Consider the following 72,089-nt stretch of genomic DNA (forward strand, 5'->3'; position numbering starts at 1 on the left):
CTCCTGCTTGAAAATCTTTTCTCTTATTTTAGTCTGTGCTGACAGCATGATCTAACTATTTGCAGAAGGCAGCAACCCATAGCAGAGGGTGGGTGAGCACCTGGGATGCTGGCAGACTGAAATGGGGAGAGACCAATTTTGTGGTAAAGATTCTTTTGGTCTGAGTCTGAGATTCAGTGTCCTGTGTGCCAAGGGAAGAAATGAAAATCCTTCCAGAGTCAGCAAATTTAGGGAGTTCAACAGAGCCCAGAACCAGTAAATAGCAGGGTGTTCAAAGAGTCACACAAGGGGCGACTGTACTTTCTATGCTGAATTTTTGCAAAAGCCACATACCTGGTGATGCTCAGGGCTCACTCTTGGCTCTCTGCTCAGGTGTCACTCTGGGTGGAACTCAAGAAACCATATGGGGTGCCAAGGATCAAACCTGGGTTGTCTGCATGCAAGGCAAGCACCCTGTGCTCTGTACTACTTACTACACACTGGCCCCTGTTACTTATATTTCTTATCATCATCACTGTTTGATGCGAGAACTTGCCCATTGTTTTAACTATTTCCAGCGTATTAGGCAAGCTTCTTGTGAGACTCATACAGGCAACTAGCATTCCCGTAAACCAATTTGCTGAACACATTGTGAAAACTTACATTGACAAAGGCTCCAGAGTAATAAATTCAGATGTTGATACATAATCACTGCAGTAAATCCAGACACCTACTGGATCTGGAAAGTACCTAGGAAAATAATTAAGAAGGTCAAATTTAAATATTTTAAGGTACTATACATGTACTAAGTAAGAAGTCACTTTCTTGGAACTAGAGGAGTACGCTTTAAATTAGTAATGTGCATTGAATAACATATATGTGAGAAGTATAGAATAGTAAAAGTAATAATAAAAGAAGCAAAGTCACTAACATATAGTAAAAGAAGGTAAAGAAGATACAATATTTTCTGTGTATGATAAATACAATGGTATAAAAATATGTCCTTAAGAAAGCAAAGAAAGAAATACATAAGTGACTTTCTAGGGTTTTATGCTTATAGTATGTTATTTTATGAGAGAGAGAAAGAGAGAGAGAGAAAGAGAGAGAGAAGAGAGGTGTGTTCCACAGAGGCAGGTTGGGGTGAAGGGTGGTTGGGGTGGGTGAGAGGGAAACTGGGGATATTGGGTGTTGGAACATTGTATGACTGAAACAAAAATATTTTTAAGAAAAAAATTTAAATTATGAAAAAATTAAAAGATAAACTCTTTAATAACCTTGAATATTTTGAGAATTAAGAGGAAAAATGATTCAAGTAGTTTAATATGACCATAATAAATTCTTTTGCTCAAGTTCCTAAGAGTGAGAATTATTGGAAAATGAGTTATAATAGGAATCTAGGTGTATATCTATGACTTTAATTTTAAAAGTGGGGTAAAAACTTAAAGACAAGTTGCAATGTGATTATCACATCTACCAAATGCATTTATTTATGACGCATGAGTGGTATATATTATAAATATATATCATGTCTCAACTAATGTTTCTCTTAGAACCTTTGCCCCTCTTCTTTGTTTAAAAAATGTAAATACTACCTTGGCATTGTTTTGTTTTAATGTATTAAGTAGAGGGCTGGAGCGATAGCACAGCGGTTGGGCGTTCGCCTTTCACGCGGCCAACCTGAGTTCGATTCCTCCGCCCCTCTTGGAGAGCCCGGAAAGCTACCGAGAGTATGGAGCCCGCACGGCAGAGCCTGGCAAGCTACCCATGTGTATTGGATATACCAAAAAAAATAACAATAAGTCTCTCAATGAGAGATATTACTGGTGCCCGCTCGAACAAATCGATGAGCAACGGGATGACAGTGACAGTGATATTAAGTAAAATATGGCAGGAAAATGACAAATGATGGTAGTCTCTTGGGGATTAAGCTAAGGAAAGTAGATATTAAAAGTCACACAATCAAACATTAAACCTGATGCCACCACCATAACAGAAGAGAAGAAACAATCCTTTCACCAGTTTCATTAAAATCATCATTCATTGCGAACATACACACACATTCAAACTACTTCTCATATTCTTTTGTGAAGAAGATTGTGGACTAGGGGTCACTCCCCCCTAACACTTTTGAAGGCATAATCCAAGTATAAAAGATTAAACCAAAGACCCGAGAATTTGCCAAAATTCTGCCAAAGAACCATAAGTTCTCTCTAATTCTCTCACTTCACTTTTCTCTTACAGTGGCCAACTTCTTAATAAACTGTGTATGTTTGTGAAATAGTTCATGTTAGACGTTTTCCTTAATTAGAACTGATGATCTGAAACCAAAAGACCCTTGACTAGTCAAGAATTAGAAAATATTATGTACAGGACAGAGCCTATATTTAACAATACTGTCTTGGTACCTTTAAGATTTGCTAGGAAGATGGATCTTTAGTGTTCTCACAAAAGAATGTTATTTCTGAGTGTAGGGCCAGAAGTAACCCTGAGCATTGCTGGGAGTAACCCCAAAGCCTTCCCCCTCAAACAAACAAAAATACTGTCAATATAAAAAAAAGAGTGAGAGGAAAGTTGGGGGTACGGTAGGTATGTTGTTGGGGTATGATGAGAGTCCATGGGCATAAAATTGATGTTCCAGCTCAAGTAATATCTATTAAATAAGTATATTTTTGCAAATATGTCATAGCCCAATAAAATATCTTGAAATACCCCCCAAAATAGGGGTGTTGGAACAGGATTGGGGGGCACATGGGCTAAAGAAAAAGAAAAAAACAGGAATGTAGGATTCATTTCATTTTTTTTTAAACGAGATTTGAATGTGTCCACTATATTGAGAATACACTGTTTAGAGTTTTTCACTCCTGGCTGTTTTTTGACTTAATGAGGTAGTATACTCATAAATATTTAGAGGTAGATGCATTCCATGCACACGAACTTTAAGAATTCTAACTTATAAATAAATATATTCAAACTTGTAAAAGCATACATACTTCATGGAAAACTGTGAAGGATATTTCCAATAATTCAGCTTCTTCAAAGAAGTCATCTAAAAAAAGTTGGGTGAAAATTTTTTACTTAAAAATGGACAACTTTTAGTTGGATTTAAATTCAGGGCTTAAAACTGAAATAAAACAGTATCCAAACATATCATATAATGGTTCTTACAAAAAAATTTAATATACTCTTTCAACATTTTAGTATCAATATTTATTTTCTTCTGTTTGGGGGGGAAGCTGTGTTTTGGGGTAATTGTTTGGATTATGTTTAGTGCTACTAGAATTTGTATGATATACTAGGAAACAATAGAGGCAATGGCAGTGCTAACATGAAATGACTCATTTTAATAATGAACTAGATTGACATTTGTCTATTTTATAATTTTTGAAAACCATTGACAAGTGAAACTATGGAGAAATAATGAATAGTTTCAATGGAAACAGATACCAAAACTATCCATGGCTATTTCTTGGTCTATCTACAAAGCCTAAGAAGTTTGGCTAAAACAAAGAATAACCAATTACTGGACTTTGAAGTGAAACATCAGTAGGGTGGAGGAAAGGGAATGGCTACTATTGAGGGCAGAATTTCTGAAGTCTGACTAATGTCCTAAATTCTGTGGTAAACAAGAATCCACAGTCTGAGATCCAGTTGCTTGTTTTATTGGATGCAAAAGATCAGTGCCTTATTTCCAAACTCCACAGTATTCAAACTTTATTTTTTCCTGCCAGATACAAGGACTTTTATTTTGAGTTTTGCTATAGAGCTCAATAATTTAAGTCAGTTTGTAATATACCTGGTGTATTAAATCTTGAGATAAGCTAGTTAAGCATTTAAAATTCCTGACTTAGACTCATCAGATGGGACCCAAATTCTCCTCACCTTGCTGATAACCTCTTGATGTATGAAGGATGTATGTATGACATTCATAAATAAAACTAGCTCTTTCTCAAAGTTGCCTGAATTTATCTTCCTGGAAAGAGGCAGGAGCAAGAATAAAGGGCCTTTCTTCATTCTACTGCTGTCTCTTGAAGTGTGAGATCCATAGAGTTGTTTGTAATTTGAAGGTTCAGCTCAGTTCATTTGAGTTTCCCACAGGTTACCCCCCTGTATTGTGTGTGCCAGGTACTACTCTGCCAAATACTACTGGTTGTTACAAAGTCATAGAGGAACTCTTGGCAAAGAATCTAGAGCACACAGCAATGAAGTGAGTTGAAATTCTTTTTTGTTGAATGTTGGCAGACATGAGGAATTATTTATTCAGGAGTTTTCTCTTGTGAAACTCTGTGTTCTGTAGTTATAATATCATAATCATATGATCTGACTGCAGAAAAACATGCTCGCAGTTTATAGACGGAAGTTTTAATCTGCCCAGGCAGTATTCTCTCTTCATGCTACAAGATATTTATATATGCTAAAATTCTTTTATTTGCATTTCTATAAGCAGAGTATTTGTAACTATTATCATGGAATTGAAAAAAGCTCCACATGCTGATGGAATAGAGAAGGGATCACTAAGAAAATGATGGCTGGAGGAACCAGTTGGAATGGTAGATGCATGCCCAAAGTAGATAATGGAACAAACATGATGACCTCTCAGTGTCTGTCGTTGCAAGCTATAATGCCCAAAAGTAGAGAGAGAGAGAGAGTATGGGGAATATTGTCTGCCATAGAGGCAGGGGGAGGGTTTGAAAGGGGGGGTATACCCAGGATATTGGTGGTAGGGAATGTGCACTGGTGGAGGGATGGGTGTTTGATCATTGTGAGATTATAACCCAAACACAAACGCTTGTAACTATCTCATGGTGATTCAATAAAATTTAAAAAATTTTAAAAATCACCACATGCTGAATGACCTAAAGACATAACTGGGGTGTTTTAGTTTATTTGACAAAAAACTCTCTCCTGTTTGGCTAGTTGGTGTTCATTTGCTAATTGTAAGACTCAGTTGTACATCCAGCTTTATAGTGTTTCGGGGATAAACTCTACATTTAAGCATTCTACAAAGTATGTTGGGAATAAAGACTTAAAGTAACTAGCCCCACCCTATTCCACTGCTGATACATGTAAAACTTTAAGAACTCTAACACTCAGTGAACGGTAAATACCTAATACATGTTACGTAGGTAACCGAACCCCTCTCACTTTGAGGCACATTACAGTCCTATTTCTCCTATCACAAAACAGACTCCATCAAACATGGATCTCTTGCTTTTTGTTCACTGATGTTACTCAAACATCTAGTGAAGAGAAAATCCTTAACAATGTATTAAGAGTGAATTGCTTGCACTCAGGCTGCTGGTCTTCCCTTCCAGCCTTTAACTTCAACTGGACCCCAGTAGGTTAGCAAATATGTTTATGTGATAAAGGAGGTTCCCGGAAGACGCTGTTAAATCTCTTTGTGCTGAGAAGTCATGGATATTTGTTTGACTGAATATTGTCTTCAAGTGATTTCTTTGGCACTTAATTTTTGTCCAGTAAGAGCATTAAAACTCTATATCTGTAGGAATTTTAGTAACTATTTCCATTTTGGAATCAACTGATGACATATTTGTGAAAAACCCCTACTTAGGCTGTGTGAACGCTTCATGCATGCAGAGATGTTCGTGGGCTCCCCAGCCTCTCTCTCTCGCCGCTGCCCATGTTCGGTGCTCTCGAGCCTCCTCCATTCAGACGGTTGTTGCCTTGGACGGATGAAAGAAGAACAAGGGCCAAGCTGGTTGCTGATTAGTTGCCATTTATTCAAGCTCTGGTCTCTCCCAGCTCTCTCCAACCGTCTCTCTCTCTCTGTTTGTCTCTCTGCAACCGCACAATTCTTTCTTCCCACTGTATCCGTCTCCTCTACCTCTCTCTCTACTGTCTTCTTCTCTCCTTCTTCAATCCTCTCTCCTTCAATCAATCAACCCCCTTCTCCCCGCAGCCACTCTTTTTATCCTCTCACCATGCCTCTCCAACCATTCCTCCCCATGGGAAGTGTGATCAAAAATGTTTTTCCAGACTTCCCTACCACCTGCATCCCACAAGGGCAAAACAACCCTTAAAGTTTGTTTCTCCTCACCTTAGACCTGCAACTTAATCAGCATCTTTAATTCTCCTCCCTGATATTTACCATTCTGTATGGACATGGTAATAGACACTTTAAGACTTATAGGGTGACTCTCCTGGGAACATCTCGCTAGACTCAGACTACAGTACTCAGGCCAGACCAATCATTCCTAACCCAGCAGGGTCCATATCTAGTTATTACTTTTGGATCATGACAGAATTTGTCCATGACCAAGTTCTTAACTTATAGTGAAGCATTAGGGCACTTTGGCCAGGCCTATTAGATGCCAGGGTTAGCTCATAGCTCACTGCTTGCCCTGGGTCCATCCAGTATCTCGTCAGGACCCTGCTTTTGGGGATCTAGGAAGTAAGGGCAACTGAGGCTTAAGTTGAGAGACCAGATGTCCAGGAGGTATATTATCTGGAGTCAATCAACTCCCAAGCCACAAGCTTGTCTTTTTAACTATCTTCCTATATCCATACAAAAAGCAATTGCTCTGAAATAACTAACCATGCAAAGGACATTAAGGAGAAGAGAAAGTATTTATAAGTCAGAGTCTGATCAGGAGACAAAAATAATTGACAGGTTGGGGTGCAATCAACAAACACAAGCTCCCAATGTTATCTTGCACATATTATTAAAGCTCTTTGTTTCTAGAAACTTTACATTGCAGACATTGGTATAGAAAAGATATTATAAACAAGGGGCACATACTGCGATTCATTCATCATCATCATCATCATCATCATCATCATCATCATCATCATCATCATCATCATCCCATTGATCATTGAATTTCTCGAGCAGTCTCACTAACATCTCCATTGTCCTAGCCCTGAGATTTTAGAAGCCTCTCTTTACTTGTTCTTCCCAACAATGCCGCATTGGAGGCTCTTTCAGGGTCAGGGGAATGAGACCCAGCATATTGCGATTAATTAAAAATGGTAATTTTTAACATAAGTAAAGCATAAAGGTAATGAAAAAATATTGACTAACAATATATCACGATCTATTCTGAAGCAAACACTTAGGTTTTATATTTTTACTTATGACCAAAAAAGAGAAATTAAAAGTCACTTCGGGACATAATTGTTAAACAACTTAAGATGTAAATACTCTTTTGGTCTATATAGAGTGAGATTTCCGGCAACCTCCAAGGAATTGACTTGTTGAATAATTAGAGGCTAGCACAATAAATTGGTTTGGCTCATAAAAATACAAATGTCCCATTTCCTTTGTGGTGCTTTTCAGCAGATCATGCTTCAGTTTTTTATATATATTTAATTCCTATTTTTTCAAAGGTTTACAAATTCGAGTCACTCTTGAGATTTATGCTGCCTTTGGTATCTAAGGATTTTTTGATTTGTTTAGCCTTCCAAATAAATCCCGGATTTATTTCTTTTGACTTTTTCTAATCCCTCGTGAGTATTTCTACTGTTACACATTTAGCAATTTCAGTCCTGTTTTAAGGTGGTTTTCATTTGTTACTTAATGGGGGTAACATAGTTAGTTTGATACCATTGCGTTGTGTTTTACACCAAGGCATCTATTTCCTGGTGCTTATTCCTTTATTCTTGTTTAGGAATCATTTTAATGTCTCTGGGACAGAGTCATTAGAATTTTTAGATTTGCTATTTTAACCCTTATTTTATAAGAATTTTAATACTTGTTTCTATAATAGTGAAGTCTTACCACATCTCTTGAGCAACATTATAGCATATGATAAAATGCACATCTCAAGAAATGATGTATCTGGCTTGTTAAGTTTGATTAGAATTAACCATTTTTATTTTATGTTCTTACTCAACTATTCCTATCTCTTTTTTTGTTTTTTGTTTTTTTTAAATTTTATTTTATTGAATCACCATGTGGAAAATTACAATGTTTTCAGGCTTAAGTCTTAGCCATACAATGCTGAAACAACCATCCCTTCACCAGTGCCCATATCCCACCACCGAAGACAAAAAAAAAACAAAACACAGTACACCTCCCATCCCGCCCACCCCCGTACCCCCCCCCCGCCTTGTAACTGATAAATTTCACTTTACTTTCTATTTAACTTGGTTACATTCAATATTTCAACACAAACTTCACCATTATTATTAGGAGCACCCCACTAGAGTCAGACCTGTTGTGAAGAGAAATGAGGTCGCGAGGCTGCAGTAGCGGCCGGGCGGTTTTGTATTTCTGTACTTTAACAACTAAGTCCAGGGAGAGTTCTTCCGGATATTGGATCATTGCAAGCTTGTAAACCCCATCTGTGGTCGTCATAATATGGAGGCCCCCACGCCCTTCATCCCCGGGAAGGGACAGGCGCGAGAGAGAAATACCTTTCCCCTCCCGGGCGGGCATGGGGTCTCGGCTTAGTTCTCTGGCTGGAGACAATCTGCAAGAGCAGTCCATGTTGTAGTTGGTTCAGCTGGGTCTGGATTCACGCGGGTGCAGCTGCGGAGGAGCCGCACACGCGTGCGGCCCCGGGGTCACATCTCGGCAGCGGTGTCTTAAGACTCTTTTTACAGGAGCCTCGGCGCCCGCGTCCGAGCTGCCGTCGGAGCCGCTGTCCGAGCCCGACGCCCGGCTCCCCGAGCGGCGGGGGCGGAACCTATTTTTATCTCTTATTATCCCATTTTGAATTACTCTGTTGTTCCTATGGATTATGCCTCCTTTTAACAATGTTCACATTGTATTGTCTCAATAAATCACTATATCACTGTCATCCTGTTGTTCGTCGATTTACTTGAGTGGGCACAAGTAACATCTCTATTCTTCCCAGCCCTGAGATTTTAGAAGCTCTCCTTACTCGTCTTTCCCAATGATTGGAGGCTCTTTCAAGGTCAGGGGAATGAGACCTATTATTACTGTTTTTGGCATGTCCAATACGCCATGGGTAGCTTGCCAGGCTCTGCCCGTGCAGGTGGGATACCCTTGGTAGCTTGCCAGGCTCTCTGAGAGGTGTATATATAGAATATATATATAATAGAATATATATTAAAACCATAGAGAGTAATATATAATATATATGTATATTACTCTCTATGATTTGTTGCCTACTGTCTGAATTCCATCAAATATGGTGTGGTAATTATGGAAAATAGGTAGGAAGTGTCTTATAATGTGTCCGGAAAGCGGCCTGGAGCATGGTGGCAGTTAGGTAGTGGAGGTTGGCTGCCCGGGACTGGGTCCCTTAGGGCGGGGAGAGTTCTCACCCACCCCCCTCTGGGACGCCCCAAGTGAAAATAGCCTGGCTCAGAGTCCAGTCTCAATAAATAGCTCAAAAATTGAAGTAGCAAATGTATTAAAGATATAAATTTAAAAATATACATTTTCAAATTTGTGTCTCTAGCAATATACTTTTGCTGCATAAGTAAACTAAACTGTAGGTATTTAACAACTTGTTCCATATCATGGGATTAGTTTATTGATGAGATTATCTTAAACCAAGGTCTTTATAGAATTATGTTAAAAGTTCTTCCTTTGGCAAGCTTCAAGGCTGAATGTTCTATCCATTGTTTATGAATATATTGGTAAGATACTTGCAGTCTTTCATTCAATGGAAATGAACTTTGTGTTGTTTCTTCATAAACAGTCTGCAAAGAAACATTATTTTCAAAGGGTCAGTTTTCAAAGGAAAGCAAATTCCTGGATTATGAAGATCTGGACAAGAATATTCAACATGGTGACAAGAGTTACTCTCTTTGTGTAACAATGCAGAACACCTAGAATACCTCTTAAATGCAAAGTTACCTGTAGTCTTTCAGTGCCTTATGAATTAGTCATTAAAAATAGCAATCAAGTGGTTTTAGTTTTCACCAAATATGCAGAGAGCTGCAAAGGATGCTGCTCCTATCGAATCTAAGGAGAAAAAAAAATGAATGCACTCTGAAATCATAACTTCTCTTGAGCACGCTAAAGAGCTGAGGTCACTGCTAATCACTTTCCAAAGACTGATAAGCCATGGAATATGAACTCTCTCAATGACTAGTGTCATTCAAGCTGGGCAGAATAAATCAAACTAAAATTCCAACCCATTGTTCAAAGCCAGCTAGCAAGGAGTCTGAAACAAATGGTTTCCATTCACCAGCAGAGCTACCCCTCCCTCTTGGGGGTCATTCCGGAAAACGTTCCCACAGGTATGCATGCAGAAACATTCTGAGACTTAAAAGAGGGAACTCAAGAGTTGTTCCTTTCTTGGTCTCGTAGCCCCTGGGAGTGAAATGTCTGAAGCCGTGGAGGAGGGGGTGGGCAAAAAAACACTGTCAATCTGAAAGCACAAAGAAACATTGTTGCTTGGAAAAGAAGAGGAAAACGTCTCCAACGCTGTGGGAGGAGAGGAAAGCCGCCTGGATTATGGATCCCTTAGTCAGATCCAGACTGGTTTTACTACCGCAGGAAGGCCAGCAATCTCCTGGCCAAGATAAACCGCAGATGGAGAGCAGAATTTGACTGTGGTGGCGAGGCAGGCGGAGAAGTTGGAAAAGTTCCACGTCAAGTTCCAGTAACTCCAGGCCTGAGACTAGAGCCAAATCAGGAAGAGAGGGGACCTCCCTCCAAGAGCAGTTATCAGGGTACAGGGAGCTCCAGCCGTGGGTAGGTGAGAGGCGGGAGGAGGACGTTTCCTGTGGAATCATCACATGACAGTGGCCTGGGGGTAGAGCAAGAACATTGAGAAAGACTGTCTTCACTCCGTCTTCAAGCCAAGCATAGGACAGTGAGCCCAGCACCAGTGGAATCTGAAACCTGTGTTACACTGCCTTCAGACACAGTTCATTACTTGACTAGATTAACTCAAATGTCCTGACAAACGAGGGGCATAAATATTCATGACCTCAGGCTTACCGTCCTACATTCACTTAAAAAAATGATAAGACATCTCCCCCCCCCCCAATGCAAGAAAATAAAGCCTACTGCCAGGAAATGAGGGAATCAGAAGATCAGGAGAGATGAGCAAGAATTAGAGCTGCTGGCAAAGGCTCTATCCAATAGCGACAGTGTGGAAGGATTTCCTGGAAATGGGCCAGGGGTGTGTCCAAGTGGGAAACTTAAGAAGGAAGGTGAGACTTCAGGGGGCCACCTAGAAACACAACTTATTTAGTTTTTAATTTTTCCCCTACTTTATTTAAACATCATGGTTTACAAAGTAATTCATGATGGTTGTTGCAGGTATTCAATGTTCCAACACCAATCCCGACACCAATGTCACCTTCCCGCCACCACTGCTTCCATTTCCCCAACGTCCCATCAAGCCCTCCCTGGTTGCAGGCCCACAATAATTTATTTTATGTTGCCTGTTACCACTTAATGGCTAACAGAATGATCAAAAAATATTGCCGTAGAAGAAAATTTGCGAAAATTGTTGTATCTCACCTTGGGGACATAAGAAAATAGAATATAGACCAAACACGATGGCCACGTAGTGCCTCTGTTGCAAACCACAACACCCAAAAGGAGAGAGAGAGAACAAGGGGGAATGCCCTGCCACAGAGGTGGTGTGGGGCAGGGGGGGTGGTGGGGGCGGGAGGGTGGGAGGGATACTGGGAACATTGGTGGAGGGGACTGGGCACTGGTGGAGGGATATAAACAAAATGCAAACATGAAAGTTCATAAGTTTATAACTGTAACTCATGGTGATTCACTAATAAAAATAAATATATAAATAAATAAAAATAAATAATAAAAAAAATAACATTTGTGTGAGGAAAAATAGATAATTCCTCATTGTATTTAAATACTTTGATATCTATAATAGTCAAATATGTTTTTATAATTTATGGAATGTTTTAGTAGCTACTAATAATATTAGTGGGTGGTTTGGGATACGCTTAAATTGTTTTAAGTGAGAAGAATATAAAACGTTCAGTATTTAAATATTAAAACTGATTTATGATAAAAAAAAACTGTATTAATGTTTCTGTTAGATGAGATTGGTTGGCTTCTACACGTCATACCATCCCATCTGGTGTGCTCCCACTGGAATTGCAGTTCTGTAGAGTTTGGAGATGTCACTCCAGAAAATTCAGAGTAATTAACTGGCAATCCAACTGGAGGCATAGCAGCAGCTTGGGGTGTGGAGCAGCTGCTGGGGCGTTGGGGAGAAGCTGGTCCTCCCACCTGCCCTGGAACGCCCTGCAGGTCTTAGCTGAGAATGGGGATCTGAGAAATTTTTGCAGGGAGCTGATCTCTTTCAAGATCTGTGAGTCTTCTTGGGGCCTCGAGGGATACGGGGTGGAACCAGCCCCTCTCCCTGCCCTGACGAGGCCCTGAGTTGCCGCTCATGAATGGCTCCTGGCTCCTAAATGGCCATGATCCCAGGGGCACACAAACCAACCCCAGAACCCAGCAGCTTTTGGTAGAAATGCATCTGGACTGAGCACTTAACTATGGTGCCGTGCCAGCTGGGGTGGGGAAAGGTGTTTGTCCCTTCTGCTTTTTCTCCCTGGCAGCGTGGTGGCTGCCACTTTTCAGAGCCTATTGGACATCCAGGTATGAGACTGCAGTGATGTGACACTCGGGGCCTCACGGGATGGGGGGGTGGAACTGGCCCTTCTCCCCTCCCCGACGAGGCTCCGAGTTGCCACCCACAAATAGCTCCTAACTCCTGAACGGCCATAATCCCAGAGGCACACAAAACAATCTCAGAACCCAACTGCTCTTGGCAGAAATCCCTCCAGACTTATTACTAAAATATCAGAAATCAAAAATGCTCTTCATATCAGTAATAGAAAACAAGTTATCTAATGATGCCTTTTCGGCAGGTCTGAATGTTGGGGAAAATTCCAAGTAATCATGGTGGGTCTTTTGTGGAAACATTGAATGTGATCAAAGCGGAGAGAGAGTAAGGTGGAAATCATGGCCACATAGGTGGGGGTATGGGTAGGGTGGAGGGCATACTGGGGTTCTTGGTGGTCAAGGGTGTGCACTGGTGAGGGGATGGGTATTTGATCATTGTATGACCGAGACTTAGACTGGAAAGCTTTGTAACTATTCTCACGGTGAATCAATAAAAAAATATAATAAAAATAAAAATAAAATAAAAAAGATTTGTGAGTCTGTGGAACAAGGCCAGTAGATGGGCTTATGTGGCATCGGGGGTGGGATGCGGGCATGGCTACTGGGGATTCTGGAGGTACTGGAGGTCAGGGCAGGTCACCCATCCCTACCCTGAGAGGGCCTGGAGTTTTAGGAGATAAAAAATTAAACTCATGTACATTAAATCTTGAGTAGATTGAATTATCTGTAGAGCTCACTCCTGAGGTGTTGGAGCCTGGCAGTGGCTTTGGGGGTGGGGGTGGCTGCTGGGGCTTGGGCAGGGCATGAGCTGACCCGAGCCTCACCTCACGGAACACAACTTAAAGTACTAGAATTTTGTCAAAGGGGAATTACTTCAACAAATAGATCAGTAGGCTTGATACAGGTGAGGAATGAATGAGTAAAGTTAAAGTGCCAAGAAAAACTGGAGAAGTGCCCAAATAGATACCAAGAATTATCCAAACTGAAACACAAAGTATAAGCAAGGGTACTTAAAAGAAGCAAAAACACATCCAGACTCTGTGAAGCAATATTAAATGAGCAAGTACACGTGTAACTGTAGTCTAGAAGAGAATGAAGCAAACTTGAAGTAATAAATGTTGGGAACTCTCTAAATGTTGATAACTCTTGAAGATATCAAACCACAAATATAAGAATGTCAGAGAACAGCAAGTAAGGTAGTACCAAAAAATGAAACAAAATACATTTTTACTAAAATATAAGAAATAGAGATTTTAATACATCATAGTAATCAATGCTCGGGGCATAATGATATTACAGGGGATAGGGCATTTGCCTTGCATGCACCTGACCCTGGTTCCATCCCCAGCCTCCCATATGGTCCCCCAAATCCCAACTTAAGTGACCCTGAGTGCAGAGCCAGCTGTAAGCCATGAGCACAGCTATGTGTGCCCCCACCCTCCTAAAAGATAGACATCATTATGAATATAGACAGGGAAAAAAGATATTTTAACAATTTCAAACAAACAACAACACTATGGTAGGTTTCTTACTGGTAACTCTGGAAGCCAGAAGTTAATGGTGTGATATCTTTAAATAGTGAGAGAAAAATACCATCCCACAGAATTCTATGTGCAGTGAAATTTTATCCCCCAAAGGATAAGGTTAAATACTTTTCCATTTTCAACAAAAATGAGAGAATTTATAGCCTGTAGAATGTCTTTATAAGAATTAGTAAAGAGGGGCTGGAGTGATAGTACAGTGGATAGGGTGTCTGTCTTGCAAACAGTCAACCTGGATTCAATCCCTGGCATCTCATATGGTCCCTTAAGTATCACCAGAAGTAATTCCTGAGTGCAGAGCCAGGAATAACACCTGAGAATCACCAGGTGTGGCCCCCACCACACAAAAACACACACAAAATTAAAAGAAGTTCCTCCTACAAACAAAAGAGTACAATAGAAACTGGGAAAATATTTTTCAAAAAACTTACTAATGATTTTAATTATAAGGGAAGTATAAGATACAGTAGCTCATCTTTATCTGCAACTTACTTTCCAAGAATACAATTATCTTGGAATACAATATGACCTCTAATAAAGGAAATAGTGTGTCCACATTTGCTTAACATTTTTTACAATATATTGTTATGGTTATCCTCTTTTAGTATTAGTTGCTGTATCTAATTCATAAAATTTATCATAAATGTATATAATAGAAATATCTCTACATGTAGATTTGTTACTAGACTTAGTTTTGGATATCCAGTGGGAATCTTATATGTATACACTGTGGATAAGGAGTGAATACTGTATGCTGCTTTTATTTTATTTTATTTGCAGTTCCAAAGATAGAAACCAGAGTTTTACACATGCAAGACAAATGCTCTACCACTAAACTATATCCCTGTCACTATTATTTTAATTACCTAAAAAATGTTGAATTTTAGAGCAAAAATAGTGAAGGTATGTTATAAGATTTATAATATAAGATGTATTTGCAATATGTATAGCACAGCGGTTGGGCTTTCATCTTTCACGGCCAACCCAGAGTTTAATTCCTCCGCCCCTCTCGGAGAGCCCGGCAAACTACCGAGAGTATCAAGCCTGCGCGGCAGAGCCTGGCAAGCTACCCATGCGTATTGGATATTGGATATATTGGATATGCCAAAAACAGTAACAATAAGTCTCTCAATGAGGGATGTTACTGGTGCCTGCTCGAAAAAATTGATGAGCAACGGGTTGACAGTGACAGTGACAGTGATGTAAAACAGAATATAGGACAACAAAATAGAAAATATAGAAATGGGGGACTGGAAACAGTCTCGTGTCAATTTTAGGGCTACCTTGATTGAAATGTTAATAAAAGGTGTAACTAATAATCCAACTGTGGAGAAAGTTATTAATAATGCAAATAATGGTAGAAAAGGGGGGAAAAGAAAATATGGGAAAGAAGAAACAACTAGAAAGTGATTTAATTTCACCATTTTAATGGAATGTAAAATTATCTTAATATACTCATTGAAAGACAGATTTTATATGCAAATCTAGATGTTAAAAGTTCAAAGCAGGGAATAGGGGTATGAATGCACACACAAATCAAAATTAAGTGATCCAGAATTTGGAGAACCATTACCTGAGCACTGTAGCACTGTTGTCCTGTTGTTCATTGATTTGCTCGAGCGGGCATCAGTAACATCTCCATTTTGAGACTTGTTGTTACTGTTTTTCACATATCTAATACTCCACAGGTAGCTTGCCAGCTCTGCCATGCGGGCGGGATACTCTTGGTATCTTGCCGGGCTCTCCAGAGGGGCAGAGGAATCGAATCAGGGTGGGCCTTGTGCAAGGCAAACACCCTACCCACTGTGCTATGGCTCCAGTCTAGGAGAACCATTACAGTTGATAAAAGTGTCCATTCATGAAAAAAGGCATATTTAGGGGAGTTTTGGGGACACACTCAGCCGTTCTGAGACTAACCCTGGTTCTGTGCTCAGGGGTCACTCCTGATAGTGCTCAAGGGCCAGATGTGGTGTCAGAGATGAAATGGGGTCAGTCACATCTCCTAGACCAAGAGACAGGTCTTTAAATATGTGTTTGAAGCATAGGAAGATTTCAAAATACATGCACAAAAACTGGTAGAAACACAAGAACCTATGGTGATAGTTGGAATTGTCTACAGTCATTTCTTTTCTTTCTTTCTTTCTTTCCTTTCCCTGGGGCACTGTGGCTCGAAACCAGGTTTCATGAATATAAACCTGGCACTTTGCTGCTAAGCCAGCCGTATTCCTAGCCCACACATTATCAATGAAACAAGTAGAAAAAAGTAACTAGAACATAGACAATATGAACAACATCAACCAGTATGACCTACTGACATTTAGCATTCACCAAACTAGACCATATGCAAAGCCATAAAATAAATCTAAACTTTTTATGGATTAAAATTTTGCAAAGTACATTCTCTGGCCATCAAAGAATAAAACTAGAAATTAATAAAACAGAAAGCTATCTGAAAAATTACAAAGTTTTTGATTAAACAACGCATTTTTAAGAGACAGTCACAAGGGAAATTAGAAAATATCTGGAATAAGATAAATAAGAAAATATAATATATTAAAAAGTGGGTATGTAACTAAGTGCACAAAATAATCAAAGAAAATAAATAAAAGCAGAATTATAGCATTACACTCATATTAAAAATGAGAATCAATATTTTGCACCAATATTCAAAAATTTAATCTTTAGGAAATAGGTAAAAAAAAAAGCAAATTAAACATAAAGCTGCAGAATTTAGTCTGGTCATATCCAAAAATTAAAAAATATGGAAGAGTAAGTAACAGGAAAATTGACCTACATTTCAAAGAAACAACAATAAAAACCCCAACGGCTCTGTGTTTTGGACAGAGGAAAGATGCGTACTTGGAAAGACATCCCTAGGACCAGAGCAATAGTGAGTGAGTAAGCAGCTTACCTTGCATATAGCCAACCTGGATCTGACCCCAGCAGCACATGTGGTTCCTTGAGTACTGCCAGGGTGATCCCTGAGCACATAGCCAGGAGTAAGCCCTGAGCACTATTTCTCTGGCCCTGGAAAAATAATTTCTATTGGAACCAGGCCAGTGTGAAGTTGCCATAAAAATTATCAATGATTAAATAAAATAGAATTGTGACACTATAAATCAGTTCAATTAAAAATTTATTATTGTTGTTTGATAGTATCGCTATTATTGTTTTATATTTTCGATGCTGCTATACCATGCCTATCACCAGAGTGACAACTCTTATCTCCATGGTAATTGAGAAAGCCTTAGAAGTTGTGCTGGGACTTTAAAAATGAACACATAGTATCGATGAGGGATATCTAAGTGTAAACAAAATTGTGTCTTTGGATTTGGAGAATAATTTTTAGACAGGTTTGGCTAGAGCAGCAGGAATTCTTGAACAGATTAAGAAAGAAGGATAAGGGCCACACAGTGGACCTTAAATATCAGATGTTAAAAGTTGGTAGATGCCATGGGACAATGGAATTGAGAATCTAGTGTGAGACAGGTGAGAGTCTCACGGCAGCACCCACTGCAGGTTGGAGAGAGGAAACAAGGATGCAGGTGGTGCACTGCTACCCGGAAATGACAAGGTTGGGAAGTTTCCCTAGAAAGGAAGACCTGAATGTTTCCAATATTGAGAATAGAGCATTGAACACGGAGGTGAGTGAGTGAGATTATCTTCTAGTCACATTTTCTTTTAATTCAGATTTTAGACCAGGAGATATCGCTGGCTCAATGGCAGAATACCTGTCCTATAGACACGAAATTTTGAGTTCAATCTCTGGACACATCCACATGCTTAATGTGACCTCAGAAGCACTGTCATTGGGGTCCTTGACATCAAAATAAAATTGTGCATTCATGGGTGCACCCCAACCAAGTGTGTCGGCACTGCCAGCACAACTGCAGAAGCTTGGGAGCACCACAGGCAAGTGTGTGGTCTTAGGTATGCACTGCAGCCAAAGTGTGCAAGCTCCCAAACTGGGTGTGCAGCCCCAGGTCATCATAAGGACCACAGCCCAACAGCAACAGCAGGGAAGAAAGGAGGGAGGCTCCTTAACTCAGAGTAATGCAAAGAATGATGAGAGATTTTTGGCAGCAAGAAGCACACAAAGGAGAAGGCTTGGAGAAAAGAAATATGTGTAGAGCAGGTCAAATGTAATGAATAAGTAAAGCAATAGAATCAAATACCTAAAGAGTGATTAGGGAAAGTTGGGTTTCCTTCGGATATGGGATTTTTGTAATTATGAATAAATCTAGTGATGTTGATTCTGAAGGGATAAGTGAGGTCTTCATAGGCCGAGCGTGGAAAAAGAATAATAGAAGGCTGGGGACTGAGTCTCCAGGAACACCCACATTTAGGCCTTGGGAGGAAAAGAGGAGGCAGAGAAAGTGTCTGGGACAAGGTGATGGGAAACATGTGACAGGGAAGAGGAGGTGTTGTTGAGTTTGAGTGGGGACACCTTGGTAAGGAATGAAGGCAGGGCACACTGCCCTTCCAGTGTGTGGTCAGGAGGTAATGGATAGCATCAAGAACACAGTTCCTGGGAATCAGGAGGAAGCCAGATGTTCCAAGGTCAGGCAGAGTGTATAAGAATTTATTCTCCAACACTAAAAAAATTATTAGAGCACCATGATTTACAAAGTTCTTCACAGTTGGGTTTTAGACATACAACATTGTAGCACCGATCCCACCACCAGTGTCAATTTCTCTCCACCAGTGCTCCCAGGTTCCCTCCTCCATCTCACCCCCCTCCACTCCCAAACATTTTAACAGAAAAGAAATAAGTTGGGTAATTGGTGGTGGGAACAGAATGTTATGTATTAGGCAATGCATTTAAATTTATCTTCAAAGATTGAAGGGGACTTAGAAATTTGGTTAAGAAAGAGTGATCTCACTGCTAAAGGGACAAATGTGGTCTCCAGACTGACCCATGGCAGAGGTCATCTTTGTTTTAGCAGTCATATTAGTATAAGCTTCAATTTGAAAAATCTAATTAGGTGTCTGTAGGATAACATAGCCTCAGGTAGCTCAGGCTTATTGGGTTGTTCCCATCACAGTGCTCTCTTTCCTCTGTGTTTATTTGTAACTTCTTTCTTTGTGTTCTGTTGACTTGTAAATATTGTTTTTCTCTTCTCCTTGAGTCCTTTGCATAGTTTATTCAGAGCCATGTCCTTTTGTATGGACACAGGAAGACAGTAGTAACCTGGGAGTCACTTGACTCTAAATTATATTTTCCTCCTGGGCATCTGTTTCTCGACCTAAGCCTCAGCTGCCCTTACTTCCTTGCACCCCCAAAGGCAGGGTCCTGACAAGGAACAGGATGGACCCAGGGCAAGTGGTGAGCTATGTGCTACCCTGGCATTGAGATGGGCCTGGCCAAAGTGCCTAATGATTAACTATTAGTTAAGAGCTTGGTTGTGGACAAATGCTGTCATGATCCAAAAAGTAATAACTAGATTCGGACCCTGCTAAGGTTAGGAATGATTAATCTGACCTGAGCGCTGTAGTCTGAGTCTGTGGCAAGATTTTCCCAGGAGAGCTGCCCTACAAGCCTCAGTGTATCTCTTACTGTGTCCATACAAAATAACTAGCATTACGATGTTGATTGAGCTTTTGGACTGAGGAAAAGAGAAAGACACCTAAGAAGTATTTTGTCTGCTGGCAGTCAGGAAGGGCTTTGGAATACCTCTAGGTGGTGTTTCCTTTGAACATGGTGGGCCCTCAGGAAGGGCTTTCTTATGTTGATTTTGCTACCAGACTGTGTGTAGTCTAGAGGGCAAGGTGGAGAGAGACAAGTAGGGGTAAGAGGCTAGTGGAGAGGAGGAGAATCCGGAGAGCTCAGGTCGAGGAATGAGGGCTAGGAAGAAAGAGCGCTGCGGGAGAGAGATGAGATGAGCAGGAGAGACCGGAGGAGACGGGAATGAGGCACAGTGTGAGACAAGAATGGGGAGCTCAGAGGCTGGAACAGGTGCGTGGAGAGAATGGAATAAACGGCAACTGATTGATCAACCGGCTTGGCCCTCATTTCCTCTTCCATCTTCCCCATGGCATGGGCTGCCCCAGCAGGGCGAGTGTCTGGGGTCCACTCCCCGAACCCAGGCACCAATGGGGAGAGCCGCCGGGGCTCTCTCCCAGTCACCCCCGAGAGATTTATACAGGTGTCAATATTTATAGATGAAAATTCCCCCCCCCCAAGTCCCTTATTTCCAAGTTCTCTTAGTGAAAGGCAGAAATTGGGAAGATTGAGTCAAATGCTAGATCTTTCTGCAGACCTCAATCAACTGGCATTGAACAGAGACCCCCCTTTGTTTCCAAAGAGTCTGTGTTCCTTATTTGACCGTGGTTCCCACTCTGCCAGAGTCTCTCCAGCAGACAAATGGCTCCATCCTTGCAGGTTGGAAATCCAGAGTGAAGAGGAAGAGGAAGAGGAAGGTGGAGCCCAAAACATTCCCTGAGAGGCCAGAGTGAATTCAACCTGCCTCTGATTTCCGTAAGCCTCCTGACTTGTTAACTCAGTATGTTTTTCTCTGACTTGGTAGTCTTTTGAGGCAATGTCCAGCCCCTTCCCAGTTTCCTGACTATTGCCAGCTGACCTCTACACAACTGACTGGCTCCAATCTGCTAGATGCTCCTTGCTTTCCTGTGGTCCAGATGGTGACCAAAATTATTCCTCTTTGGATAAGTTCACTCTTTTTAGTACTTTGGCATAATGTGAGGCACATTAATTCCCCCATAAGTTTTCTTTTATGGAGATTTTTGGGGCCGAAGAGGAATGATGTTAAACAATGACTATCATGAGTCGCCTCCCAAAGTAGAAAATTAAGTTCAGCTTGTTGAAATGAAGACCAGATCACTCACTCCAAGGTTCTCCACCCTCACCTAGAGTGAGTCCTTAAAGCAATTTGAATCTTGGGTTTGGATCTATATCCCTTAATACTGAAGAAGAAAATTGTAAGATAATGGTCTTATTTTCTTTTAGATACAAAAACTTACCAATTTAAAAAATATTTCTTTGAAATGTACAAAAACCTATCATGCCATTAAAAGAATTGCGTTGTTTGCTAGAGCATAAAAAAGTCTCCAAACCACCACTCAAAAAGCATTTTCCGAAACCCTGAAATAATGGTGTGATTAATTCTTTTCTTTCTCCCAATTCCTAGCCTTTGTGAGTCTGCCACCCAATGTGAATGGGCCTGGCTTGAAAAATAGAGCAACTGGTGACATTTGGTTATTGGATTTCATTTAGACAATGTTCATTCTTAGATTAAAGACAGAATGGCCCAGTGGAAATTTGGAAATACTGCTATTTTAATGAAGTATGACTTCTGAGATAAATTATGTCAGAGAATTTCAAGAGCCAGTTATTTCCTGAGTTTATCTAATTAGTACGATGTCTTGCCAAGGGCAGTCCAGATTAGCTAATTAAAACTATGGGTCCAGGACTGGAGAGATAGTTTAATGGGGAACATCCTTGCCTTGCATACAACCAAGTCAGTTTCAATCCCCAGCACCTCATATGGTCACCCGAGTCCCACCAGGAGTGATCCCTGAGAGCAGAGCCAGGAGTAATCTCTGAGCACAATTAGGTATTGCGCTAAAACAAACAACAGCAGCATCAACAAAACTATGGTCCAATAGTTGTTCACCGTCTGCCTCTCAAGAACTTCTGTCAATCAAGTTAACATTGCTACCAGATTTGTAACCTGTTGTTCCCCACGTAGCTTTAATCACCTTATTTCCCACCCACAGCAGAAGTTGCCACATCTCAAGAGTTTGACAGTAGTTGATCCACTATAATCTCTCAGTGAGTCAGTTTAGGTTAGGTCAGATGCAGAAGCAAACAAGTTCTGGAATCTCCTTGGCTTTGTAAAGAAGAGTTTGTTATCATATCACAGCCTGTGCAACTGAAGTTTCTTTCTCTTATCTCAGGATGGTGCCATCCTTAACACATGATCTTCATGCATGATATTTTAGAAAAGAGGCATGAGAGTGGTGTATTGCTTTCCTCTGTAAGTTATTTGCCCAAGCCAGTCACTTATACCCAACAATGGGGAACACTTTGTTTTATTTTGGTGTGTGTGTGTGTGTGTGTGTGTGTGTGTGTGTGTAGGGGTCCTCCCAAGCTTTGCTCAGTGGCGTTTTGAGGCCAGGAGGTGTGGCAATGCTCAGACAACCAGACGGATGGTTCAGTGCTAGGGTCCAAAAATGTGGTGCAGCTCCAGCTACTCAGGGCAAGGAATCACCAGAGTCACCCTGGCAGTGTTTGGGGGTCCCCAGGCCCACACTCAGTGATGCTCGGGCCTCCAAGCTGATACCCAGCAACTCTCAGAAGGCTTGTGGTTCCGGAGACTGAAACTGGGGCAGATGATGCAAAACATGCTCTTTGCATGCCCCTAACTCTTGTACCTTTTCCCGGAATCCAACCTGGATTTTTATTCTTCCTCTCTTTTGAGGACATGAAAATAGAAGTGGTGGATGTCTACCCAACCTCACTAAAATATGGATCTGAAACCATCACTCCTGTAAACTCTGAATAGCTCCATTTTTTAAAAGCAAATATCTTCTAATCATCAAAGGGGTCCTACTATACTCCTGTGATTTGACGTAAGATCAAAAGAGAAGCATATTCAGAGGAACCACGGTCTCAGACATCATCAACTTGTACTCAAACATTATCTTGTTTTCCCAAACAGGAAAACAAAAGTATTTAATATTGTATTAATTTTTTTAAGTGAGTGCTTATTTCAGCAAAGGAGAATCAACATGCCTGAGCCTGTTGGAAATATCACAAGTTTTAATTTTTATCTCAACTGTATAACTACTTTTCTAGTAGATTTTTACAGAAAATGACAAATTTATTTGAATACATTATGGGAAAATAAACTATAGCAATAGATAGATTCAAGTAATGGCCTGCTAGACACAACATAAATGTAATATTATTTAATACCCACCTGCGAGTGTTATTTTGTTGGAAAAATTGAGTGAAGTTTTATTAAAAATAAAAAATACACAGTTTGAAGGTTAAGTGTTTAGATCATTGACATGGGAGGGTATTGCAGTATGATGGAATGCTGGTCAATTATGGAGGCAGAGAGATAATTCAGGGGTTAAAGTACTTGTCTTGCACTTAGCTAACCCTAGTTAAGTCCCAGCACCTCATATGGTCCCCCAAAACTACCAGGAGTGATCCATGAATGCAGAGCCAGGAGTAAGTCAGAATGCTTGTTAATAAAACATAAAAATTGCATCTTTTAATAAAAGCTTAAATGCTAACATGACTATGCAAGTGGGGAGTGCAGAATTTGATCAACTTCAATCAGGCAGAATGAAAGGTAATATTAAACCTTAAAAACTTGAGTGTACAGGGGCTGGAACGATAGCATAGCAGGTATGGCAATTGCCTTGCACGCAGCCAACCTGGGTTCGATTCCCAGTATCCCATATGGTCCCCTGAGCACTGTCAGGAGTGATTTCTGAGTCCAAAGCCAGAAGTGATCCTGAGCATCCCTGGGTGTGACCAAAAAAAGCAAACAAACAAACAAACAAACAAACAAAAAAGACTTGAGTTTACAGAGACTTATCAATTCTAAACACAGTCATAGACAATTGTAAATACTACCAGAACTCTATCAGGCCTGACCTATTCATGCTTAAAATGAGAACAAAAATAAGTATTGGTCACATAAGCACTTGAATAATGAAATAAAATAATCTATAGGCAGTGTTTAGTGCAGTATGATAACATGTAATAAGTTTCCTGCTGTGACTGTGGATGAAAATGATGACTATTCATGGTATCAAGTCAGGCAAATGCTTCTCTTTTGTTCAAGAGAACTCCATGAGATGTTGTATGTAGAACAGGCTTCCTTCCCCTGCTTATCTCAAATAACTTTGGAGACTGTCTTCCTCTATCTCTTTTCAGATGTCTTATAACTTCTGCTTTTTTACAACATAAAATAAGTCAGTATCTGATGCTCTTCTTCTAATTGTACCTGCCTCATATCCCTTATGTTCCTGCCTGATCTGTTAATAATTCTGGCTAGTGTTATTTAGTTGCTTCTTTATCATCAATTGGTGCTTTAGTGGCCAAGCTTAGCGATGAGAGAATCTTTTTATCAGTCTAGTTAAAGAGCCTAGAGTTGTCATTTTGTAGTTCTAATATTTCTGTCTCCCCCAGTTTCTCTCTCTGTCTCTCTCTGTCTCTGTCTCTGTCTCTGTCTCTCTCTCTCTTTCACTCAGCCTTCAAAAAAATTTAAAAGAAGAGCTCAGTACTGGCAGAGTTTGCAATATACAAAATATTTAAAATTTTCCTTTGTGCATGATGATATGATGGCAGGTAGAAATGTAGATTTACTCTAACAGATGAAGACTTTTAAAATTCACAATTATTTTTATTTAAAATAAACTTCGTTTCACAATAGCTTTAATAATAAATATTTTACAATGAAGCGTTGCCTAAAAAGATGCTTCTTCAATAATAAATACTATGTTTCTTTCTACTTTGCTCTTCCTCCTCTAAAATAAAATGAAAATTCAGGACCACTTTAGGGAAGAAATGGCTTTCATGTTGAAGTCTGTGTAAAGTTTATTCCCATGTCTTTGAGCAACTAAGCAGTCCTGCCCTATTAAAATATTAGTCTTATTAAAACAACACTATAAAGACCAGTGAGATTGTACAGCAGGTCAAGGATTTGCTTAGCATGGGGCCAACCTGGGTTCTATCCCAGGCATCCCATATGGTCCTCAAGCACCGTCAAGAGTGAGCCCTAAGTGCAGAGTCAGGAGTAACTCCTGAGAAATTCCAGGTGTGGCCTCAATGCCCCCAAAATAAAAAATGAATTTGTACTGTATATAATCATTTAAAATCTGACCATAAAGATACAAATGGATCAGAAGCTTCTAGTATATATATATATATATATATATATATATAATTTTTATTTTTTTTATTAATGAGTCACCGTGGGGGTACAGTTACAGAGTTTTGTGCCTGTGTTACAGTCATACAATACTCATCCCTGCACCAGTGCCCATTCTTCTCCATCGATGACCCCAGGGTCCCTCCCTCCTCCCCATGCTGTCCGGGGGGGGGCCGTCTCCCCCATTCCCCCATGACAGGGAATTCCTTGATGTTCTCTCTCTCCTTTTGGGTGTTATGGTTTGAATGGAGATACTGGGTAGCTATCATGTTCAATCTATAGTCTGCTTTCAATCCGCCTCTCCTATCCTGAGTGGATCCTCCATTGCACGTTGGTTGGTGTTCCCTTCTCTGTCTGAGCTGCCCTCTCCCCCAGCATGTGAGGTCAGCTTCCAAGCCGTGGAGCAGGCCTCCTGGTATTAATTGCTACTATTCTATTTTATATTCCGCAAATGAGTACGATTTTTCTGTGTCTCTCTTTCTTTCTGACTCATTTCACTTAGCATGATACTTTCCATATTGATCCATTTATATGCAAAGTTCATGACTTCATCCTTTCTGACAGCTGCATAGTATTCCATTGTGTAGATGTACCAAAGTTTCTTTAACCAGTCATCTGTTCTCTGGCATTCCCGCTTTTTTCCAGATTCTGGCTATTGTAAACAGTGCTGCGATGAACATACAGGTACAGATGTCACTTTGACTATACTTTTTTGCCTCTCTGGAATATATTCCCAAAAGTGGTATTGCTGGGTCAAATGGGAGCTCGATTTCAAATTTTTTGAGAAGCGACCATATTGTTTTCCAGAAGGGCTGAACCAGTCGGCATTCCCACCAGCAGTGTAGGAGGGTTCCTTTCTCCCTACATCCATGCCAACAGCGGTTGCTTTTGTTTTTTTGGATGCGAACCAGTCTCTGTGGTGTGAGGTGGTATCTCATAGTTGTTTTGATCTGCATCTCCCTGATGATTAGTGATGAGGAGCATTTTTTCATGTGCCTTTTAGCCATTCGCATTTCTTCCTTGAGAAAGTTTCTCAAACTTCTCAAAGTTCATTTCTTCGCCCCATTTTTTGATGAGGTTGGATGTTTTCTTTTTGTAGAGGTAAACCAGTGCCTTGTATACCCTTAATATCAACCCCTTATCGAATGGGTATTGGGTGAATATCCTTTCCGATTCTGTAGATTGCCTTTGTATTCTGGTCACTGTATCTTTTGCAGTGCAGAAGCTTCTTAGTTTAATATAGTCCCATTTGTTTATCTCTGTTTCCACTTGGTTGCTCAGTTGCGTGTCATCTTTGAAGATACCATTAGCTTCAATATCGTGGAGGGTTTTTCCGACCTTGTCTTCTATGTATCTTATGGATTGTGGTCTGATGTTGAGGTCTTTAATCCATTTTGATCTGACTTTTGTGCATGGTGTTAGGTCGAGGTCTAAGCCCATATACAATATATAATTTGATTGAGGATAAAAGAAGATTCTAGTATAGAGACATTGGAGATCTAGTATTAGAGACTAACAGGTACTAGATGCCAATAAGATGCAGACATTATTCTTTGCCTCAAAATGACAATACATCTGACTTAACAAGATAATAAAATTAAGAATCTTTGTCAGAATCATGCTTCTTGACTTGTGGGCGACATATTGTTATTATGTATTTACAGAGGGCCTCACATTTTATGGGAAAATTTACTGAGGATTTATCGATATAGCAGAACTTGGCCTAAGAATCGGAGACAATGAAAACAGGAGACGTGCTTAATTGGGATGCAGGAATTATTATTTTTGTGGGGAATCATATACTTTGCTATGGTGGATCAGAGAAATCTGGGGAAATAGGAAAGAAACTTACCGATATTGAGGGAAAGAGGGAGCAGGGAGCATTGTTCTGAGAGTTCACAAGAGTTCAGTGTGGTATGGCTTCTCACTGGCAGAACTGGATTTTCGTGGCTGATTGGCTGCGGCATGAAGGAACTCTCTCATGGGGCAGTGAAGTAGCCTAATTCTGATGCCCTGTTTGTAAGTTCAAGGTGATGCTTCTTCCTGTCAGGGCTTGTAGTGAAGGCCATGAAGGCCCCATAGGTCTCATTTTGGCCGAGGACCTTTTCCTTCCTTACTTTACTATTGGGGACTCTTTAGAAATCTATTCCCTGACATGCTCACCATGTGTACCATCCCATGAGTGTTTGCGCCACAGAGACTAACAACAGCAATTATTAAGACTTATGAGTAGTGTCTTTGAACAAAGCAAAAATCAAGTTGACTGTGCTCTCCAACTTACACATGTGCTTTGGATCAGTCTCAGTTCTGGATAGGAGAGTGTTTTGCCTTCCCAGATCATTTTTGCCGTTTTGTTTATAAATTTGCTAAGATGGTGCACTGTGTGTTCCATCCAACTAAGGCTGCAGTGTCAGATCTGTGACTGTAAACATTTGAGAATATATCCCAACTTGCATGCTCTTCACATCAATCTTATTGGGCTGCAAACATCTTATTCATATGCCAATTACTGCTGTCTCCACCATTCTGCAATTTCTTCTTTTGCCTGTTTATTATTTTATTTTGTGATTAGACTAGGGGATCACAGAGAGTATTTTATGACTTTAAATGCATTTGTGTTTCCTTTGGTCCACGCATGATAACAAAACAAAGATAACCCCAAAAGTTGCAAATACCTAGACTTTTAGGTTTATTTTCAGTTAATCTTGATTTTTAAATAAGGACTAAAATCATAATTTTGTATGTTATTTGTGAGTCCTTTCCATAGTTTAACTTGACATCCGTGGATATTCATATTGGTAGACATTTAAAATGTAAATGCAATAATGAAATGTTACCTTAGCACTAGTTCTTTTTCTTTTGATGAAATTCATGAACTAGTCCAACTTACGGGTCTGAGATGGCTTTTGCTAGAAAGGCAAAGTAGTGTGCAAGGTTGAGAGATACTCATTTAGTGGATGGCCCTTGCAAACCAAGAAATTAAAAAAAAACACTTGATTTAAGCACAATAATGGTTGTAAAATATGATGTTTTCCTCCCCAAACTCCTTGAAATCATTTGAGTCACACATTATAAGGTCCGGCAGTTAATTAAATATCCACATTAGCTGTTCATTTCCTCCACTCTCTCCTTTCTCCCTCTTTACTCCAGTTTTTAGAGAGAAGAAAGGAACACAGGATGAAGAGAAAGGCAGAAAGAGAAAACAAGACAAAGAGGACCGAGGAGGTGAGAAGGGGGGATGGTAGAGGAGAGCAAACACGCTGGAGAAAACTGGAGAGAACTAAATGCTAGAGACAATGATGGGGGACATGGCTGCGGATGATAATCATTGTCCTCTATGAAGAAGAAACTAGCATACTGTCTGAGCATCTATTTCTCTGTCTTTCTAGATTTTCAAATGTAAAAAACTTAGAACTGTCTTAGTAGGTATAATCTTCCCAGTTGGTGTGATAATTGAGGTTCAGAAGGGGTGGTTTGGGCTCTATGTGGAAACATGAGTACAGAATAAGTATTTCCAAAGGGGAGCTCGCTCTTTCTTTCTTTCTTTCTTTCTTTCTTTCTTTCTTTCTTTCTTTCTTTCTTTCTTTCTTTCTTTCTTTCTTTCTTTCTTTCTTTCTTTCTTTCTTTCTTTCTTTCTTTCTTTCTTTCTTTCTTTCTTTCTTTCTTTCTTTCTTAAGTCTCTGTGCTTTCCAAGACAGTCAGCTTCTTAGAGTATTTGGAGATCAAAATAAGACTAGAATGAATAGCATGTTTCATAGATTCTGAAATCATTTAAAAATGGATGAAGTATGGAGAGGCAAGAATATTGCTTCTTCTTTTACATTAGTAATTTGAGTCTTTTATTTTTATTGGTTAGCTTTACGAGACATTCATGAAGTTTTCCAAAAACTTAGCTTTATGTTCTATTGATTTCTTGATTTTCAGTTTCAATTTCATTGATCTGAGCTGAATGTGATTTCTCTTCCTCTGCTTACTTGGGACTTAGTTTTCTCTTCTTTTTCCAGATGTATTGCTTCTTAAAAACAATATTGATTTCCCTAGTTCATTATATAAATATACCATTAACTAGCAAGAGGATACCGCAGTTATTTTATATTCTCGAGGGAAATTTTGAGCCATTTACCATCTTTTGGGCAGAAGGCATCTCCTTTGCAGGTCCTGTGTTGGACTATGGTGTATGAATGTGCCAATCTATCAGTCCCGGCTTGTGGGTATGACTGGTTGCACATGACCTCCTTGTCCTCATTTTCCTGTCCTCCCCTGGCTAGTTACTTCTAGACACACACTGTTCCATATGTTTTCTTTTTTTTAATTTTTAAATTTTATTTTTATAAGGTTTTTCACATTAATTGATTACATGTAATATTTCAACTGTGGCTAGGCTTTGGAGGTCTTTGGCTGCCAGGAGCTCTGCTCAGGGCAGGGAGGGAAACTGAAGCCCACCCCTTCTGAGGGGCCCCAGGGAAGACAGCCAGGCGTGTGGGCAAGAGACTCTCTGCATTGCTCTCTTCCAGGAGCTTGCTTTTAAGTCTCTGGATGATGGCCGTTGACAGGATTACACTGCTCCGGGGGCAGCCTCTGAGTGTGACTGCCTAGCTACTGGGAAATGGGAAATCTGGGCGGAGGAGGCCCAGTCCCGATCTGAGCAGGCTTGGAGGTCTCAGCCCCGGGGTCCCACACACCTTGGTTCCTCTGTCCGTTCCTTCATGCATGAGGCTTGTCCGCCCAGATTTCCCATTTCCCAGTAGCTAGGCGCTCACATGCAGGGAATGCCCCTGGTGCCATGTAATCCTGTCAACAGCCAGCATCCAGAGACTTAAAAGCCAGCTCCTGGAAGTGCGAGACCACTTTGCGGCCCCACTATATCTTATAGCCTATTTCTCCTTCTGGGAGAATCTGGCAAACTACTGGGTGTTTCCTGCCCACATGGGAGAGCTTCGCAAGGTCTGCACGGTGTATTAATATGCCAAAACCAGTAACAAGCTGGATCTCATTCCTCTGACCCTGAAAGAGCCTCCAGTATGGCATCGTTGGAAGAACGAGTAGAGAGAGGCCTCTAAAATCTCAGGGCTTGGACGAATGGACACGTTACTGAGACCGCTTAAGAAATTCAACGATCAACGGGATGATTATGATGAATATTTCAACACTAATCCCACCACCGTTACACCTTCCCACCACCATTATTTTAAAATTTCCCACTACCATTCAAGCTTGCCTGCTATAGGCAGATACTAGATAATTTATTTTCTACTGCTTATTATGAATATCATGAGAGATCGCATGGCCGCTTTTGTGGCTGCATGCTCCTGGAATTCTAAAATTGTAAATGATTGGGACCCATAGACATCTCTGTAGGGAGCTAGTCCATTTTGTGATTCATTTGTGAGTCTCAGGATCAAGGCCATTAATGCACTAAGATGGTGCCCAGAGGCAGTTCTTGACAGCCAGGACCCCAAGCAGGCAGGGAGATGGGAAGGGATGGCCCATCCCACCACTAGCCGCCATGTAGCCTGGTGTCTTCAGTCCCTGCTTCTGCACACCTAGGTTTTTCTTTGGAAGTTTTTGGCCACCGGGAGTTCATCTGAGTGGGCAGAGAGGGAACACCTGCTCCATCTGAGGTGCCCTGGTGGAATCAGCTGGGCATGGGGTCTGAAGAGATCTCCAGCAACCTGCTGTCTTCTGGGATTCACTGCTGAGTCTCTCCCACGTGTTTTCTCAAATGTACAAATACTTTTCTAAATGCCATTACTTTGGGAATGTTAAGGAACATAGTTTTAATTATCAGTACCTTCTGACCTACCTGGATAGGCTTGATGGATGCAAGCAGGTTGACTTGCCTCGACTGAGCAAATTAAGACAGATACTGCATTTCATTTGAGCACGACTGGAGAAGCATAGCTCCAACTAAGATGGATGCAGAAATTAGAGAAATCTTGTACAGTTCCCTTAGTAAGATCTGTCCTGAGGACTTTTCCCCTTAACATGAGATTTGGAGGGAGAATAGAGATAAAGGTTTATGACTGAATATAGCCTAATAACAACTATGTTCTACCATATTTTCTCAAAGAAACACTTTTTAAAAATTGTATTAATCCATCGTGAGATATAGTTACAAGCTTTCATGTTTGAGTTACAGTCACACAATGATCAAACACCCATCCCTCCACCAGTGCACTTTTCCCACCCTCCCCCTGCCTCCATGACAGACAATATTCCCCATACTCTCTCTCTACATTTGGGCACTATGGTTTGCAATGCAGATACTGAGAGTTATCAGGCCCTATCTACTTTCAGCACACATCTCCCATCCCGACTGATTCCTCCAATTATTATTTTCTTAGTGATCCCTTCTCTATCCCAGCTGTCCTCTACCTGCCAGCTCACAAGGCAGGCTTCCAACTATGGAGCAATCTTCCTGACCCTTCTATCTACTGTCCTTGGGTGTCAGCCTCATGTTATGTTATTTTATACTCCACAAATGAGTGCAGTCCCTCTCTTTCTGACTCATTTCACTTAGCATTATACTCTCCATGTCTATCCACTTATAAGCAAATTTCATGACTTCATCTCTCCTAACAGCTGCATAGTATTCCATTGTGTAGATGTAACAACGTTTCTTTAATCAGTCATCTGTTCTCAGGCACTTGGGTTGTTTCCAGATTTTGGCCATTGTGAACAGTGCTGCAATGAACATATAGATAGAGATGCATTTTTACTGTGCTTTTTTGCATCCTTGGGATATATTCCCAGAAGTGGTATTGCGGAGTCATATGGAAGCTCAATATCTAGTTTTTGAAGGACAGTCCATATTGTTTTCCAGAAAGGCTGGACCAGTTGGCATTCCCACCAACAGTGAAAGAGCACCCCTTTCCCCCCACATACACGCCAACATTGGTGGTTTTTGTTCTTTTGAATGTGTGCCAGTCTCTGTGATGTGAGATGATAAAAGATAACACATTTAAAAGTACAACCCCCTTGCAACTCATGTTGCTTTAAAAATGTATGCAAAAAGCACCATCTGATTATACTCAGGTGATCAATAAAGTTACTTTTTTGCATAGCAGGTTGCTTTAAAGATCTCCTAAAATCATTAGATCTGAAATGGTCAGGTTAAATAATGCAGTTCTGTAGTAAAAATTCAGACCAACTGCACATATTGCCTTCAAAAGCTGTAATTACACTTGCAAGTAAGGCTGTAGAGATACTCAAGTTTCTTTGGTCAGCTCAGATTATTGGCTATTATTGTAACCTTGTAATAGGGTCTATAAATATGCCTCATTTCAGTTGAGCCAGCTGCATTGCATGTAAATCTTCAAGAAGTGATCTCTCTTCAAGATTGCATTGATTGTCTTGTAAGGCTTTATTGATCAGGGTTGTTATCATCTTCTGACCTAATGCATTCAATGAAATCACTGCATAAAGCAACAGGAAGTGAATACTCAGAGACGTTTTATGCTCTGTCCACTCTTATGTGATGACTGGCAGTGTCAGGACTAAAGGAAATCACTTTTGATGAAATAAGTTCTTGGCATTTTTGTGCTCAGGTGAAATTTTCACACACTCAAGAAATTGTTATATTTTTTAGATTCTCAATTATGAATCAAAGCTATAGTACTGCATCAAAAATAACACAAAATCGGTGTATTTTAGTCCCACATTCATTGAGAGAATAAACTTGCAAATATTGGCCCTTTCTTTCAGAAGGCAGAGTCAGAAAAACTAAGAGGTCTTTCTCTTCCTAGAGTTGGGATATTAACCTTTAAATTCTAAAGTGACAGGTTTGCTCTCTGGCTGGACTAGCATATCACAGTTTACAACTCTACAATTGAAAAAAAATAGTTTAGAAGGTTTCTTATCCTTCTTTAAAACTGAACATATTTTACCACTGAATAAACAGTTCTATTGAGGCTGTGAAAAAACAACTGCTTCCTACGTAAGAAAGGGGTCTTTTCAAAAATTGCATTGGAGGGTGGAGTGATAGCACAGTGGGTAGGGTGCTTGCCTTGTATGCGGCCGACCTGGGTTTGATTCCCAGCATCCCATATGGTCTCCTGAGCACCACCAGGGGTGATTCCTGAGTGCAGAGCCAGGAGTAACCCCTGAGCATTGCCAGGTGTGACCCCCCCCAAAAAAAAGAATTGCACTGGAGCACAGGGACCTTACTGAACAAACGTAGACTTTTGCAGGAATATATTCGAACCACACTTCAAAATGGAATTAAGAGCTTATCTTCTCAGCAGACAGTTATTTTTTCATTGGGATTTGTTATTTTGGCCCATGTCAGGGGTGTGCGTCTCTGATGCAGAGTGCTTTGACTGTTTGTTTAAATTAGTCTGTGCCTAAAGGAATTTGATAGAGAATGTGAGAGCATTTCTGGAATTCTTTAGAATGTTCTGGCTCTCTGCAGGAACTTTCCTGCTTCCAACTTGATTGTTAGGGCTGAAGGTGCTGACTTCGCCCCCATGATTTATCAGTCTAAAAAGACATGTGCATTGGCAGCTATCCTTAACCTTAGAAGCATCTGGTTTCATTTGCCTCCCCCATGATAGCAAATGATATTTACTAAGCACCATTTTGCACATCGGTGGTCTAATCCAGGAGATGAATTTCCACAGATGTACTAATAATATAATTTTGCAGATGCGAGAACTGTGGATTTGGGGAAGTGATGTTTTCAGGTGAATAATTCAGTGCTCAGGTCTCTCTGGTATAAAGACTCGGGACTTCAGATTCCTAAGCTCTACTGGCTTTTGGTGTATTAGAGGAAGGACGCCAGGTCTACTTCATCATTCATTTATTCCAATAAGCTAGTGATGCTTCTCTTTTTGGTAGTTGGGGACCTGTTTGTTTCTTTGCTCTGTGTGCAGGACAGAGCATCTGGCTATGTTCTTGAGCATCACCTTGTAGCTCTGCTTCCATGTTTGAACCTGCCCTCTCCCCCGGCCATGTTATCACCTTGACTGCCTCCCATCTTTTCATGTCAACAAGCTCCAAGCTACTACTATTAGTAAGAGAATTGTCCTAGATTCCACGGTAAAACCAGTCTTTCCCTCGTCTGCACTCTGAGGACCCTCCTTGTTCGTAGTTTCTTTAGATCAGTCATCAAGTTAGACTGGAGCAATAGCACAGTGGATAGGGTGTTTTCCTTGCATGTGGCTGACCCGGGTTCGATTCCTCTGTTCCTCTTGAAGAGCCCGGCAAGCTACTGAGAGCATTCTGACCACACAGCAGAGCCTGGCAAGCTACTTGTGGCATATTCGATATGTCAAAAACAGTAACAAGTCTCACAATGGGGACGTTACTGGTGCCTGTTTGAGCAAATCACTGAACAACAGAATGACAGTGCTATAGTGCTACAGTGTAGTCATCAAGTTATTGGACAATTATTACTATCAACTCTTTGTTCTCTTGTGAGGCTCAAATCTAGCGGAGACAGAGTTGTTATTTCTTCATCTTATATTTTCTGCATGTTGCAGACATGCATCTACTCATGGACAAATAGTATAGGAACAAGAAAGAAAATAGGAGTAAGAGGAGTGATCATTTGATAGGATATTAATAATGACTACTTGTTTTCATCCTCTAGAAAGCAGTTGAGTTGCTAGCTGGGATTCTTCTGAGGGAAGAGCTGGTGCGTAATTGATAGAATATTGGTTTGCGTGGACATGAAACATACGATTTGGGGATATGTTTCCTTTAAAAATGAGTATAAAATTATAAATATAGAATTACATAAAAACTAAATATTCATCATAACTAAGAAGCTACATGAAACTATAAATTACTAAATATGAGAAATTTCACATAGATACAATCCAGAAAACTAGCAGAGCATATTCATTGATACATCAGCCTGTAAAATTCCATACTACATTTCCCCTATGTTTTTTTGTTACATACTTACACGTCTGTATTTGAGAGCCATTTTGTTATATTTTCCATGAAGGGAACACACATTTCTATTTTTTCTCTCGCCTAATCGATTTTGAAAATTGTCTAGAAAAACTTTATTTCACCATCATAACTTGTTTTTGGCAATTATATAAATTGTTAGGATTGTTGGCAAGTTGGGAGGATATCTAAGCTGACAATTTGAAATATTTTTCTAAACTAGCTGTACCTTCATTTTATAATGCTATATGAATTGGCAAGGGTGATAGGAGGGCCCGCTTGGGTTGGGAGATGCAGGCTGAAAGTAGACTATTGACCGAACATGATGGCCACTTAATACCTCTATTGCAAAACACAACACCCAAAAGGAGAGAGAGCGAGCAAAAGGGAATGCCCTGCCACAGAAGCAGAGTGGGGTGGAGGGGATGGGGTGGTGGTGGTGGTGGTAGGAGGGATGCCAAGACCATCGGTGGTGGAAAACGGGCACTGGTGGAGGGATGGGTACTCAACCATTGCTTGAGTGAAACACAAGCATGAAAGTTTGTAAGTCTGTAACTGTACCTCACGGTGATTCACTAATAGAAAATCTTAAAAATATGGTTAAATATTTTTTCTCATAAAAGGAAAAATACCTTTGGATAAATGGTTTCTGATATCTGCTGCCAAGGGAGTTCTCATCCCTGTCATTATTCTCTGGGTTATCCCCAAATGTTTGATGTGGTTTGGGGTCTAGGGAACTGAGGATGGTGACAGGGACGGTTTGTATCTTACAAGAGAGGTTTGATAAGGTAAGTGCAGCTTCTTCATTGCAGCTGTGCAGAGTCCAGATTGCAAGGTGAGAAGACAAAACGAGGTGTGGAGGGAAAATAAAAATAGTGGGTCTACCTTTCTGCCTCCGCCGCCGCCATGGCGCCGGTGAAAAAACTTGTGGCCAAGGGGGGCAAAAAAAAGAAGCAAGTTCTTAAGTTCACCCTGGACTGCACCCACCCTGTGGAAGATGGGATCATGGATGCTGCGAATTTCGAGTAGTTTCTCCAGGAGCGCATCAAGGTGAACGGCAGGGCGGGGAACCTGGGGGGCGGTGCCGTGACCATCGAGTGGAGCAAGAGCAAGATCACCGTCACGTCGGAGGTGCCTTTCTCCAAAAGGTATCTGAAGTATCTCACCAAAACGTACCTGAAGAAGAACAACCTGCGGGACTGGCTGCACGTGGTGGCCAACAGCAAGGAGAGCTACGAGCTGCGCTACTTCCAGATCAACCAGGACGAGGAGGAGGAGGAGGACGAGGATTAGTCCAGTGCCGAATGTTTTGTATGAGTTCTTGAATAAAACTTGGGAACCAAAAAAAAAAAATAGTGGGTCTAGACTATGCATCTGAGGGGGCAGAACAGTGGTATAGTGAGTAAAACATTTGCCTTGGACAGGCCGACCCAGTTCACTCCCTCCCATATGGACTCCCACGAGGCCCATCAGGAGTGATCCCTGAGCACAGATTCAGGAGTCAGCCCTGAGCACTGCTGGATGAGGCCCAGCCCTCCCCCGCTCCCCCCCAAAACAAGAATAAAAATAATAAAGTAATAAAGTTAGAGAAAGACTGGTAAGATTGAAAATCAAACAGGGAGGAGGGTATTTGCATTTGTAAGAAGAGTTGTTTAAAGTCAGATCTGGAAATGTGTCGCGTGAACATTATATTGTCTCTGATGTAACTGCCAGCGTGTGAAGGTGGGAGATGGCTGAGCTCCAGTCGATAAGCAGAAATGCCTCCTCTTTAGTCATTGCATTTGTGCCTTCACAAGTACAAGTAAGTCCATGCTCACGTTCAAGTCAGCTTGTACCATTCTTGGGGTGAAATACTATGATGAACCTACTTGGGGATCACTTTCCTACCTTTCAAACTTTTTTAAAAAAACTATTAGAACACCATGATTTACATAGTTATTCATAGTTGAGTTTCAGGTACACCAACACCGAACCCAATATTGGTGTTGACTTCCCTCTTCCAGTGTCCCCAGAGTCCCTTCCAACAGCCAGCCTGCATCCTTGACAGGCACACTTTTAGAGTTTTGTTGTTGCAGTTTGGATTTCCTACTGATAGTATTGTTGACTCTATAGTTTAGTTCTGGACTGGAGCAATAGCACAGGGGGTGGGGCATTTGCCTTGCACGTGGCCGACCCAGGTACAAGGCAAATGCAAGGCAAATCCCTCCATCCCTCTCAGAGAGCTCGGTAAGCTGCCAAGAGTATCCAGCCCACACAGCAGAGCCTGGCAAGCTCCCCATGGCATACTCGATATGCCAAAAATAGTAATAACAAGTCTCACAATGGAGACATTATTGGCGCCCGCTCGAGCAAATCGATGAACAACGGGACCACAGTGCACAGTGCAGTGGTACAGTTTAGTTCCATAGCGAGACCACACCTCTCCACCACCATGTGCTCAAGGCCTCTGATCCCTACTCCTGTCACCTCCTGCACATCTCTTTTTCCTCCCACCTTGCTCTCTTTCCTTCCCTATCCTCATCATCCTTATGATCTAGGGTCAAGGAGAATCTTGGTGTCCCCCTTCGATGTCATGTATTTTTTCCTCAAGTCATTTTTCTATGTACCACAGATACATAGATGACCTGGGGGGGGCTCTCCTTTATCCTATTTTTCCCCTCAGAGGGAAAATTATTTTAAAAATACCCCCTGCTCTGTTTTACTGTCCATTTGTTGAGGCACAACAGATAATCATGTACAGGTGGACAGAAGGTAACATGGTAGGGGGTCAGGGGCCTGGGACATATCACGGTGTAGAGGTGAGGTGTGTGTATATGTCTAAACCACAGAGACAACAGCACTGAAGGCAGGAAACCCAAACTACAACAACTAAACATAAAAATGTGCCAGGAGGCAGGCTTGGGAGGTGGGAGGGACCCTGTGGACACTGGTGGAAAGAAATGGACACTGGTGGTGGGGTTGGTGCTAAAAGACCATATGCCTGACACTCAACAAGAACTATCTAAATCATGGGTCCCTAATAAGAAATTAATCCGAAAAATCAGATCTTCTGTCAGATGATTGCCCATCGCCTGTGATTCTGTGCTGGTAGTTTCTTGGATAGCTGCGAGGTTGCAGTGGACCTGGGCGTTGTCAGCAGCTGTCAGCCAGATGGGGAAGCAGGGCGCCCTCACAGCTGCTGGGTGTTGTCTCCCTTTCTTGTGTCACAAAGGGACCAGGGGTGGGAGGGACCTCACAGATTCAGCTGGAAGCCAAGACCACCCATGCAAGCGGCCTGTTCGCTAGGTCAGGGCTATGTGGCAAACTCACTGATATTCAGAGCACTGGCTCTGTGGATGAGTATGACAACATTCACATATGCATAGCACAAGAGTCCCTGTTACAGACAAGTATTAAATGTCTTTGCAAGCTCTGATTCTGAAACTCCCTTTCTTAGGCTGCTTTTTGTTGTTGTTGTTGTCCAAGGACATACTTAGACCAATGTGCCAAGGTGTATTAACAAGAATGTTTATTGTACCAAAAAAAATGTAGTATTTGTGTACAGCTAGTAACTTATGGTGCAGGATATGGTAGTATCAGGCAACTTTTTCAAGCTATAAAATAGATCATAATTATCTAAGTGGTGTATTTAGGAGAATAGTTGACATGTTATTTAACTACTGACATATATTAAATTATAATCATTGACATGTCTAGAGGAAAGAATTATGGTTTAATACATTGAATGTTGAATTTCTTTACCAATATGTGAATTTTAGTTGCATGGAAAACGTCAGAAAGCAAAACAACCAAGGATTACAAATAGTCTCAGAATTTGGAGTTTTTGTACCACTTAAATGTTCTGATGTTAATTAATTAATTTTCACACTTATGCAATGTTAGTGACCTTGTGGAATGTCTTGAGCATGACAAAAAGTGTATGTTGCAAACGGCCCATGTGCCCTTATTTAGGAACATTTATGTTCTTAAATATATGTTTATAACATTCCATTAAAGTCCAATGAAGGGGAGGCATGGCGTGGAATGGCTTTTCTCATTGCCACCGCAGTTATCTCAAAACTGAAATCCTCGTCTGTGATTTTTTACAGAAATATACCTCCATAAGATCAGACCTCTGTTGTGTTAGTTTGTAGACTCTCTTACTACACTCTCAAATCCATGACAGAACATCCAGAAAGATTGTCTTCCCTGTTCATGTTGCACATGCTGAAGCCAAAGGAATTGAGAAACAAAAACAAATGTATGTACAACTCTGTGTTTTCCTTGGAAATGTTCAGAAGAATCATTCGTGTACAAAATTATATGGCTCCGAATTTTCTTATGTTCTCTGCCGTTTAAAATTTTGTACATTCTTATCGGCAGCTTTGTGGCTACAGTACATATAATCTATTTGGATTCCACAGGTCTTTTTAAAAGGCTTTCTTAGGTTGTTTTTAGATGTGGTGTCTGTAATAAGGAAGAAAATATGCCATTTTGATAAGATAACCAAATTTTAAACCAAGCAGTTGAATGCTAGATTACCTAGCATGTTAATGATGATGATGATGATGATATAATATATAGTTGCAGTAGTTTTGCTATTACTAACAGTGGGTAGTAGTAGTATTAAATATTACTAAATAATAATTAGTATTACGACTAAGAGCAACCACCTACAAATGTTTTACTATATACAAGAAATTATACTAAATGTTCTACAAGAAACTAAATTAAATGTTTTTCATATGCTGTCTTGGACTGGAGCTATAGCACAGCGGGTAGGGCGTTTGCCTTGCGGGTAGGCCGACCCCGGGTTCGATTCCTCCGTCCCTCTCAGAGAGTATCCTGCCTGCTCAGCAGAGTCTGGCAAGCTACCCGTGGTGTATTCAATATGCCAAAAACAGTAACAACAAGTCTCGCAATGGAGACATTACTGGTGTCCGCTCGAGCAAATCAATGAACAACGGGACGATAGTGCTACAGTGCTACATGTGTTGTCTTACTTGGTCTTGTGATATTCCTGCTATGTACATTTAATTATTCTCATTTTACTGATGATACAGTTGATGTTTTGGGAGATTAAGTATTCTGCATAAAGCTCACATTTAGCATGTGTAGGGACCACGCCCTAAATAACACGCTCTTTCTGGTAAGCATTCCACTCCTTCAAACACCTTATAATTTTTTATGTTTTACCATCATTGGTTTACGACTAATAAAGTGAGGAGCTTAGACCAACTCACTAGTTACTCTGACTTGCTGTAAATAACATTCTTGCTATCTATGCATTACAGTAGAGAACTGAGATAATTCAGTGGATAGAGCCAGATTGCCTGGGTATGTGTCTTAGTTTTATGACTTGCTAGTGTGTGATTTTTTTTCTAGCTAATCTCTCTGGGCTGCTCTTTCTTCATCTGCAAAATGACACTTGAAATAACTCTCCAGAAAAGAACTAGAAGGACCAAGAGAGAATATGTGCAAAAGACAACCCCTGAAAATGTTAACTTTATAGAGGGTGGATCAAATTGAGACCACTGAAATTCAACCTGGTGGGGAGTTCCTCCTTTCTCTTGGTATCTGTTAGAGTGAACCTCTGCAAAACTCTTGGTATTTTAGGGTACTTTCTTACTATTCAAAAATACCTTGACCATTCTTGCTGACCTGAAAAAAAAAATCAGATTCTTCCTTAAAAAAAAAATTTCTTTTTGTTGGGAGGGGGCCACACCCAGCATTACTGAGGGTTACTCCTGGCTCTGCACTCAGGAATCATTCCTGGTGGTGCTTGGGTAACTGTATGGGATTTGGGGATTGAACCTGGGTCAGCCAGTGAGAGGCAAAAGCCCTATCTGCTGTACTCTCTCTCCGGCGCCGAGATTCTCCCTCTTTCAAATAAACTTTTTTTCCTAACAGTGAGTTTGATGACCTTCATTCCAAGGTTTGTCAGAATATGTACACACAGAAACATTTCAGTGAGACTAGAGATCAGCCAATCCTGCCAATCCTCTGGTTTCATCTGGTTGAGATTCCTTTAAATCATTTGTCTCACAGCAACTCTGTGTCAAGATTTCTTCTCAGAGGGAAAATTGCCTAAAACATGTATCTTTGCTTCCCTATATCTGAAATAGCATTCACCTAGTTGAGTCAATGTGACAGTCATTCAAGATAATCCATATAAAGTCCTTCATTATGTGGCTACTAGGTGAAGTCTTCAGCAAATATCAGACAGTATTGATCATGATTAAATGTTTTCTTTCAGTGGTGGGTATATAACTAAGAAGAAAGCTGGGCCTATGTGTAATAATCTATGAATATGGATTCAAAGAAGCCTAGTCTAACAGTCCACAGAAATTAAAAGGAATTCTAATAAATTCTAATGTTTATATTCTCCTCAAAATAAACTAATGAAGATCGAATTTCCTTTCTTTTTGTATATGACTTTTCACATTCTGTATCTTTTTTGTCTTTACTTTGCTTCAGGTTTCACCTAGAAGAGTTTAGGACTTCCTCCTGGCTCTGCTCAGGGATTACTCCTGGTGGTGCTCAGGGGACCATACATGGTTCCAGGACCAAGTCCTGGTCAGCTGAAAGCAGAGCAAATGCCTGATCCACTGTGTTTTTGATTCAACAAAACTACAGACAAATTTTCAAGCTCTAAATTGGTCAATTAATCTTAATTTGTCAGGACTCTTCTAATTTGAGCAGAGAAATTCCTCTGTCCAGAAACTCCTCAATTTCAAAAACACTGCAATAATCAGTCACCCCACTTTTCACTCTTTAGCCTGAGTCTGTGCTCCCTAAGCCTTGAGTTTTTTTGTCAGTAGTGAGGCACACACTGTTATTGGCTTGTATTCTTTACTGTGTACAGGAATCAACTCGAGTATACAGAAATATCAGAACTCTGGGACTTTAGTTATACAGCTTCTCCTTCAGATTTGTGGTGCATTTTAGCAATTTATATTGTGTGCTGGAGTAAGAAGAAATCAAGGAGTAAGAAGAGCTAAAGATAGCTCTAAGTAATAGCTTTCTTTAAGAAAGCTAGGGTGTTGTACAGATTACAGTTAAGAGTACTAGTTCCTGAGAGTTAAGGTGAACACACATGCTCTTAGCTTAGTTATGAAAATTAGGTTTGAAAGATGGGGAGGTATGTGGATTCAGGGGTGAGGATATGATCAACATATGTTTAAACAATCAAATATTCTGCTATCATATTTTGAGGGTCACTGCCTGGATGGTTCATGAGCATCTATTGAAGACACAGAAATTGAGGTAAGGCCTGGCACTCCCTAGTATTTATCATCAGACTCAGGAGCAAAGCCAGGAGCATATCCCAAGTCTCCTCGCTCTTACTTGGCTGCTCTCTGGACTGTGTGTGGGATCCCATGTCATGATGAATCAATATCTTTTGTTTCCTACGCATTGTCATAAGGCAATATATCACCCTGTGGGTGGGTGGGTGTGGAGTGGGGAGATGGTGGAATTGGGGACACTTTCTCTGTCTCTGAATCGTGGGTTTTTAATTTGTTCCTAATAAGGAAGTTTCCTACTAACTCTGACTTGGAGGAGGGGTAGCATGAATGAGGAGAAAAAAAATTGTCCTTACAAACAACTGGAAATCTCTTAATCATTCCAACAGCCTAAATTCAAGTCAGGTTCCCCCGCCTTGGAAGTGTGGGCTGGACTATTCATGAGCAGAGTTTGCTGATAGAGGTTGGCTGCTCCAGCTGAACTAAAGTCAAGACAACTTGGCAAATACATGATTAAACCCAAATGTGAACTCTAAATTTACAGTCCCTATTTGAAACTTGGAAATCAAGGAGTAAGAAGAGCTAAATGTAGCTCTAATTAATGGCTTTCTTTAAGAAATCTATGGTGTTGTACAGATTACAGTTAAGAGTACTAGTTGCCAAGAGTTAAGGCAGACACACATGCTCCTAGCTTAGTTATAAAAATAGACAATGGCTATGAGGTTTGAAAGACAGGGAGGTATGTAGATTCAGAGGTGAGGATATGATCATCACATCTTTCATTATTTAATGTTAAAAACTGTTATATTGGGGAGGAAGTTAGCTCATACCCTGTAGTGGTATTAGGGAAGCAGTTTCTAGGATACCCCACCCTTCTTAGGATGCAAAAAAAAGAGAGAGAAAGAAAGAAAATTATAACATTCAAGCAAAATCACCAAGCTAAGCATTTCCAGTAAATATCATCCAAGGGGTTCAGGTTTGTAGACAACCTACAGGTTCTAAAATTGTCCTATAATTTCTGCATAGGTTGACCATGATAAGCAGGTCTGATAAAGCTTACTCTATTATTGATATCTTCCTAAGCCAACATCTACAAGTTGGCCAAGCACGCGATGGGATAAAGTGTGTTAACCCTTCAATTTGCTCCAGGCATTTCAGCATCATACTGCCACTCTTTTTCATTTTGCAGTTTTCAGGGAAGAGAAAATTACTTTTCATTGCAGTTTTGGAATAGGTTACTCAACCACTGAGGCTGGAGCTTTGAGAACTTAAAATCTCAGGAGCTTAATACAATGAGAATTCATGTAGCTCAGTGCTAATGATTTCAAAGAGCACCCCTGGCTATCTTTCCCCTGAGCAATGAAAGGGCTCAGAGACTGTGACTGTTTCTCCACCCTCAGGTACTTTTGATGTCGCTGTGGGGTCATTCTGCTGGTAGGTGGGAGGAAGCTTTCATGAATGCTTATGAATTATGCTCAGATGATACTTATGTGTAGATTCTATTCTTTCGGTTAGAGCACATTACATGACTCAACCTTGGTGCAAAATGGCTACAAAATGGGCAACAACTTTCAAGGCAATCGATGTATCTTCATAACACAGTGGAGTGATAATCTCCGTAGTCTCTGCAAATCATGAAGTGAATGCCAAATGGAAGATTACTTCACAGAGACAGTGATATATCTGGTGCACCTTGATGAAGAACATCTGTCAGATGAGAAGGGGATGGAGGGAGAGGGAAGCTTTTAGTGCCGCTGAATGACTGTCGGGATGGAAATATAAAACTCCACATTAGTCGTGCGGCTGCCTTCCTTTATTAAGGCTGGAAGTCACAGAGTAAGCACTGAAGTGAGGAGAGAGGAGGCAGAAGAGTTTTGTAGTCATCATCTTCTGAGAATATCCTGAACTCTCGCAGTTCCTTCAGACTCTTGATTTTTGAGTGTTTAACCAAACCTATGATTTTAAGTTGGCTTCATATGAAAATAATCAAGAGAGTTCTTTTTAGGGCTTAGTCCCAGTCTCCCCTAAGCACTTATATCAGAATCCTAAGCTAAGACTCTGGCATCTGTAATTTTAATAGCTCTGTAGAGAATGGGTAATCTCAACTAAGATAAGTTATCATTAAATGCAAACACATATTTTTATAGTGTTAATTCCTGTGGTTATTGGAAGAACCAATAGAAAATACTTAAGTCAGGCGTCTTAGATGCCAGTTTAGCTTAGGCAGTACAATGACTCACATTGTCTGAAAATATCATTTTAATACCATCAAGTGAATTTCTGAGATGACCATTTGGGGGTTAAGCAATTTGAAAGAACATATTTTTCTGCTTAAAATCATTCAAGGGCTGGTAATTTCCTATTTAAGGAGGAAGTTTGTTTAATATCACAGAAGAACGGCAATGATATTTTGGGTCAGATTTAGATTGAATTTCAGTTAATCATCTTTTTGCTTTGTTTCTTTCTAGGAAATTTACTAAACTGGGAGAACTAAAAAACTTTCTCTGAAACTTGCTTCACTGTAAAACAAGACAAACACCTGCCCAGACAGTTGTTGCTGGCTACCTGAAATTGATTCCTCTCCTCCCTGTTTGCTTATGGCGGCACTATGCCCAGCTAACAAGTTTATGTGCAACCAAAGGGCACATTTCTAATCATGGGGAATGAACAGATGATGAGTTGTAGACTGAGTCAGAGAAGTGCTGGGGAGAAGGTTGATTTTGTGGGCCCTGGGGGTGTGTTAAGCCTTGTATGATTCTGGGTGAACTGGATGCCATGGAGACAGATGATTGCTCTGTATACACTTAAACAGTAGGCAGTAGAAATACAAAGATAAAGGACACCAGGGAAAAGTTTTGTGCAACAATTTAAGTGGAAGAAGTTAATAATATAAGCTAGTGAAAAGCTGTGGATCTGAGCCTTCAGATCCAAGGCATGAGCTAGAAGGAGAATCAATAGGATTTCAAGATGGAATGGATGGAGGTGATTTCTTAGGAGAGATAAGAAAGAACCCAAGTTTGGGTTTATGGGGTAAGAGGGACTTTGGTTGCAAAACACTAAAATTGGTAATAGGGGTGGCGTTGGAACATTGTTCACCTGAAATTTTGTTGTTATTAACAATATTGCAAATCATGGTGTCTAAATAAAAAATAAGCACAAGTTCAAAAAAAGAAGAACCCAAATTCGATGGCTTCCTCAATTTTTGAATAATGGGTATGATCGTAATTGAGATAAAGTTTACAGATAAAAGTGTTGGTGGGGAAAAAATCAGACTTGAATTTTGCCCACATCGAATTTCGTATGTCTAATGGAAATCCCAATGAAAACTGTGATATCCCAAGGTTAGTGAATGAGTCTGGATTGAACAGGGTCACCTATGCTCCAGATATCAATTTGGGATACCAATATGTAAGAATAACCGTGTAGATCGAATCATCAAAGTGAGAGATGGATATGCTGTGGCTCAGCCCATTATTACAAAATCGGGGAAAAGAGAAGCCAGAGGGCTGAGAAGGAAACACAAGAGGGGATACTACCCTGGAGGCTGAGAGAAAGCAGGGAGCAGGGAGCAACCGCGGCAAATGCTGGGGATCCATTGCTCAGTAGCTTGGGCACCACAGATTTATCATGGAAACGGGCACAATGGAGATCCTGGGCATTCTCAGGAAAAGCGTCATGTTGGAGTGGGTGGAGACAATACCTGCTGGGCTAGACGGGTGTGAACACAGGAAAGGAGCAGAACTGGAAACTAGTTGATAGTATAGATGGTGAAGGATGGACAATGAAGGGAGGGGCAAGATGAGTATGTGTGTTTAATGATTTATGAACTAGCATGATGATAGTATGATGGTGGGATAATCAAGAGAGCAGGAAACGTTATCCAATGGTGGAGAGAGGAGCAACAGCTGGAGTGAAGGGTTGTAACAGGACGGGTCTAAAGACTGTCATGAGTCCATAGATTTTCCCTACCAGTGGTTGAAGGTATTGCTGCATTTGTATGTGTGTGGTGGGAGGGGGGACAGGTGAGAGCGGTCAGAGACTATTTTTGGTCCAGTACCAAAAATATGGACCTAATGATGCTCAGAGGACTATGAAATGGCAGGGATTGACCCTCAACCTCCTGCATGGCTGCAGCCCGTTGAGCTATCATCTCTCTGGGTCATAAGCTGCTTATCAATAGTGTTGTTCAGCTGCTGATCTGTGGAGGTGAAAGGGTGGGAAACCACTGGGTTAATGGGTATGTAAACTAGAACACACAAGAGAGCATGGATTGCTTTACCTAAGGCCCCAAAGAGGAAATGAAAGGAACGAAAACCTTTCAAAGTCACTGTATATCTGTAGTTCCTTAAACTATGCTCTCTCATCTTCGCTTCATGCACCATAAACATTCTTTAAGATTCAAAACAAATGGACATGCCCTTGTGTCTGTCTTCATCATCTCTATAAGATGGAATTCCACATGATGCATGAACTCCCAAGTGATTGGCCCCCCCACACCCACACGCCAACACACACACCAACACACACCAACACACATATACACACACATACTCACACTCCAGAGGACAATGATAATCAACCAACGTTTTATGACTGGCTTATGACAGCTTTTCTCTGTTCTTTTCATTTTTCCACAAACACCTCCCAGCTCCCTCTCTCGTTCCAGCTCTTGGCGAGGTCTCCGTGTGGAGAAATGAGAAGTGGACTCCCTGGACTCAAGCAGGTGTCGGGGAATCTGACACAAAACAGTGGTGCTGACAGCAGGGAGGAGGGAGGTGCCGCTGCTGAGCAGATCAGGGAAGGGAGGGATGAAGACGAGCAGCTGTGGATTGGACCTTGTAAGATCATTACATTATTTGGACGTTCCTAGAAATAAATCCATCTCATTGACTGCTCTCACCTTTCGCCGTAGAAATTTATGTCACATTCTATTTATTTTTGAAATCTTGTGTGAATCCATAAAATTACATTCCTATTTTAAGCCATGGTTTTCTAGAGTTTCTAAAATTTAGAAATATTTTTAAATAACATACTTTGTATTACTTTTCAGCTCTGCTGCTTCCAGTTTCTAAAATTGCACAAAAGAGTATATAATTTTTATTGTCATCCTCTACTGAGTTAGATCTTCACTCATGTCCTGTTTTTGTTTCTCCTGAAACAATAGCATTTATAACTGTATGATTATAACTACGCAGGGGCTTTTGTGGGCATTATTCTCCCTATAATGTAGTATACCATCAAACAATGGTATATACAATTAACAATATGCAGCTCTTCCCAGCTGTTGTCTGGGAGTTAAAGTTCCTGCTATGGAATGAGTAAGGAGGCAAGTAGTGGACAGGCAGGGAGAAGTATTGTGAAATTAATTGTTTTCAGTGATGGGTAGAAGAACCATTTCCTGATGTGTACTTTGAGTTCTAAAACAATAGTGGGGCATAAGTAAAGAACGAGAGAGGAAGAAAGAGAGAAAGAAGGAAGAAAAGAAAGAAAGAAAATAAGGAAGAAGAAAAGGAAGAGAGGGATTGGTTGGGAAAGAAGGAAAGAAAAGGGAGGAATAATAAAGAAGCAAAAGGAGAAAGAAAGAAAGAAAGAAAGAAGGAAAGAAAGAAAGAAAGAAAAAAAGAAAGAAAGAAAGAAAGAAAGAAAGAAAGAAAGAAAGAAAGAAAGAAAGAAAGAAAGAAAGAAAGAAAGAAAGAAAGAAAGAAAGAAAGAAAGAAAGAAAGGAAGGAAGGAAGGAAGGAAGGAAGGAAGGAAGGAAGAAAGAAAGGAAGAAGAAAGAAAGAAAGAAAGAAAGAAAGAAAGAAAGAAAGAAAGAAAGAAAGAAAGAAAGAAAGAAAGAAAGAAAGAAAGAAAGAAAGAAAGAAAGAAAGAAGGAAAGAAAGAAAGAAAGAAAATTCTTGTTGACATTCAGGGGGATGAAAAATGGTTGGGATGTGCATTACATTTTGGGGGGAGGAAATAGCCTCCCCAAAAGTGTCAGTGAGTGCAGGGGCCACTCAAGGTGACACTTGACCCTGCTGCTCAGGACCAGGATGAAATGTCTGTAGGGTCCACTGTTGCTCAGGAACCACACCTGTGGGTGTCAGGGGTACTGGGCATGGGGTGGGGCATGAGGTCACAGGGATTGATCTAAGGGCTACTTCATGCCTTGAGCACTTGCTTCTAACCTGAGCTATCTCCCTCGTTCCATTCATCGTGTTTTTAATAGTTTCATTGCGGTACAAGTTAGCAGAAGTCACCAAAGATTCTAAATAGTTACATTTCAATGTAACTGTGAGCTTTCATCTCTCTTTCTTCATCAAGAGTAGGAGATACTAGTGGGTCTGCCTTGTATTTTCCCTTTTATAACTGAACACTCCAAAGAAATAATTTATGAAATAAATCATTATGCCAATGATTTGTAAATTCATTAAAATATAAAGAGTAAAGAAACTTTTTATCTAAGAATTTACTATGCTAATATAAATAATAGCTTCTTTAAAAACATCCTACATTGTTGTGTCTGCACTATTATGTCAGATTGTCTCTTAAATTATGACATTAGCTAATAAACCTTAATAACACTTCATTAATTTATGGGGGAAAATCAGACTCACATTGAATTTCCTAACTGGCCATTTAATACATTGTAAAAGTGTGCATTCAGAGTGCCTACATTAACTGGGGCAATTGATTTTAGAACAATGAGCATATTTCTAGTATGCTTCCTTCCTTCCATGTACTGACTATAGGACTCTCTTTAATTTTATGGTCTTGTACATCTTCAGTAAATCTTGATAACTGATTTGCTTCACATAGTTAATTTGAGGCCTAGAATATGGCACACATCAAAGGAAACAAAAACAACAAGGACTGGCACAGATGTGGGGAGAAAGGTTCTCTCATCCATTGTTGGTGGGAATGCCAACTGATCCAGCCTTTTTGGACTCCCCCCCACTTAAAAAGCAAGGAATTAAACTCCCATATGACCCAGCAATATCACTTCTGGGAATATACCCTGGAGTCCCAAAAACACACAGCGGAAATGCCATCTGCACTCCTATGTTCACTGTAGCTCTGTGCACAATAGCCAAAATCTGGAAGCAACCCGAGTGCCTGAGAACAGGTGACTGGATGAAGAAGCTGTGGTACATCTATACCATGAAATTACTATACAGCCATCGGGTAAAATGAAGTCATGAAATTTGCTTATAAATGACTGGACATGGAGCGTATCATACTGAGAGAAATTAGTCAAAAGGAGAGAGACAGACATAGAATGATTGCACTAATTAGGGGGATATTTTAAAAATATAGTATGAGACTAATACCCATGGACAGTAGAAATAAGGGCCAGGAGGGACTGTCCATGAGCGGAAGCTTGCCAAAAGTAGAAGGACAAAGTGGGGGCGGGCAGTTAGGATAAAGAAGTGACCACAATTACAACGATGGTTGGAAATGATCGCTCTGGACAAGAACCGAGAGCTGAGAGTAGGTAAAGAGATATACATGACAACCTGTCATTACTTGTACTGCAGACTAGAATGCCCAGAAGGTGAAAGAGAGGGCTGGGGAGGAGTGTAGTGGCTTCCAAGAGGCCGGCTGTGGCGGGAGGGACACTGGGGCCTTCCGTGATGGGAAAAGTACACTGAAACCAAAACACGAACAACTCTGTAACTGTGTATTTCACAGTGATTCGATAAAACAAACAAGCAATCCCCCCCCCCACCCACTCACAGTATTACCTAATCTGTCTATCCCATTCCCATTTTTTGAAGTGGTTTAAATTTCCCCTTCATCCTCCCCCTTGGCACGCTCTTCTGGTCCTTTGATTTGCAGTCACTTCCTGGGAAAAACTGCATCCAGGTCTAGAACCAGCTTTCGTATAGGCAAATTGTGTTTTCTTGCCTGAGACGGTAAGATGAGTGTGCAGAAACAGCCATGAAACTGCTGGGTGAGTTCCTTCTGCTTTCAGGTTTTAAATTTTAAACAAGCAAACGCCAATGCCATACAGACTTTTATCCAGCCTCCTTTTACCTGTTAGAGCAATTTCTAGAGTAATCCATGGTCACATGCGGCAAGCAGTCAGGCCCAGTTCCTCACCCAAGTTTATATTTTAATTATTATTTTTTAATTTTTTTTGTTTGGGCTGGAGCAATAGCAGAGTGGTTGGGCCTTAGCCTTTCACGAGGCCAATCCGGGTTCGATTACTCCGCCCCTCTCGGAGAGCCCGGCAAGCTACCGAGAGTATCTTGCCCGAATGGCAGAGCCTGGCAAGCTGCCCGTGTGTGTTGGATATGCCAAAAACAGAAACAATAAGTCTCTCAATGAGAGACGTTAGTGGTGCCCGCTCAAACAAAATTTTTTATTGAATATCTATGAGGTAGACTATTACAAAGCTGCTCATGATTGGGTTTCAGACACACAGTGTTCCAACACCCACCTCTCCACTAGCGTACATTTCCCAGCACCAATGTCCCCAGTTTTCCTTCCGCCACCCCCAACTCCACCCTCATCCCAGTTTACCTCTATGACAGGCACTTTTCTTCTCTCTCTCTCACTCTCTCTCTCTCTCTGTCTCTTTTTGGGTATTGTGGTTTTCAATGAAGATATTGAAAGGCTATTGTGTATATCCCTTTACCTACTTTTAATACTCAATTCTTGTCCAGTGAGGTCATTTCTAACTATTATTATCATACTGGTCCCTTCGTTATCTTACCACCCTCTGTCCCACACACACTAGTGGTAGATTCCAACCTTTGACCAGTTCTCCTGACCACTGTTTTCCTTGGCCTTGAATATTGGTCTCATACTTACCCCCCTTATATATATATACACACACATATGTGTATATATATACATATATATCACTTTTCATCCTTTATATATATGTATATATACACATATATCATATATATCCTATATATATTATACAAATGAATCCAGTCATTCTATGTCTGTCCCTCTCCTTCTGACTTATTTCACTCAGCATGATACTCTCCATGTACATTCATTTATAGGCAAATTTCATGACGCCATTTTTCCTAAAGGCTGCATAGTATTTCTTTCTGGTGTCGTCAGAAGCTGAATCTCAACATGACCCTTTATCTCTCTGTGGCTTCAACACCACTTACTTACCCCTTTATGTTTCATATTCACAAATACATTTTCCACTTTCAAGATATTGGTGGTGGGGAATGTGCACTGGTGGAGGGATGGGTGTTTGATCATTGTGAGATTGTAACCCAAACATGAAAGCTTGTAACTATCTCACAGTGATTCAATAAAATTAAAAAATTAAAAAAAAAAACAGAAAAAAACAGCATTTTATTTATCCCTTTATAATTCAAGTGGTGTTGCAATATATTTAGGTGATGAAGCTTCAAAAATATGGATTCATGATGCCACTCAGAAAAAAGAAAGATACTTAATCTCCTCTTCCTTTGTAATCACTTTGATCACTTTATTGAACTTTACTGAACTGTCATTACTTTTAAATTTTTATTGAGTTGATCTGTTTTGATTGTGTCATGTTGCTTACTAGTATTTTCTTGTTTGTTCCCTTCCCTTGCACGAACTAAATGCTATGCATTGCCTTGCATGCAACTGATCCTGGTTTAATCCCTGCCACCGCATATGATTCCCCAAGCACTCCCAGGAGTGATCCCTAAACTCAGAGTCAGGAAAAGCCCAGAGCACCACCAAATGTGGTTATCATCCCCCCATCCCATGAAAAAGTATAAAACAGGTTGTGTCAGATACTGGGTTTGACATGAACTTTCTAAGTACTTAAAGTCCAGATAACTGGGCTGGTCTCAGGGAGGAATCAGAGATCAGAGCAACGTTCTGAAAGATACCAACCTTACTGCATATATCTGCAATGGCTTTGCATGTGACGAACTAGTCAGACACATTTCTTGATATTAAATAATCATACTTAATCTTTTTCCCCGGAAAAGACATTGCCGCGTCATTGCTCGAGTTTTGAGGTTGAGTAAAAGAAATCTGAGATCAACTTCTTCCCCCTGCCTGAATTCTGGTTACAGACTAACTATATTCATCCGAATTTACTTTTATTCTTCTGAAATATGTCTGAAGGGACACTTTCTTTCATAACAAAATCCATGATTGAGATATCATGGATTTATAGCTTTACGTATGCTTCAGGTGACAGCCTTATAGACTAGAAATAAACTTTTTTTGTCATTCATGTATTTTTTCAATCTAAGAATATATCTAAAATTTATATCTTAATTCTTTCCTGGTTTTAACTCTTAAATATAATACTCATTTCTGTCTTGAATCCAGGTAATCGTTCTCTGTCCTCTGTGTCATTCATATGGTTTAGTTTTCAGGTTTTTTTAAACCTCTCTTGATTAATATTTTAATGTCTCCAATATTTTTGTTTCTTTGAAGGGCAATTTTTCATCCACTGCCATGTAAGTCTCATTTTTCAGAGACTCTATTGTTTCTTTTCAATTATATTTCACATGCTGAACTTTAAAAGCATGACTATTTTTCTAATAAATATATCATTTTTTTCCTTAAAGTCCTCATTCATGTTATTCTCTTCTCTTACCTGGCATGATGTATAGTTCTTTCTTCATATGGAAGAATCATTTTTATTTCTCTCCCTGCATGAGCAGTCTGTTAATGCTCACAAACAGCATGAGAAACCAGGGTTTGCTATGTCTTTCTCCTTTCATAGATCAGTGTCTGGTTTATATAAGCCTATGTTATTTGTCTAGTGGTTGGACTATCAGAAATGGGATAGAAAAAGGAAGGGAAACTCTTGGGCAGTACCAATAGCGATTATATTTGGTTTGTTTTGAATTAGTATTATTCTGTTTCTTGTTTTTTTTTCTTTTTTGGGGGGAGCCGTTTAATATGTTGAAAGAATTGTTAGTAGTACACTTGGTGTGTAGAGTTTTGGTGTCCTTTATCACAGTTCTATCTATGTTCTATGCACAACACCCCATCTACTCCCCTCCCCAAATCTAAATACATTTTACCCACTCTTGGCTTTTTCTTGGATACACTCATTTCATACATTGTTGAATATTTTGACACAATTGTTTCTAATGCTGTTGATTCTAGAGGCAAACACATCTCCATAATGACAAATTTCCTTTTTTCCAAGATTGTTATTATAAGTCCTTTCTCCAGAAAGGATACCTCCGACTGTTCCAGGTTCTCCCCTGTAGATTTCTATGCTTATTTATTTTTCCTCTTTTTTAATAAATTTGATTGGGATATCATGGATTTATAGCTTTATGTATGCTTCAGGTGACAGCCTTATACTTAGACATTCCTTTATACTCTATCATAATAACCACCAAACGTCTAGTTTCTACTCATCATGATACAATTGCTTCACTTTACCTGTTTCACTTCCTTAACCTTCCTCCTACTCTATTTTCTTTTTGCAGTTGTTGTTTGTTTGATTGGGGGAGGACATATCCTACATTGCTCAGGTGGTGCTTACACTCAGAAATTACTTCTGATGGGCTCAGGGCTGGGGATTGAATACAGGTCAGCCAGGTGCAAGGCATATACCCTACCTGTTGTACTATCACTCCAACCAGGCCACTTCACATTCTTAAGAGGTTTCCATAATAGTCTTTTGTTGACAAAAGCAAGCTGCCACAAACATAGTGACCTGAACTGTACTAATGTCTTATCTCACAGTTCCGGAGGACAGAAGTTGACCATAGATCTTACCACCTGCCAATCAAAACACTGGCAGGCCATTCCCTTCTGTAGCCTTTGTCAAGAGCTACTGCCTTGCCTTTTTGAGCACCCACAGGCCTCCTCCAGCATTTCTTGGCTTGTGGGCTACTTGCTCTGCTCACAAAAATAGAAAGGATGAGTCAAAGCCTTTGTACTCTTCATCATGCTCTCTCTGTCTCCCTCTGCCATTTCGAAAGACTTTAGTGAAGGACCCAGCTTATTAGTGTCATCTGGGTATCTCATTATTTAGAACAATTTCATAAAAGATCTTGGTGATATTCTTTTGTTGACAAAAGTAAGTTGCTTAGAGAATGGTCAGACTCCTCAATTTCACCTGAAAATGTAATCCCTTCTTTTAATGTAGTGTAATATATTCGTAAGTTCCAGAGACTAGGGCATGTACATCTTTGACAGGATCATTACTCTGTCTACCACAATCTCCATGAATTTTCAACTATTCTATTCTTTTTTAACTAAGTTCTACTCACATGACAGCTAAAAAAATTTTCTTAATATTCTGACATGGTCTTAGTGTTCTTCTCTGTTTTCTGATACTGTAACCACCTTATATTTTATGTTTAATGGGGAGATTACCTAGATACTCTATTTTTGATCAAAAGTCAGTATTTATTTTTAAATGTTTGAATATTTTAAATATTTTATTTTTAAATTTTGAAATACTGACTTTAATTTTATTTATGATTGAGATCTGTGGTTTGCAATGCTGCTAAAAATGATGGCTTCTCATGCACATTGTTTCAACACCACCCCTATCACCAGTGTACCCACTTCCCTTCCATAGGGACCCCAGTGTCTCTCCCCAGCCACAGCCCACTCTGAGTGGTACTGTTCTTCTGTTGCGTTGCCTTCAGCCCTTAGTTGTTATCTAACTGTATATCTTTAAGCCCCACATACAAGATATATCATTTTGTAAATATACCTTTCCAATAGGCTTCCCACTCAGTGCGACATCCTTCAGTTCTATCCATGTTGCTGTAAACTACATGATTTTGTTCTGTCTTAAATCTGCAGAGCATTCCAATGTGTGTGTATGTGTGTATACCACAACAGATGGTATTTTTAAAATAAGATATATCCTGTAGCTTTTTAAGGAAGAGTTCCCCTTGAGCATATTTGGATATCAGTGATTAAATTTGTTACTATATCATGTCTTCTCTTTTTCTGGATTTCTCTCACTCTTTCAGGGATTTTTCTCTAACGTTTCATTTTCCAGGAATTACCTTCATTTGGCTGGCATCCCAAGCACATAATAAATAAGAATAAATGAAGGAACTAAATATAGTCTGTGTTTATTTTTATATTTAAAAACCGATGAACTGGGGACAAGATTCAGAGATTCTTTTCTCATATTCAAATGTCTGCATGGCGAAGCTGATATAATTTCCCTTTCTTTGAGGACTAAAATTGATTTGTCAAATGTCTTCCACACATGTTTTCCATTAGACTTAAACTTAGAGAAATATTTGGAAGATATACTGGCTTGGGATGGTCCCTAAAGAAAAATGATAACATTTTACTCAGTTCATTTTGGGTCCATTTTATCATGTAAAAATGATGCCTTCTTTTAGTCTTCATAAAAATCAAGGCTTTGAATTTCTAAGAACAACTTTTTTGAATTGTGTCTCATGAACTAGAAATCCCATGGGCCTCTTGGTTTCTTTCACAGCTTTCCATTTTCAGGATCTTACGGTATTATAATGTTCAGCTATTCCCCAGGGATGAACTCTCCAGAGACACAAGGAAGCTTTGCTCTGTTTTTTTTATATGATAAGCTACCCCTAGTTGGCTCATGATAACACACCCTAGATCTCTCTCAGTATGTTTTAGCACAAAGAGTTTAGAGAACTAACCACCCCAAATGGCACGAAAATAATATGTGTTAAACAATGTGGAAATCACTATCTCTTGATCACCAATTGATAGTGAAATTAATGTCTTTGGTTTCCTCATGACAGTGTTTTAGATTGGAATCACGGAATCTTTTGTTTGATCTAGATGTGTGTTTGGCTCCATGATCTAAACTCTGTTTAGATCTACTAATGGCATACATGTTCTGTGCTGACAGATCACCCCATGTGCTAACTTTCAGCTGAGGTTCCCTGATAGAAAGTCTGCTGATAAAAGTTGCTCGGCACTGCTGGCCTTATCAAGGGACTGCAAGGAGGAGTGTGGCATTTCAGTGACACCAAGCCAGTGACCAAGCTGTTAGGACATACCATTCATCACCTCCTTGCTCGGGGCCTGAACAGGCATTCCTGCTTTTCCTCAGTACATATATGGTCTGGGGAACAAAACAAAGGTGTCTGCTGCCCTCAGCTAGGGCAGGTGTTTTATCTTGTGGTTGTTGGGTGAACCAGGGACTAATTGCTTTTATCGAGACTCATTGCTCCAGAAAAATTAAAAATGAGGAATGGCCAACACAACTGTGCAACCTCGGGTGCGCTTCATAACACCTCATGTGTGGACTTCAGGAGGAACCATCTGTAGGAGGGAATGGCAGCCCAGAAGGAAAGAACTGGAAAATAGTTTCTGAAAATGGGCACTATAATATTACCATGTAACATGTGGTGATAGCCATCTCAGACTCCTGGACAATCCTGAAGGATTGTCTCCATCAACAACTGAGTTGAAATAATCAGATGTTCTTAAACCCTCTAGAAACCCGCACGGTGGGGGCAAGGCTGCCATTCTGCCCTGGTTGGCACAGGATAGGTGGATGGGTGGCAGTAGCCTTCTTCCTATAACTAACTAGGTTGGTTATAACCTAGTGGTGGTTATAACTCTATGAAGGTGAGGATCTCTGAACTTTGAACACTAGGAATTGATAAAATAAAACATAACAGCACTGAGGAGATTATGAGGCACGGCATTATTAAGCATAACATTTTCTAAGAGTAGACAACATGGTAGAATATTCATAACTACCAAAGTAGGGGAGGTAACATGATGTCCCACGTATTGGCCACCCTGGGTTCTATTCCTCCGCCCCTCTCGGAGAGCCGGGCAAGCTACCGAGAGTATCTAGCCCCCATGGTAGAGCCTGGCAGGATACCCATAGTGTATCTGATATGCCAAAAACAGTAACAAGTCTCACGATGAAGACGTTACTGGTGCCCGCTCGAGCAAATCCATGAGCAACAGGATGACAGTGACAGTGACCAAAGTGTTTTGCCTCTAGATATTTTTAATCTTTTAAATGTTTAAGCTACTTTTTCTTTCTTTCTTTGTTCTTAAATACTCTGCAATGACTGTATAATATTATAATGTAGAAAAATTACTTCTAACAAAGGGGGAAAATGCTTGTAGTAAATATTGTAGGTTTGAATCTACTTATTCTCAATTTGGTTAAATATTATTTAGATTTATACAAACAATTTATATTTTTTCATTATGAAGAGTTGTTGTTGTTGTTTATTTTATTGAATCACCATGAGTTACAAGCTTTCATGTTTGAGTTACAATCACACAATGATCAAACACACATCCCTCCACCAGTGCACATTCCTCACCACCAATATCCCCAGTATACCCCCCTTTTCCCACCCTCCCACTGCCTCCATGGCAGACAATATTCCCCATACTCTCTTTCTACTTTTGGGCATCATGGTTTGGTACCATACAGATACTGAGAGGTTATCATGTTTGGTTCATTATCTGTTTTCAGCACACATTTCCTATCCTGACCTATTCCTTCAACTATCATTTTCTTAGTGATTCCTTCTCTATTCCATCTGCCTTATCCCCCCTGCCCATGAGGCAGGCTTCCAACTATGGATCAATCTTCCTGGCCTTTGTATCTACTGTCCTTGGGTGTCAGTCTCATATTATGTTATTTTATACTCCACAAATGAGTATAAAATATCTGTCCCTCTATATCTGTCCCTCTCTTAACAAGTGCATAGTAGTCCTCTGTGTATATGTACCAAAAACACAAACAATATTTAACCGTGAGATTTGGACTACACTGAACATTGGGTGAATTTTTAGTATAATTTTATTCTGACTTTATTTTTATTTCAAAAAAGCATTGTAGTTAATATATAGAAAAATAGCAATAATTTCCAGGATACATCATGATATAAATGTTTTAAATTTAACTTTTAATGGGGAAAACAATGGGGCTGAAGAGATAGCACAGCAGTTGCTTGCCTTGCATGCAGCTGACCCGTGTTCAGTCCCCATATGGTTCTCTGAGTCTCCCTGAACTGACTCCTGATTGGAGAGTCAGGCCTAAGCCCTGAGCACAGCTGGTCGTGTCCCCCACCCTGCAGAAAAAGGTAGTGAGCATAGTTAAGCTAGTATAATAATACTGTAGAGTTGCCACTTTTATTTGTATAAAAGTGTCAAATTTGAGCTAGTGTTTTGTAGAGGTTTTATGAATCACAATTAAATTTTATTTGGAAGAAGCAATTATATAATTTTTATGTTTCTTTTACATACACATGTTCCATTAAGCACTCAATAGTTTTCTTTTTGAATGGGAGAATGTCTGTTCTCAGCTGCTCCATACAGCACCCTTATTGCCAATGACTTAACTCATTGTTCATTTACCTTTTGACTGAAAGTAACATACGGAGCTGAACCTGCAGGTTGAAACTTTGAGCTGAGTATATTTCTGAGTGACTCTGGTCTATATAACCAAGAAAATGTCTTTTAAGGTGGATTTCAGGACATAAAAAATTTAGTGGCTTGAAATTCGGCTCTGACCTTTTTATGGCACAGAAGAAGAAAAGGATGGGAGAAGCTGGGAGTATATATCATAATTTGATAACAATCATATCTTAGCCCTGTAGAGCAGGCTGGGGACAATGCTGAATTAGGAACCAGATTATTTTCCTTCTCCCCAGCTTTGAAATGAGCTTGTATCCAGTTCAGTCCCATTGTGAGTCTCAGTTTTCTCATGTGCAAATGTAAAGGATTGTTCAGAGATTGGCAGACAGCAGGTGGCTCTACCCAGAGCCTCAGGAAACTGGGACAGGGTGGATAGGTAAGGGGGAGAGGAAATGGAGTGCTTATTCTCTGGCTGACCAGATTGCAATCCGGTTTATTGACAGTTGCAAACTGTTCAGCTTTTTGGTGGCTTCCAAAGCTGAACCCCGAGTAGATGTTGATGGGTCGGACTGGAATACATGCACTTGTTAAAATGGGTGGGGTTAATCCAAACTTTTTTAAGACATATGACGATGTTTGAGAATTAAATTTTAATGGCTTGCTCACTCGACAGAATTGCAATTAGGTTTTGCAATGTGCTTTGTTCTACAGGTGTGGCTTGCGCACTCATGCCATTACTCTGTGTGGTTGCTTCAGGGTTGGTGCGAAATCTGAGTCAAATTGTGTGTGCTGGGTGGTCTTATCATTGAATAGGACATGGTGATTGGGGGTGGGGGGTGGGGTGGGAAAGGCCCTGATGGGGAACTAGGAGATGTGCATTTTGTTTACATCATTCACTGGATTGAGATAGTTTATTAGGCTCTTCTGCATTTTGCTTTCCTTTTAACAAAACAAAGCCAAAAGATGTCAGTCATCAATCTTTTTTTGGGATAATCATGGGAATCAACCGAAAAAGGCCTCCCAGAGGCTAATATTACTTATTGGTGGCTATTTAAGAGACTTGTGGCATCTTGGGGAATAGTTCATTACGCATTCTAGTGAAAGGTCCTAAAAAAGTTTGGGATCTTCTTCCTTCTTCACAACTAAATACTCATAGCTTTAACTGCTCCCCCCACCCATCCCCCCAGCCACTGGATATTTTCTACATGAGCTTAGATGAGGGAAAAAGATAGTATAGCAATGGTGGCATGACAAGCTCTACTTGAACATTTTAATAAAACATAGCCCGATGGTTTTACTTCTCATCTTGTGAGATGAGTTGTCGGAAAGCCTGTCCTACTTACTGGTGGCCAGAGGTCTAGGTGGGCTTCCATAACAGGACACTTATGCTCATGGGTCCTCTTAGCATCCTAGGGGTCACAGAAAGATGATTTCTACCTTTCCCTAATGAAATCTTTGTGTTCTTTCAGGTTTCAGGAGGCCCTAGCACTTGTGAGAAAAGAATCATTATTTTATAGGCTCAACAAATTATAGACTCAACACCTTTCTGGAGACCTAAATTTGCATGTCATAAATAGTCTTTGTATCAAATAAGAAGGTTTTCTATTTGGTAACATACATTTCAAATAAAATTGTTTCCTCTCTTTTTTAGAGAAATCAACTAGATCTAGAATAAAAGTGACAGATTCTTAGACTGCAAAACAAAGAAAGAAAGAAACAAAAAATGACCCCTAGCCTCCAGATTGCTGCCTTCTAGTCATTGAGTGGGGTTGCTTCAACCCTTTCGGTTCTCAGAAATATTAATTTCCTTCTGTTAATTGTGTGGAAGTTGTGTTTGACATACGTTTATAAATGCACTCATAAAGAAAATGCAGCTGGTAATAAAGAGCTGCTTACAGAAAACTGATGAATATAATTCAATTTATTTTTGCTGCAAACGTAAGAATTTTCCATCTACAAATAGAATCAGCTCATTATTAGCCATCTTGGATAAAAGCTATTTTGAGTGTGTTCATATTCTTCTACATAGATTTTCTCATGCTGCTTCTTTCTTTTTTTTGAAATGCCGTGCATCGTCTCACGTCTGCCATGAGACCACCTTATGGGAAAGCTTTCTGGCCATGAATAACCCAGTGCTCCCTCCCTTCTGTGAATTCTGCTAGTATATGATTAAGAATTTCCTTGGTATTTATTTTTGGGTAGGCATCTAATTCCACCACATCCAGCTCCCTGTTTCTATGGTACTAAGTACATATCCATGAAATACTTGCTGATAAGCATGAACAAATGAGTGAACATCTTTCAACAAATTATTTTTACTGGGTTATTCAGTGTTTTCCAGAACTTTAATAGAATGTTCCGAAATTGAATCTAAGGGACTCTAGAATATAAATGTAATTTTTTTAAACGAGAACAATTTTTTTTGCATGACTTTGATTTTACTGTCATCTTGTTACTCATCGATTTGCTCGAGCGGGCACCAGTAGCATCTCTCATTGTGAGACTTATTGTTACTGTTTTTGGCATGTCCAATACACCACGGGTAGCTTGCCAGGCTCTGCCGTGCGGGCGTGATACTCTTGGTAGCTTGCCGGGCTCTCCGAGAGGGGTGGATGAATTGAACATGGGTCGGCCACATGAAAGGCAAATGCCCTACCACTGTGGGCTGGAGTGATAGCACAGCGGTTGGGCTTTCGCCTTTCATATGACCAACCTGTGTTCGATTCCTCCGCCCCCCTCGGAGAGCCCGGCAAGCTACTGAGAGTATGGAGCCCGCATGGCAGAGCCTGGCAAGCTACCTGTGGTGTATTGGATAGGCCAAAAACAGTAATAATAAGTCTCTCAATGAGAGACGTTACTGGTGTCCGCTCGAACAAATCAATGAGCAATGGGATGACAGTGACAGTAACTTTGATTGGGTGAACAGGACTGATATTCTCTTAGGTTAACCTATAGAGCAAGAGCTGACAGTCAGGGTGCGAGGTCAGGAGAAACACATCGGATTTCAGATGCAGGCTGTCGTCTATCTCCTGCAGATTCATCCTCAATTCACCCTGTTGGGTTTGTCATTGACTGTGAGATCACAATCTGGGTGAGCAACCTCTGCCTTTGGTGGTCATGAGCTGCCTCCCCACCAAGGCCAACCAACAGCGATGGGCGAGCAAAGGAGGGAACCAGGCTTGTTGGTAATCAGTAACTCTTTATTCAAGTCTCACCGCGTTAGTTATAGAGAAATCATGAAGGGCTGGGGATAGCAATTACACAAAGGATGTAAAACCCATCCGTCCGGGAAAACTCTTCTAGGAGATACTCAAGGACAAAATCTCGTCCTGCTAGGAAATCTGCCAAAGGGCAGAATTCCATCTAAGGTATATTACTTTCCCCTTTCCTTAGCCAGTAGCCATTTACATAGTTATCTTAGAGTTACTTCTTAATAATATTTCTAGTCATTTTGTATGGACACAGCAAGAGATACAGTAAGCCTAAAGGGTGGCTCTTCCTGGGGACATCTCGCTATCTATCCCAGACTACAGTCCTCAGGCCAGGTTAGTCTTTCCTAACTCAAGCAGGGTCCATATTAAGTTATTTATTTTTGGATCATGACAGAGTTTATTCCATGACATGCTCTTAATTTATATATGTTTCACGGAGCTCAGCCTGTCCCTTTTTTTGCCAGAGTAGCTTATAACTTATCCCCTTTCAATGCCCGGGTAGCTTACAGCTTTCTCTGGGTCCATCCAAGTCCCTTGTAGGGACCTCCCTCTGGAATGTCAGTAACTAAGGGCTACTGAGGCTTTAGTCGAGTGAATATTATAGATGCCCAGGAGTAAATATTATTTGGAGTCAGTTAACTCCCAAGTTACAAAAGCATAGCATTAACTGTCTTCCTTTGCCTACAAAAGGGACATTGCTCTAAAGTAAACTATGCAAAGGACATAAAGGAAAGAGAAAAGCAGTATTTCATTTACATATACAAAATCCAGAGTCCTCAGAAGAATCTGACTTTATATGTCACAGTCTGATTTGGGGATATAAGTGATTAACAGGTAGGAAAAGTTAAAAACAAACACAGAGGAGTGGGGGGTGCCCCGGGAGCACCATGATGGTGTAACTCAATAAACTTAAACTCCTTCTTGGTTCTAGGTGATTTACCTAAAGGGAGAAAGTGCCAAATGATGGTTCCAGCATTTTCACTATAATGACAAGTATTTTATTCACTACTAATACATAAGATGTCATTCTGTTTTATCAGCATCTGTGTATGTGAGTGATATGACTCTCTATCAGCGTGGTGTATAGGTTCACATTTCTAAGCCTGTAAGGCTGAGTGAAGCCCATTCTCTTGACTGTGGGGTTTAGAGTCCTTGCTGTAGCTGAGTAAAGTCAGTCAGAAGGGAAGACGGATACAGAGGGTCATTCTCATATATATGACCTAAAGATACACAGCAAGATAGTAACAAAGGGCCAAAGCAATACGATGGGAGAACTGACCCAAAAAAACTGAGTTTGTGTGCAGAGCATGTGTATACAAATGCAATTGATTTCTTGTATTGGTTTTGTATCCTTCATCTTTATTAAACTTGCTTAATAATTATAACTATTGTTTTTATGTAAAAATTGCAGGATTTTAATTTAATTTAATTGAGTCACCATGAGGTAGCACTGCAACACTGTCATGCCATTGTTCATTGATTTGCTCGAGCGGGCACCAGTAACATCTCCATTGTGAGACTTGTTGTTTCTGTGTTTGACATATCGAATATGCCACAGGGAGCTTGCCAGGCTCTGCCATGTGGGCGGGATATTCTCGGTAGCTTGCTGGGCTCTCCGAGAAGAATGGAGAAATCGAACCCGGGTCGGTCCCGTGCAAGGCAAATGCCCTACCCACTGTGCTATAGCTCCAGAGGTGCACAGTTAAAAAGCTGTTCAGGTTGGGTTTCAGTCATACAGTGTTCCAACACCCATTCCCCCACTAGTGTACATTTCCCACCACCAGTGTCCCCAGTTTCCCTTCACCACCCCAACTCCCAGGCTGTCTCTATGTCTCTATGGCAGGCACTCTCTCTCTCTCTCTCTCTCTCTTTCTCTCTCTCTCTATTTCTTGCAATACAGATACTGAGAGGCAGGATTTTTTTATATGTGAAATCATATAACCACAAACAATTTTACTTTTTACTTTCCAGTAAGAATGCCTATTGTCTATTTATTTTTATTGTTACCTTACTCATCTGATAGCATCCAGCAATATCCATAATTTTTCCTGAACTTAAAGGGAAAGCAGTAAACCTTATATCACGAAAAAGGAAGATAGCTAGTCCTTGTTAGAGAAGGCCTTAATTTTGTAGCGTTGTTTCTTCTCTACCTAATTCACCCATTTTTCTTTTATCCTGTAAGGTATTGAATATAGCATATGCTTTTTTACATCTACTGAGATAGTCATAGATTTTGATCTTTCATTCTATAGTATGACTTGTTTATTAATTGCTTTGCATCTGCTGAAGCTTACTTGCATTTAGCAACACAGCCCACTTGATCATAACTATGGTCCTTTTAATATGCTTCTGCTCTCTGTCTGGTAGTATTTGGTTGTGAATTTTTGCATCTACATACATCAGGAGTATCGTCTTGTATTTTGTTCTAAGCTCAGAATCCTTATCACTGTTTTGTTAGAGTTATCTGCTCTCCCATATCTGCTCTGAGGAAAACCAGCTCCCTGCTTTAGGCTCGCTTGAGAATGTCTCTTTCTGCCTTTTCTGTATCTTTCTGAGAGCAGTGCTATTGCTGTGTTTCTGGATTTATTATCTGCCATAAATTGGTAAAGAAAGATATTTTAGACCCACTCTAACTAAAATATACTCAATGCAGACAAGTGTTTGGGGATAGGATGAAAAACGGCTGTGAGTTTGACCCACAGATGGAACTTATGTGAATTAGGGAAACTTCTTATCTTCTCATCAGTAGGTGAGTCCTGAAAAGGAATGCTCATATTTGAGGACCCATCTAGCTATGCTTGAGCCAACCGTGCAACTTTAAAGGCTGGGTACAGTTTTCTGCCCTTTTCAGATTGTCCCATAGATTTTGTTGTTGGTGGTGGTGGTTTTCTTTGATTTTTAAAAGGTGCATTGCTTCGACTTTTTCAGACGCTGCCCCTGAGCCAGTCTGGGATGATTGTGACCATAGACTTGGAAGCCACAGTAGCGCTGACGGTGACGAGGCAGTTGACTGGGGGGGGGGAGGCAGGGTGAAAGGAGCCCTCCTGTCTTTGGTAAGAGCACTCAGAGCACATGGGGCACAGTTCCAGGGTGTCACTCGCATCTTTGTGACTTCGAACCCCTGGGATTTGCTGCAAGATGACTGGGTGAGGCTGTGTTGTCTTCATGACACAATGTGCTTGCCTTTCTGCGGTCCAAAGTCCATCCACCCCCAGAAGAGTTCCCTCACGACTCTTCCGGAACATGATTCTGTTGGGAGCACCAAGGAATTTGTGGTACTTGTTTAGATGGCATTGGATTTAAAAAGAACTGTAAATCTCTATACCAGTGTTTCCTAAAGTGGGCCATGTAATAGCTCATGGGGGAGGTAATAACCTCTCATGTAATTATTTTTTTCCAGTTTTGTAATTTATACACAATCCCTATAATATTATATCCCAACAAATTCATTGTTTTCTATCAGATTTGTGGTTTTTTAAAGCTTTTTGGGGGGGAGAGGGAGTACACCCCCTCTATGCTCAGGGCTTATTCCTGGCTCTGTTTAGGAATCACTGCAGGTGGAATCTTTACCTTTTTCCACAAATGCTCATCTTTTACACGGATTTATTAGTGGTGCAAACAGTATTTTGTACATTTATCCATTAGTTGCTTTCCAAAAATACATTTTCAATGCTTCTATGATTACTCAATATATACTATCTTGTTTGTTTATTCTATTATTGCTAGGTTGTGTCTACTATTATAAAAAAAATTCCTGGGATCGATCCCTTCACATCACTCCTAACAAGCCACTGACTTCCCTCCTCTATTCGAATTCTTCTCTTTATACTAAAGGATATTATAGTTACAAGAGACAAGGAACATTTTCTGGACTCCTGAAAACTAGGAGAAAATCACCTGTGCCTGGCTTTCTCTTCCCTGAGATGGGACTGAGGAGGTGTGTAAGGGGCATCGAGCCGTGCACTCAATAGATTTCAGTGACCACCCCTGTCTCCACAACCACCTTGTCTAATTGTTACTAGCACTGCCATTGTTGCTGCTGCTAGTTTTACTATTTCTTTAGTTGAATGAGTGAACATATTTAATTTATTTCATGGTGCTGGGGATCAAACCTGGCACACGAAGCGTGAGCTCCAACCCTCTTCCCAAACAAACATGTCGTAATAAATTCTGTTGATCAGTTTGCTCGCCTAGATACTTGGCTTTCTCCTTATCTTTCCAAAAGGATGAGAAGCTGGCTTGCCTCTTCCTTCTGAGTCACCAGAGCTTTCTCTTGAAAAGAAGTCTCCTAAGTTTTCACCTGCCCCTTCTTCTTATGAAGCGTTTTGAACTGCATGGAATGTACTTTGTATAGTTATGCAGAAGTTTCTGTAGTAGACCTCAAGGTGACAAAGCTAAATGGAGAAGAAAGTGGGCGACAGGAAGAGAGACACCCTGAGTCTCAGACTGAGGGAACACTTACTTGGGACAGACGTAGAAGTCTGCCCTCTGGTGGCTATGAGTAGCAGCAATGATTCAGATGTGCCAAGTCTGATCAGAGATCTTAGACAATTCTTCCGTAGTCTTGAACCGGGTGTAGAATTGATGCACGCCTTAAGAGTCTTTTTATAACCATCACAACTCTTGTTCTTCATGTCAATTAATTCATGTCAATTAATTCTTCGCTTCCTCACAATTCTCTTCCTAGGAATTCAATATGTGTTCTAAGGATTGTAGTAGTGTCCAAGACGAATTTTCTTAAACCACCAACCAACACCGTTATCAATAGTAGCACCACCTGACGATAAACTAAGACATTTGGGATGGGGGAGGGAATTGAATTGCTATATCTTCAACAAAAGGGTGTTAGAGGGGTTGAGTTTGTATCTTTTCTTAAACATTATTAAATGAAGGTAAACCTAGCTTTGCCTCTAAATCAAATATTTTCAGACTTTTTCGCTTTAGAGATTTAGTATTTCTGCTTGTTTGGGCACCCCACCTGGCAGTGCTCAAGGATTACTCCTGGTTCTGTGTCCAGGGGTCACACATAGCCCTGAGGACTATGTATGGTACCGTGGATGGAACCAGCATTGGCTTCAGGTCGGACAAGTGCCTAAACCTCTATACTATCTCTGGCCCCACTTGGTTTTTTTTTTCTTTTACTTTATGAGTCACACCTGGTGATGCTCAGTAGTTACTCCTGGCTCTGCACTCAGAATCACTGCTGGCAGTGCTTGGGGGACCATATGGGATGCCGGGGATCGAACCCGGGTCAGCCACGTGCAAGGCAAATGCCCTACCTGCTGTACTATTGCTCCAGCCCCCAAGTTCTTTTTCCTAAGTAAACTAAAAGTCTCAAAGATGGCTTTTAGATGTCATGATTTACTTAGCATATAATTAAGAGAATAATATAAATGAAGGGGAAAATTAGAAGAAAAAACACAAAGAGTTCATTAGATTATATAGGAGATATATTACAAACATAGAATGTTTGTAATATCTTAAAATAAATGGAAATGAGACCCTTTGCTTACACTTGAGAATAAATGTTCACATTTTACACAATTATTTTGCTATTATAATTTTAATTTCTAAGGTGATTCAACTGAGAGGGCATAACTATTTGTTTGCAACTTGGTAAAGTGCTTCTGTATCTGTGCACAAAGCAAGTTGAAAATTAAGGACTTAGTTTTAACTTTCATTTTAAATTAATGTAGGACCCTTGGTTGGTTCACCAAAAATGTAGTATTTGAGGCAGCTGGGATTTTTTATATATATATAACTTTTGGATGAATGACACCTTTTATACCAACCCTAAGCAGGTGTTAGTGTCTATGCTATTGACTGCCGTGAGGGTAGGGCTATTAATCATAACGTGTTCTTTGCCAATTGGTGTAACCACCGTCCACAGAATTTGTACAATTGACCTCAAGTACAAATGAACAGGATAAATATTTTTCTACTAACATGGGTCTAAATTTGTGTGTGCCTCTCTAAATCTCTTCAATATCAACATTCCCAGGATTAGCTAAAAAGTATTGCTCTTGAGTGCATTTATTATTGTAATAAAATATTTAATATTTGTATGCTCATTGCAAAAAATTTTTTTAAAAAACACCAAAATACTTAAAGAGGACAATGTTATCCAAGTTTTAAAAAATTGACATTGTTGGTAATTTGAAATAACTCATGGTTTTCTTTTGACTTGAACATAAAAAAGAAATCCAGGGGGCCCCAGAGTGTGGCAAGGAGGGTGCTGGCCTGGCAAGTGCCTGACCCCCACCTTGAGCTCTGCCATTGCACGTGGTCCCCCAAGCACCATCAGGAGTTAGTCCTAAGCACGGAGCCAGGAGAAACCCTCAGCACTCGGAGTGTGTGTGTGTGTGTGTGTGTGTGTGTGTGTGTGTGTGTGTGTGTGTGTGTGTGTGTGTGTAATTCCATGGGCTGTGCCTTCTGACCTTACAGCCCAGACATGTGAATAGCTTAAAGCCAGTGAGCCTCAGAGGATGATGTTCTAAACCACCGTACGTTTTATTAAAGTCATTTATTGAAACGATATCAGAAATATTTGCCTCTTTTGACAGCATTCAGTCACCGCCCCCCCCCTTTCTTTCCTGCCTCAATCAGCCTTGGGGGTACTGAGCAACCAGGAACTGAACAAGAGGAGCGCTTTTGTCTTTCTTTCTTTCTTTTCCTGCTTCTTACCTTTTCATTTTCCTGAGCTTAATAATCATCCGTCATTTTTTTTTCCTGGCTAAAAATTAAGGCCCTCCTGGAGTATGGTTTTCATTGTCTCCTACTTCCACCCCCCGCAGCCTAGCTGGATACGCATCCAAACTCGGGTCTCTGCCAACCCGTGAGCACAGGCAAGAGGAAACAATCCTCCCTGCAGGAACCTGTGGACCACCTCGGGAAAGAAGGGGGGACGCCAGGACTGGGGAGCCAGAGGCGTGCGCCTTGCTCGCTCTGATGTGGTGACCTGTCAGAGACAAGAACAAGTTTATCCCCTGGGGTCCCAAGCTGTCAGGGCGCCCCATCACTCTCCGTGAGTGACAGGCCCAGGGCGCCCCAGCTCCCCGCAGATCCTGCCGGGCGCCGCCTCTGGAACAGCTCCAAGTGCCTGCAGGCTGCCCAGTGCTTCGTCTCTGGGCCCCGAGCCCAGCCAGGGCGACCTGGGGGACTGCAGCTCCCCAGAGCCCCCTCGGAGAAGGCAAGGCAAGGCGAGCAGAGGTGGAGACGAGCTTCACGGGGGTCCGCTTTGGGAGTTGCAGGCGGGTCCCAGGCAAAGCTGGTACTAATACTCGCAGCTTTGTTTGCAAACAGTCTCCCGGAGGTATGCAAATGCGAGGTGGCGGGGGGTGCAGGGGCGCCCGCTCCCTGTTCCCTGTCTATTGAAACGACTTCCTGTCCCGTAAGTGAGTGTTGTCATTTAACTGGTGTTTCTGTCGCTGCAGAGTCAGCATCCAAAGGCAATCACTGGACCCCGGTGGACACAGCTGCCACTCCCTTCTCCCCGCCTCCTTTCTTGCATGCTTGCGGCAGCAACTTCCAGGCAGCCGCTTAAAGCAGCGCTCTCGAACCCTGTCACACCTGCAGACAGGCCCCTGTCCTGTCCTGTGCACTTATGGACTGACAAAACCAAGGGGACAGACCAGCTGTTTTCAACCCTTCTACACTCAGTGACCAGCGAAGGTCCATGAAGGGTAAAGATTCGCCACTTGCATTTCATGGTAGGACAGAACCTCAGAAAGCGTCTGGACCGAAGACAGGAGCAATGAGAGTTGTGGGTTTAGTTTAGTCCTTGTTTTTAGTCCTTATCAGGGGGGATATAAGGACTGATGTCCTCCAGATGCTATTCTGATGGTTTAAAACGGGCTAGAAATTAGCCAGAATTAGCTGGAATTAGCCAGAAATTTAAAACTACCAGGGGTCAGGCTCGAGGGCTAGAGCAAAGAAAGAGAAAATCTTTGCTGAAATCTTGGCCTCCTGACCTGCAGGAGCGGGTCTGTAAGTTGATCTCTCCTTACTGAGTATCCACTTCTCACCTCTCCCCCCTCTCCCGGGTTCATTCCCCCTGGAAGGCGCACCCCCAATCGCAGCCTTCCTGGTGACTTTCTCTGCAGGCAACTTTGCAATCTTAGATCTTCCTAGCTTTAAAGATAAGCAGAATTTCCATAACACAGGCAATTGCACAGAAAATAGTCTTTTTTTTTTCTTTTTGGGTCACACCCAGCAATGTTCACGGGTATCCCTGGCTCTGCACTCAGGAGTTACTCCTGGTGGTGCTTGGGGGACCATATGGGATGCCGGGGATTGAACCTGGGCCGGCCATGTGCAAGGCAAATGCCCTACCCATGGTACTATGGCTCTGGCTGGAAAATAGTCTTTCCATATATTTATTTCACAGTCTGATGCTGAGGCTAATTCATTATTCCTTACAGGCAGGACGGTTTATTAGGAGAGTTCTAACAAGCACATAGGAGTCTGGACAAGCCATCGCATCCTGGGTCCAAGACTTTGAAACTCCTAGAGGTGATAAAATTAACCTGAAGGTTTAGCCAGAATTATTTTACATATTTGCTATTGTTCTTCAAATTTATTTAATATATTAAACCATACTGAATTCCATGAGCATCAACAATTTCATTCAGTGGGGTACTGTTGGGCTCTTCACAGTTTAAGGACAATGTTCTTATCTCTTATGGTTTCAACTTCCCCACCTTATCCCCATTGCCTTTTGTTTCTTGCTTTTCCTTTAGCTTTTCTTTTGTTTTTGTTTTGGGGTACTAGAGTTTCACCCAGGGACAGTGGCTGAGTGTGCTGTTCCACTGAGCTCTATTGCTGGACCCTTTGTAGCTTTTTGATAACGGGCCAATACCCCTTTCTCCATGGGTAACTCGCCTCTATTCACTGTTGAAAGTTTCCTTTTTCCTCTCCTCCCCCCCTTTCATCTCAGCCCTGCTGAGTAGTGTGGTCACCCCTGACCATTTGGGGGACAATGGGGCCGGAATGTTTCTTGCAGGCTTCGCAGATTTAAAAGGCACTCAGAGAGCTGAGTTTACTGTTGCCCCAGCAATTTGCTGATCAGGAACAGGAAGTGTCAAGCAGCCAACTAAATGGTTCTCATTAGCATCACCCGACCTTCTTGTGTTAGCGCTGCACCTTCCCCGGTCTTGGCATTCCCCTGTCTTGGCATTAAGTCAGCAGTTTCAACCCACCGGACATGTGTCTTATGCAAATTTGAAAAATTAGCTCCAGTTCCTAAACAACCTGCTTCCCCTGAAAATCTTAGTTTACAGCAACCTTACAGGGAAGAAGTCTAATCCAGTGTGCCAAACAGCAGGTGTCTATCTCACCGAGAACAAAATCGTAGATAAAAGAGATTTCACCTGATTGGGAAACTGATTCATTTGTGTTTAGAGCATCAAGTTGCAGAAGCAAAAGTAGCTAGAAGAGTGGATTTGGGTAACAATACTATTTCACATCTGCTTTGTACCATATCTGACAAAACATTTTCCAGGCTTAAAAATAGGAGAGCATTTGTTTAAAATTAACTCTTTTCATAGACAATTGCAGATTACATCAGCCTTCCATTATAAAAACTATATGCAAAAGTTTATTATATTCTATTTTAGGTTGTGGAATCATCTCTGCATTTTGCATTGCAAATGAAAAGCAGCATTTCAGGGAGGGAATCATTAAAAACAAATATATATTCAGTGATTAGATTGGTAAACGCATTAAAAGATTCTCAGTGAAAATAAAATTTGTATGCATTTGCCAAATGGAAAAACATCAGTGGACTGAAAAAGTATGGCAGAATAAGATGTATTTTGCATTTCTCCTTGCACCTGAAATGGTGCTTAAAGACAGAGCTGGGATGAGACTTGCTGCTTCTTCCCTGTTACCCACAGGATGTGAGGTGTGCTGGAGATTAGTGCCCCCCAAATATGCTTGCAGTGGTAAGAACAGTGACAAGCCCCAGAACAACAGCATTATTAAATCATAAACCATTCTTAAGGAGGCACGCATTCATTTTCATTTTGTATTGCAAGCAGAAAAGAGAGATGTCTGATTCCCATGTATCTATTAATTTTAAAGAGTGTGTTATTTAAAGATAAGAAGAAAATGAAGGTGAGATAGGAAAAGGGGGATACATTTTTTTTTTCTAACGAGACCAGAAATCAATCCACAACACAGAGTGGTCATCTCTCACATAATCAATTACATTGGTGAAAGGTGAACACATTAGTAGAGCTAATGATATAAAACCCAGGATATCGTAGCCTTTACTAAAATCTCGGTTGTACTCTATACTGCGAAATCTTGAGTTTGGTCTGTTCTCCTGTTTTCTTCAATGATGGACTGCTGGAAAGCAAACTTAAGCAAAATATTCTGCTAAAATTACTGCCTCTTCAACATCCTTGGATAAAGGAAAAGATTCTAGTATAGGTTAATAAAAGTCAGATAAAGCTAATGAGATTTATTTCATCCTCTTAAGGGAAGATACATGGCTTGTC

At 40.6% G+C, this 72,089-nt stretch overlaps 1 pseudogene; it reads left to right on the forward strand.

Moving 5' to 3' along the window:
* Positions 1-35,780: 35,780 nt before the first annotated feature.
* LOC101546884 (60S ribosomal protein L22-like) lies at positions 35,781-36,227 on the forward strand (annotated as a pseudogene).
* The last annotated feature ends 35,862 nt before the right edge of the window (positions 36,228-72,089 follow it).

The sequence above is a fragment of the Sorex araneus genome, chromosome 7, assembly GCF_027595985.1.
Source record: "Sorex araneus isolate mSorAra2 chromosome 7, mSorAra2.pri, whole genome shotgun sequence".
NCBI lineage: Eukaryota > Metazoa > Chordata > Mammalia > Eulipotyphla > Soricidae > Sorex > Sorex araneus.